The sequence below is a fragment of the Moschus berezovskii genome, chromosome X, assembly GCF_049115385.1.
Source record: "Moschus berezovskii isolate FMDL1 chromosome X, NW_MosBer_1.0, whole genome shotgun sequence".
NCBI classification, from domain to species: domain Eukaryota; kingdom Metazoa; phylum Chordata; class Mammalia; order Artiodactyla; family Moschidae; genus Moschus; species Moschus berezovskii.
Window position 1 is genome coordinate 114,365,067 of NC_142488.1, and position 57,934 is coordinate 114,423,000.

Here is a 57,934-nt window from a genome sequence, read left to right on the forward strand (position 1 = left end):
TCACCACTACTATTCAACATAGTTCTGGAAGTTTTGGCCACAGCAATCAGAGCAGAAAAAGACATAAAAGGAATACAAACTGGAAAAGAAGAAGTAAAACTTTCACTATTCGCTGATGACATGATCCTCTACACAGAAAACCCTAAAGACTCTACCAGAAAACTACTAGAGCTAATCAATGAATACAGTAAAGTTGCAGGAAATAAAATCAACACACAGAAATCCCTTGCATTCCTATACACTAATAATGAGAAAATAGAAAGAGAAATTAAGGAAACTATTCCATTCACTGTTGCAATGAAAAGAATTAAATACTTAGGAATATATCTACCTAAGGAAACAAAAGACTTGTACATAGAAAACTATAAAACTCTAGTGAAAGTAATCAAAGAGGACACTAATAGATGGAGAAATATACCGTGTTCATGGATTGGAAGAATAAATATTGTAAAAATGAGTATACTACCCAAAATAATTTATACATTCAATGTAATCCCTATCAAGCTACCAACGATATTTTTCACAGAACTAGAACAAATAATCTCACAATTTGTATGGAAATACAAAAAACCTCGAATAGCCAAAGCAATCTTGAGGAAGAAAAATGGAACTGGAGGAATTAACCTGCCGGACTTCAGGCTCTACTACAAAGCCACAGTCATCATAACAGTATGGTACTGGCATAAAGACAGAAATATAGATCAATGGAACAAAATAGAAAGCCCAGAGATAAATCCACGCACCTATGGACACCTTATCTTCGACAAAGGAGGCAAGAATATAAAGTGGAGAAAAGACAGTCTCTTTAACAACCGGTGCTGGGAAAACTGGCCAGCCACTTGTAAAAGAATGAAACTAAAACACTTCCTAATACCATACACCAAAATAAACTCAAAATGGATTAGAGAGCTAAATGTAAGACCAGAAACTATAAAACTCCTAGAGGAGAACATAGGCAAAACACTCTGTGACATATAGGCAAAATACTCTCTGACATAAATCACAGCAGGATCCTCCATGACCCACCTCCCAGAATATTGGAAATAAAAGCAAAAATAAACAAATGGGACCTAATTAAAATCAAAAGCTTCTGCACAGCAAAGGAAACTATAAGCAAGGTGAAAAGACAGCCTTCAGAATGGGAGAAAATAATAGCAAATGAAGCAACAGATAAAGGATTAATCTCCAAAGTATACAAGCAGCTCCTGCAGCTCAATTCCAGAAAAATAAATGACCCAATCAAAAAATGGGCCAAAGAACTAAACAGACATTTCTCCAAAGAAGACATAAAGATGGCTAACAAACACATGAAAAAATGCTCAATATCCCTCATAATCAGAGAAATACAAACAATGAGATACCATTTCACACCAGTCAGAATGGCTGCTATTAAAACGTCAACATGCAATAAATGCTGGAGAGGGTGTGGAGAGAAGGGAACCCTCTTATACTGTTGGTGGGAATGCAAACTAGTACAGCCACTATGGAGAACAGTGTGGAGATTCCTCAAAAAACTGGAAATAGGACTGCCATATGATCCAGCAATCGCACTCCTGGGCATACACACCGAGGAAACCAGAATTGAAAGAGACACATGTACTCCAATGTTCATTGCAGCACTGTTTATAATAGCCAGGACATGGAAGCAACCTAGATGTCCATCTGCAGACGAATGGATAAGAAAGCCTTGGTATATATACACAATGGAGTATTACTCAGCCATTAAAAAGAACGCATTTGAACCAGTTCTAATGAGGTGGATGAAACTAGAGACTATTATACAGAATGAAGTAAGCCAGAAAGAAAAACACCAATACAATATACTAACGCATATATATGGAATTTAGAAAGATGCAAACGATAACCCTGTGTAGGACACAGCAAAAGAGACACAGATGTATAGAACAGTCTTTGGGACTCTGTGGGAGAGGGTGAGGGTGGGATGGTTTGGGAGAATGGCATTGAAACATGTATATTATCATATGTGAAACGAATCACCAGTTCAGGGTCGATGCATGTTACAGGATGCTCGGGGCTGGTATGCGGGGATGACCCAGAGGGAGGATAAGGGGAGGAGGGAGGTGGGAGGGGGGTTCGGAAGGGGGAACTCATGTACATCCGGGGCGGATTCATGTCAATGTATGGCAAAACCAACCAATATAATACTGTAAAAGAATTAGCCTCCAATAAAAATAAAAAAATAAACTAAAAAAAAATATGCCAGCAAATTTGGAAAACACAGCAGTGGCCACAGGACTGGAAAAGGTCACTTTTTCTTTCCAATCCTGAAGAAAGATGATGCCAAAGAGTGTTAAAACTACCACACAATTGCACTCATCTCACGCTAGCAAAGTAACGCTCAAAATTCTCCAAGCCAGGCTTCAACAGTACACGAACTGAGAACTTCAAATGTTCAAGATGGATTTAGGTAAGGCAGACGAACCAGAGATCAAATTGCCCAAATCCGTTGGATCATAGAAAAGCAAGAGAATTTCAGTAGATGTTTATCTACTTCTGCTTCATTGACTACGCCAAGTCTTTGACTGTGTGGATCACAACAAACTGGAAAATTCTGAAAGAGATGGGAATACCATACCACCTGACCTGCCTCTTGAGAAATCTGTATGCAGGTCAAGAAGCAACAGAACCAGACATGAAACAACAGACTGGTTTCAAACTGGGAAAGGAGTAGGTCAAGGCTGTATATTGTCACCTTGCTTATTTAACTTATATGAAGAGTACATCATGTGAAATCCCGGACTGGATGAGGCACAAGCTGGAAACAAAATTGCTGGGAGAAATATCAGTAACCTCAGACATGCAGATGAAACCACCTTTGTGGCAGAAAGCGAAGAGGAACTAAACAGCCTCTTGATGAAGGTGAAAGAGGAGATGAAAAAGCTGACTTAAAACTCAACATTCAAAAAACAAGGATCATGGCATCTGGTCCCATCACTTCATGACAAATAGATGGGGAAACAATGGAAACAGTAGCAGACTTTATTTTCTTGGGCTCCAAAATAACTGCAGATGGTGACTGCAGCCATGAAATTAAAAGACGCTTGCTCCTTGAAAGAAAAGCTATGACAAACCTAGACAGCATATCAAAAAGTAGAGACATTACTTTGCCAACAAAGGTCCGTCTAGTCAAACCTATGGTTTTTCCAGTAGTCATGTGTGGATGTGAGAGTGGGACCATAAAGAAAACTGAGCACTGAAGAATTGATGCTTTTGAACTGTGTGTTGAAGACTCCTGAGAGTCCCTTGGACTGCAAGGAGATCAAACCAGTCAATCCTAAAGGAAATCAGTCCTGAATATTCATTGGAAGGACTGATGCTGAAGCTGAAACTGAAGCTCCAATACTTTGTTCACCTGATGTGAAGAACTGACCATTGGAAAAGACCCTGATATGGGGGAAAACTGAAGGCAGGAAGAGAAGGGGATGATAGAGGATGAGATGGTTGGATGGCATCCTTGATTCAACGGACATGAGTTTGAGCAAGCTCCCGGAGTTGGTGATGGACAGGGAAGCCTGACGTCCTGCAGTCCATGGGGTTGCAAAGAGTTGGACATGACTGAGCAACTGAACTGAACAATATATTTGCAATAAATCTAGGCTATGATCAGGAATTTATGTACATGGATTTCGTTTTTATTCCTTTGGTTTTCCTTCTTCCCTGTTCATTTTCCCTTCATCTCCCAATCCCTTTCCCACTCCCGTTGAAACCATTTACCTCAGACCGGGACTTGGACCCACATTCTGGTATTTGAACCCAGCCAAACCCCAAGGTACCTGGTTTCAGGACCTAATGAAACTCAGGTTCTTGATGTCTCATCACAGAAAAAATTGCGAGCGAGACACAAATGATAGGTAAGAAGCGGATTTATTCAGATTCAGAGAAAAGCACATGCCACAGACAGAGTTTGGGCCAATGCAGAAGGGGAGTGCGGCCACAAAATGTGTCTTAGTTTTTATGGGCTGGGTATGTTAATGAGTGGGAAGATTATTCCAGCTATTTTTGGGAAGGGGAAGAGATTTCTAGGAATTGGGTCACGGCCCATTTCTTGGTCTCATGGAACTGTCATGGCACCTCTGGGTGTGTCATTTAGCTTGCTGATTGAAGATCAGTCTAGTTGAACTCAACAGTCCTGACATCTTAGACCCATTTGATTCTAATCAGTTTATGTTGTCTAATCAGCCTCTTTCAAAGGCTGTGCCCTGCCCCTTTCCCTCCTATTACGCTATTGAGTGTCTTTTTCCTTTCACCTTCAGTTCTTGAACACAGGTCATATTCTACTCCCAGTTCCCTTGTTTATTAATTGTGTGCTATTGGGGCACTTAGCATCTTAGCATCTCTGGGCCTCAATTTCCTCTCTTAAAATTGGTTTACCATGAGAGTGCCTACCTTAGAGGATGGTCAAAACTGCAACAAAGAAGTAGTCACACGCCAAGCACATTAAGTGGTCTCCAGCAAGAACCGGACATGTTCGGTCTCTTTATCTTTTCAGTCTTTTCCCTCTATTACTCCTTCACTCCAGGGCTCAGCAGGTAAAAACCGTGGGAAAAATACCTCGAGGCCAAAAGAGGAAACACTGGAGCTGGGGGCGGGGACTACGAGGTGTCCACTGCGCGTGCGCGCCCTCTCTGTCAGGTTCTGGCTTCCCGGCGGGCGGGGGGAGGGGCAGGTGGGGTAAATAGGGCTTCGTTTGTGACGGTTGCCCCCGGCAGTCCGGGGGAGCGGCGGGGCCTCGGCGGAGCCCCGGGCTGCTGGCTCAGAGCAAATCGAACGCTGGCGGGGTAAGTTGGAAAATGGCGGAGGGGGAAGAAGGAGGGGCTTCACTGGGCGGGAGGCTGGCCTCGCGGCGGGGGCGGAGGCCCGAAGACTTGGAGGGGCTCGGCGGCGCGGCCGGGCGGGGAGACGGACCGGCCTTGCCTCTGTGAGGCCTTGGCGTGGGGGCACTCTGGACCCCCCGACTCGTGGTTCCTCCGGGCGGTGGGCGGGCGAGTGAGGGAAACGAAGGGACTTCCGTTTCCTTCTAGGCTGGGGCCTGGCAGCCGAGAAGAGCTGGCACTTCCAGATTGGGGCTGCGGCTGCCCCTCCTCCGGGACCCTCCCCTCGGCCCCGCGCGGGGCGCCTCGGGCGATCTAGGCCGGCTCTCCTGGCGCGGTGGGTACTGCCCGGACGGGCTTCCGCCTCCCTCCCCTTTCGTTCTCTCCCCTCCCCTCTCCTTCTCTCTTCCCTTCTCTTCTCCCCTCCTTCTCCCTGGGCCCCGAGCTGCGAGGGAGGGCAGGAGGGTAGCCCCTGCCGCGCGCGAGTGGCCCGCCCGGGGTTCGTGCCTAGGTTCCCGGAACTGGCGAAGAAAGGCGTGGGTGGCTTCAGGCCGCCTGCGTGCCTCCTGAAACCCCGAGACCCCTAAGGTAAATCGAGTCAAAGAACTTTTTTAAAAAAATGATCAAAGGGGACCCCCCCCGCCCCGCGCCATCTGATGCCTGTGCCAGGTATGGAGCTGGGTGGAGTGTGTCTGGTAAGGGCATGTGAACAGAAAGAATAGAAGCCAAAGACCTTCCGGAAGAGGAAATTAGTTAGTAATTCTTTCCAACCTTTGTCACCTCCCCAGCATATTCTGTAAGTAAAACAAAATTCAGTCTAACTTTCAGTTTCATTATTTTAACTCCATAATACACTTAATTGTTGTCTCATCGGGAGGAGGGAGAGTGGTTATTGCTGACACTAAGCAACAGCCCTCTCCACCTCCAAAAAAAGAAAAACGTCAATCAAAGCTTTGTAAAAAAAAAAACCTATCAGATTTTAATAATCTACTACTTTGTTTTCAGGTATAACTGCATCACTACTTATGTCACAAATGTGCTACCATGATAGTTAATGACAGAGAAATTTACTCTTGTAAGGTCGGAAGTCTCTATAGTGTTTCTTTCTTTTCTCTCTTTTTTTAACTTAACATTGTTATATCCAGTTCAAGAGGATACTCTGACAGCCATCTTAGAATTATCACACTTTAGAACTGGAAGGGGTCTTAGTCCACCCATGATATTTACAAAAGCAGAAACTAAGGCACAGGAAGATTTCATGGCTTGCCTAATGCTAGTCCATTCCTTGCTGTTGCTGTTCCTGTGCAGCTGCTCCACTTAGCCTCCGATCAAGAAATGAAGATATGTTCAGTGCATGTTTCTGAAACATACCACTTTGTGCCATACAACTGTGCTACCTACTTAAAGTGTATTTAACATGCTTATGAAGCCAGTGCTTGTGGTATTTTTCTTCATCATTCAAGAAGTGATAATAGGTTAAAAAGATTTATACCTACACACACATCTAGATGTATGTGCTTAGAAAAGTTCTTGAAGGATGTACAAGGAAAATGTTAACGGTGGTTACTTCTGGAGGTTGGAGGGAGGCTTTTTATTTTGCACCTCGCTTGTGACCTAATGTACTGTTTGAAATTCTCACCGTGAACAAGTATTGATTTTAAAGCTAAAAACAAGTTTTAAAGTTTGCACACATATATGTATATCAGTATAAACAAGTATCCATGGTATGTGTATATATATTTATATACCTATATGTATTTATATATCAGTGATTTGTCAAATCCTGAGAGGTTCATGTCAGCCCAACTGGCAAAGCAGGCCTGATTATCTGATGCTCATATTTCATCTTTGGTTTTCTCCTATTGCTCCTAATGTATGAAAGTAACAATATTGTATCTTATTAGTCTCTATATAGTTTTGGGAAATGTGCTAAGCTTTTAATTATTGAATAATTAACAAATTATAACATTCAGGATATCAAATTTAACACAGAAAAAAATTCTGGATGTAGAAATCTTTGTAAAAATCATATAAAAAATTAAGACAGTAAAGGTCCCTGGTGATTAGTAGTTCAGCTCTTTTGTTTTTATTACCAGGTTAAGACACACAAAAAAGTGATTTGCCCAAGGTCATATATCTAATTATTAACAGAGCTTGGACTAGAGTCTAGGTCCTAGTCCAGTGCACCTTGTACTACACCTGTAATTTTATTGCTTTCTAGTGCGTTCGATGACTCCAAGGAGGGGGAGAAGGGAATACTGACTAAAAGTCGGGTCCATTTCACTAGATAAGAATTACTGTAATTAATGACTCAGTTAACTTGTATAGAGCTTGAAATATTTTACTAACATAAATGTTCCCTTGTATTTGGTTATAAACGTTAACTCATTTAGTAAATCGTTTGTGTATATTATAAATGTTTAGAGACTCCAAGTGTGAAATGATTATATTTTCCTGTTTTTGTTTGGTCTCATATTTAAATCTGGTAGCTGATACTAACAGATTAAAAAAAAGTGCTGATTTATTAAAAAAAAACAAACAACTTACTGAGCACCCACAATATATGCCAGGTATTGTACTATGTGGTAGAATCCCAAAGATGAATATGGCAAAATAGATGTCCTTGTTCTCTTGAGGATGGGAGATTATCATGAGCTGTCATGTCTCAAACTTTGTGGTCTAATCTGGTAATAGTATTACAGAATGTAATCTGTAACTGTTTAAGATCATTGTGTGAGTAGATTTGAGGAGATAAAAATAGTAGTGGTAAAATAAATTGATACTGAGTTGAACAAATATCATTTTCATATCTTAGAGGTCATGTGGTACAGTGGAAAGAGCCTTAGATAGAAAGCCTGAGTTCCTGTGTTGACTTTGTTTCTGATTAACTGAGGGATTGTGAACGAATCATTCAACCTCATTGCCTCCATGTTTCTTTTTCATAAATTTTAAAGTATATTTGTTCACTTAATTCAGAGCATGAAAAGAGCATTTGGAATATTATATATTATAAGAGAAATGTATCTGCTGTAAGAACTTGAGGCCAAACTTAAGTTATATATTTATCTACTCTGCATATACTTAGTAGGTTGTCCTTTGTGTGATAAAAGCATATTTATGTCCATTTTGTAGGACTTGGCATGGACTTTTATTTTTAATTATGATATAGTTGTAGCTGTGCTATTTGATACATTTGGGGATTTGATTTAGTATAATTGGTACCCAGTCTTTGTTATGGATACATGTGATTCACTGTCATTCTGATCTGCTTCTGTAATACATGAATATTTTCAAGAATATGGGTTGTGGTAAAAAGCAAGGTTTATCTGCATTGACTGGGAATAGCTTGAACTCAGATGGTCAGACAGATGTTGAACTGAGTGAGTTAAAGCTAATGTCCTAAACTGGGCAAAGCTGGTGCCACTGTGTATTCTCTGGAATATCTGTAAATAATTATATATGGTTTGAACTTTTATGCTTATTCCTGTAATGATTTTGTTGACCTCATAACACAGACTTCTCAGCGTATATTGCTATATGATGTGCCTTTTGTGGCTCCACCTAATTTTTCAAGCCTTGAAAGGGCACAGAGCCTAACATTTTTTACCTTACTGGACTACCCTTTCTACAAATAATCCTGATAGTAATTTCCTTATACCTTTTGTTATTGTTTAGTTGCTCAGTCATGTCTGACTCTTTGCAACCTGATGGTCTGTAGCCCGACAGGCTTCTCTGTCCATAAAAGTCTCCAGACAAGAATACTGGAGTGGGTAGCCATCCATTCCCTTCTTCACGGGATCTTCCTGACCCAGTGATCAAACCCACGTCTCCTGCATTGGCAGCTGGATTCTTTACCATTGAGCCACCAGGGAAGCCTCCTTATACCTAGATTGGTCATAATCACTGGGTTTGCATTTTTTCCCTGGTGGCTCAAATGGTAAAGCATCTGCATACAATGCAGGAGACCTGGGTTCAATCCCTGGGTCGGGAAGATCTCCTGGAGAAGGAAATGGCAACCCACTCCAGAATTCTTGCCTGGAAAATCCCATGGACGGAGGAGCCTGGTAGGCTACAGTCTATGGGGTCGCAAAGAGTTGGACACAACTGAGTGACTTCACTTTGACTTTCAATGGCCACATGATCTTTGATGAGTCAGAAAATCACTGTTTGACCAGTCAGAAAATCACTGTTTCCCAATATTTCAAATGGGTATAGGATGTGTAGGTTAGCTTAGCTACCATGCATGAAAAAATTGTAGATTGTAAAGCACATTACATATTTTAGTTATTATCAGAGGTAACATGTGGAATCACACAAGTTCCTGGTTAAATTCTGACCTTTGAAACAAACAGGGTTAGAAACTTAGTTTCAATTCAGCATGCTTTAGTAGATTAGAGAAAATGCATGTAGTTAAAATGATGGGGTAGAGGGAAATGAAGATTGGTCTATAGTGTTTAAAACACATGGAGCATTCACTAAATATGTTGTACTGTTCTAATGTTGCTTGTAGTCACTGTAGCAACGTTTCCTTCATTTTGTGTCGTTGTTTAACTCAATCCCAATGGAAGACAAACCTACTAAATGTTTGCTTAGAGACAACAGAGTGGCTTTTAGAAAGAGTACAATATTTTTGCTGGGGAAAAATTAAAGATGATGCCCTTTATCAAAAACTTATTTCGGCACTTGCTTGTGATCCCAACATGATCATGGAAGAGAATACTTAATCTGAGAAAGACTTAGGGTAGTTACTACCCATTCACCAAGTCATTTATCAAAAGAACCTCAAAACAGCATTTGTGGAACCATGTGATTTTTTCCAATACTGCATCCTGATCACTCTGTCAGCATAAGTTATCTGAGCGAGTATCAAATAGAATAAGTTCCAGTTTCTGTGGCCTTCGTCAAATCATTTAATTTCATTATGCTTTAATTTCTTTATCTGAAAATGAAAAAGTGATTTCTATTATCCTGCTTAGCACAAATGTAAGTAAATTATGTTGAATAAGTTTTGCCTTTGGATGTCAACAAATATAATGATTTTACTTTTCCATGTTCGTGATTCTGAGCTGCCCTTTTGTAAAAATTGTTTCAGGGAAATTTTTGGCTGAAGATCAGGGGAGACTGCTTTCTTACCAGTGCCCAAAATTATTTTCTTAAGGTATTAAGTGAACAAGTTTAGAACTCCAGCAGTAGATATCACTCAGACATTTTTCAGTGAAATCATTTATTTTCAACTCAAGTTAATAATAAGCAGTCAGGTATTATTATTACCAGTGTTTCTCAACCTTCTCTGCTAATGATTTACTGCTACCCAGGCAGTGGACCAAAAGACGTGTTCATGGCCAACCACTTGTACATAACCTGGTTACTGCTTTTATCTCTGGGAGTTGACCTGTATCCTCTTTTTTTTTTTTGGCCTTGCCACAGCATGCAGGATCTTAGTTCCCCAACCAGGGATCACACTTTGCCATCTGCCTTGGGAGCCTGGACCCTTAACCACTGGACCACCAGGGAAGGACCTTTTTTTTTTTAAACTTGATAATTGACAATAATATTACAAAGTAGCAAGTTGACAAATTCTCAGAATAGGCAAAAAGATAAGGACCTAAGAATACATTCTTTCCTCTCCTTGTTATAAGTTATAAAAATTATTTTCTGTGAAAAAAGAGCCAAAACCTTGCAATAGCAGGCCCCACTAATGATAGCTTACCAGGCCATTTTATTCACAGATGAAGGAAACATTGTCATATGGCAGATAGCCAAATAACACCCCCAGCCTGCTGGGCACAATTGTATAAAGGACCTTGACTAATCAAGAGTCCAACTTCTTTTTTCTTTTAATTAGAATCTATTTGCTGGATAAAATTTAGAAAATTAAGAAAACCATAAAGAAGAAAATTAAAGTCAGCAACCCCGGTACCCAGAGATAATAACCACTGCTGCTGCTGCTAAGTCACTTCAGTCGTGTCCGACTCTGTGTGATCCCATAGACGGCAACCCACCAGGCTCCCCCGTCCCTGGGATTCTCCAGGCAAGAACACTGGAGTGGGTTGCCATTTCCTTCTCCAGATAATAACCACAGTAGAGTTTTAATGTGTAATTTAGCCTAAATCTTTATATATCGCTCAGTTGTGTCCGACTCTTTGCGACCCCATGGACTGTATCCTGCCAGGCTCCTCTGTCCATGGAATTCTCCAGACCAGAATACTGGTGTGGATAGCCATTCCCTTCTCCAGGGTATCTTCCCAACCCAGGGATTGAACCCAGGTCTCCTGCATTGCAGGTGAATTCTTTACTAACTGAGCCACCAGGGAAGCCCCTTATATATTGGTATTTTTTATAATTGGGATTATACTAGACAATATTGTTTTATAACCAGCTTTTTTCACTTAATACAACATCATGAACACATATTTGTGTCCTTTAGTAGTATTCTATAACCTAAGTTTTTAAAGGTTGCCTAGTATCTACATTAACAAAGTATTATCCTCTTGTTGGAAATGAGATTTTTTTTAAAATAAATATTGCTGTATTGAACAGCCTCATATACATATTTTTTAAAAACATCCTTGATCATTTCCTTAGTGTTAATGCTTTAGTACTAGAATGGCTGGTTCAGAAAGTAACCATATATTTAAAACTTTTAGAATGTATTGTCAGATTGCTCTCTAGAAAAGGTGTACCAGTTTTTAGTTCCTCCAACAAGAATGACTGTTGTACTTTATCTTCTCATCCGCTGGATTTTTATTGTCAGTGATGGCAATCTCTGCCAGAACGTACAAAAATAGTATCTTTTGAAAGGTTTATTTCTTTGATCACTCATGATATTTAACATTTTTGCATGTTTGTTGGCCATTAGTATTTGCTACTTGTAAATTTGTTTTCTATTGAGGTGTTCTTTTTCTTTCATAGATTAATAAGCGCTTTCAAGCTTTGAGACTATTCCTAGTCAAAAACAAGATAGATAAAAAATAAGTGGTGATAGGACACACTGCTGTGTGAGATCACTTTAATATTGATTCAAAAACAAACAGGAACTTCCCTGGTGGCCCAGTGGTTAAGACTCCACAATCCCAATGCAGGGGGCATGGGTTCACTCCCAGGTCAGGAACCTAAGATCTGCATGTCACACAGTATTGCCAACATTTTTAAAAATGCAAATGAACAAGAGAACATTAAGTCCAACATATTTTATAATAGTAAAAAATTGTTAGCTTTAGAAAAGTCTGGCAGTGAAGGTGCATAACTGTCTGTGTGCGTGTGTGTTAACATTTGTGTTTTTTAAAATGCTGTAACACATCTCTGGAGGAATGTAGGAGAAACTGGTAAGAGTGATTGCTTCTAGGAAGGGAACTGGAGGTTTAAGGTACAGGGGTGGAATGGATGCGACTTTTGTACCTCTCACATTTGATCACGTGTGTATTTTCTCTTTTTAAAAATATACATCTAAAATTCATGTTCAGCAATATGAAATTGTGAGGTTATGATACATTCATATAGTCAGATACTAGTCATCCAGTTAAAATAATGTTCTAATCTATATAAAAATTGATGTGGAGAGATCCTTATGATAAATTTTTAAGTAGAAAAAAAGCAAATTATAAAAATACCATATAAGTCCTCTTTAGAAATATTTATAATGTGCATGTATAAATGTACACAGAAAAGGGTCTTAAAGGATAAACATATTAAAGTACTCACAGTCTGAATAATAGGCTTCTTTTTTCTCCCCTTTTAAAAAGGAAAACCCTTGTTTGTATTAAATATTGGGTTGGTATCCATCATGAAATTTTGTCTTTCTGCCTATTCTGATTTTAGCATAGATTTTTTTAATGTATTAATAGACTCTGAATAAGCATAAACAGTATTAATCTATGCTGTGGATCTACACTTTGGGCTATAGTTGGTTTGTTTTTGAATCAAAGACTTGATTAACAAGCACTGTAAATTGTCTTAAGTACTGAACAGTTTTCAGCAAAATGGAAGAGGGGATACTAGTGATTTTGAACCTTCTTATGATCTTAAGTGAATTTTTGAGCCCCAAATCTGTGTATACTTCATTCAAAAAAAATTATTTGAGGGAGCACAGTCCCATGATTTATTGAAGAAAAAATGACAGAATACGTTACTGTGGGTCCATTCTGAGAGAACTATACCTGCGGAGTTAATTATTATAAACAATTTGTCTAAGATTGGAGATCTGGGCTCAAATTTAAGTATTACTATGACTTGCTATTTGTAAGGCCTCCTCAGACAGCCATTTTGCTTTTTTGCATTTCTTTTCTTTTCCATGGGGATAGTCTTGGTCCCTGTCTCCTGTACAATGTCTCGAAACTCCGTCCAAAGTTCATCAGGCACTCTATCGGATCTAGTCCCTTAAATCTATTTCTCACTTCCACTGTATAATCATAAGGGTTTTGATTTAGGTCATATCTGAATGGTCTAGTGGTTTTCCCTACTTTCTTCAATTTAAGTCTGAATTTGGCAATAAGGAGTTCATGATCTGAGCCACAGTCAGCTCCTGGTCTTGTTTTTGCTAACTGTATAGAGCTTCTCCATCTTTGGCTGCAAAGAATATAATCAATCTGATTTCGGTGTTGACCATCTGGTGATGTCCATGTGTAGAGTCTTCTCTTGTGTTGTTGGAAGAGGGTGTTTGCTATGATCAGTGCGTTCTCTTGGCAAAACTCTCTTAGCCTTTGCCCTGCTTCATTCCATATTCCAAGGCCACATTTGCCTGTTACTCCAGGTGTTTCTTGACTTCCTACTTTTGCATTCCAGTCCCCTATAATGAAGAGGACATCATTTTGGGGTGTTAATTCTAAAAGATCTTGTAGTTCTTCAAAGAACCATTCAACTTCGGCTTCTTCAGCATTATTGGTTGGGGCATAGACTTGGATTACTGTAGTATTGAATGGTTTGCCTTGGAAACGAACAGAGATCATTCTGTTGTTTTTGAGATTGCATCCAAGTACTGCATTTCGGATTCTTTTGTTGACCATGATGGCTACTCCTTTTCTTCTAAGCGATGCCTGCCCACAGTAGTAGATATAATGGTCATCTGAGTTAAATTCACCCATTCCAGTCCATTTTAGTTCACTGATTCCTAGAATGTCAGTGTTCACTCTTGTCATCTCCTGTTTGACCACTTCCAATTTGCCTTGATTCATGGACCTAACAGTCCAGTTTCCTATGCAATATTGCTCTTTACAGCATCGGACCTTGCTTCTATCACCGGTCACATCCACAACTAGGTATTGGTTTTGCTTTGGCTCCATCCCTTCATTCTTTCTGAAGTTATTTCTCCACTGATCTCCAGTAGCATACTGGACACCTACTGACCTGGGGAATTCCTCATTCAGTATCCTATCATTTTGCCTTTTGATACTGTTCATGGGGTTCGCAAGGCAAGTATACTGAAGTGGTTTGCCATTCCCTTCTCCAGTGGACCACATTCTGTGGACCAACATTCAGAAAACGAAGATCATGGCATCTGGTCCCATCACTTCATGGGAAATAGATGGGGAAACAGTGGAAACAGTGTCAGACTTTATTTTTTTGGGCTCCAAAATCACTGCAGATGCTGATTGCAGCCAGGAAATTAAAAGACGCTTACTCCTTGGAAGGAAAGTTATGACCAACCTAGATAGCATATTAAAAAGCAGAGACATTACTTTGCCAACCAAGGTCCGTCTAGTCAAGGCTATGCTTTTTCCCGTGGTCATGTATGGATGTGAGAGTTGGACTGTGAAGAAAGCTGATCGCCGAAGAATTGATGCTTTTGAACTATGGTGCTGGAGAAGACTCTTGAGAGTCCCTTGGACTGCAAGGAGATCCAACCAGTCCATTCTAAAGGAGATCAATCCTGGGTGTTCATTGGAAGGACTTATGCTAAAGCTGAAACTCCAATACTTTGGCCACCTCATGCGACGAGTTGACTCACTGGAAAAGAGTCTGATGCTGGGAGGGATTGGGGGCAGGAGGTGAAGGGGACGACAGAGAATGATATGGCTGGATGGCATCACTGACTCGATGGACATGAGTTTCAGTGAACACTGATAATTGGTGATGGACAGGGAGGCCTGGCGTGCTGTGATTCATGGGGTCGCAAAGAGTCGGACACGACTGAGCAACTGAACTGATGACTTTCTAAATTAAGTTAGAACATGTAATTGATACTCCCTTTGTTGATTCTCAGCATGGCCTTTCAAGTATTTACAGAAGTAGGCTTCATGATTAAGCATATATTGTAGTCAGCAGTATTAATAAGTTGATGTTATTGACCGAGCTTACGGGCTAAGTGCTCCATAATGCCATTCAGTTATTTGAGTGGCTCTAGTGCTTAATTTTAGGGAGAGAACTTTTGGTTTGATTGAATGTAATTAACCTTAAAAATGTTCTATTGACCATTTAACTTAAATGAAAATATGCTTCATGGTTTGAAGAACCTAGCAGTATAAATTAACAATTTGACTAAAAGTTGAATTTTTGTGTAAATGTATCATAATATAAAAACGGAATTTTAAAAATCTGTTTTTTAAAAATATACCCCTTTTGTTGAGGACAAGTAGACTTTTAAAATTCAGCTTTTTAATACTATGTTATATTTATGTAGATACCTTTTTTTAGATACTACAATTTTGTAAATCAAAATGCTGTTTCTAAACAGGGAACTAACTAATACTTTAAGATCATTATAAGAGTGATTGACCTCCACTGGGTCAGGGAGAATGTTGCTAGTTTGATGAGATCTCTATGCTGGATCTTCTGTAGTGGCAAGAAACAACTGATGAAAAAAATCTTACAATATTTCTACACATAATAAGCAAAGAGAGAATCTTAAGATAAATTTAAATTATGGTGGTGTTTTGGGTTAGCACACATAAGGTTTTTATTATATTACTATGAAAAACTTTATGAATCTTATATTTTTGAAATGTGATTTGAGTTGTACTGTTTACATAATATGCATATATTTCCTATTTTGGTCACATTTCCTGGTCACCGTGGCATATTAACAATTTTTATTACTCACAGTGATTTCAAGAGTCCATTGGAGGTCGTGGATAGAATGTGGAATAGTGCAAGCTGTGACCAAATAGAGGTGATTCAACATTCATTCTTTTGCCCAACATTGATTAAGCACTACTGTGTCACTCATTACTTTAGGAATTGGGAATACAAATGTGATAGGACAGAGCCCTTGCCATAAAGGACCTTCATTCTAGCAATATTCAGTTCAGTTCAGTCGGAAACACACATGCAGTCATTATTCAGTCTTGTTCTAGTACAACTTGGGTCTTCAGCAAATTATTTAGAGGATATACTGAGGGCACAAAGAGTAGCCACTGTATACTAGGGTTTTGAGTGGATGAATCAGCGAAGATGTCATAGATGAAATTCTAAAGACATATGTCTTCTGAGTTTTAAACAGGTGTGTGTATGTGTGTGTGTGCTCAGTTGCGTCTGTGCAACCCTATGGACTATAGCCTACCAGGCTCCTCTGTCCATGGAGTTCTCCAGCCAAGAATACTAGAATGGGTTGCCATGCCCTCCTCCAGGAGATCTCCCCAATGCAGGGACTAAACCCACATTTTTACATGTCTCCTGCATTGGCAGGCGGGTTCTTTACCACTGTGCCACCTGGGAAACCCCTAAACAGATGCCCTTATTTAATTACATAGTGTGTTTCAGTTGGCATGGTAGTACTGCAATGGGAGCTAATAGGGTTATATTGCTTGCTTACATTTTGTCATATTTATAACATCATTGTTTTAGTTTCTTTGGGCTGCCATAATAAAGTATCGCAAACTGAGTGACTTAAAACAGTAGAAATTTAGGGACTTCCCTGGTGGTCCAGTGATTAAGACTCTGAGCTTCCACTGCAGGGAGAGCTAAGTCCTTGGTTGAGGAACTAAGATCCTACATATTGTGTGACCAGAAAGAAAGAAGGAAATTTATTTTTGCATGTTCTGGTAACTAGAAGTCTGAAATCGAGGTGTTGGCAGGGCCATGCTATCTGAAGCTCTGGGGAGAACCTGTTGCGTGCCTTTCTCTTAGCTTCTGGTATTGCTATTGATCTTCGATGTTTTCCTTGGCTTGTCAGTACATTAAGACTCCAGTCTCTGCCTCTATCTTCACATGGCCATCTTTCTTGTGTTTCTTCTCCGTTTTCGACAAGAATATCAGTCATATTGGATGACAGCACCCTAATGACCTCATCTTAACTTGATTGTATCTGCATGGACCCTATATCCAAATAAGGTCACATTCCTAACCAGTGGCTTAGGGCTTCAAAATATCTTAGAGGGGGTACAGTTCAACCCATAATAATCACTTAATTCCTTTTTACTGTGCCACATCAATATAGTTACTTAAGAAATGCTTTTTTATGATGAGGTTAACAAGGCCCTTGGTTGCAGGGATAATGGTAAGTATTTTTAGTTCATTAAATGAGCCTGTAGTGACTGAATGAATTTCTCCCAGAGACCAGAAGGGTGAAACACAGGCAGGTTGTAGAGATCTCTGAGCTCAATAAAAGAAGATGAAAGGTTTTGCTGCTTATTTGTTAAGAACAGCAAACAAACGGTGATTTGTTATTCAGGAGCTCCTTTGACTTTAAAAGATTTAATAGGTATTTGTAATAGTTAATTTTCAGTCATCAGAGATAGTTGCCTAGTATATCATCTTAAATAATTAAATTTATGTAAATCTTCAAAACTACTTTCTTCATTGTCTTGTACACATATGAAACTGCTTGTTAATTTTTTAAAAAGATGCTGTGGTAACTGAAACTCATGATATTATGGAATAGATTTTTTAAATTACTTTTGTCATGATAATTTCCTACCAAATAGAATTCAGTTTAAGAAATTACTGTTAATCTTCATTTCAAGTAAGACAGATTTTTGTTAGAAAGCTTAATACTTAAATACATTTTGGAGTAGTGTTCTGGTATTTAATATCACAAAAGTATTTCCCTGCATGGGATTTTTTTTCAATTAATCAAAAATTTATTTCGTTTATTTTTTACCATTTAGAGAAGCTATCTTTCAAAAGGGAATCATTTGATCCTTCATTGTTTTAATAGCACACAACTGTCATAAACACATCCATACTAGCCTTATTTTAAGATGAATTATTAAATAGCTTTGGGGGGAATTATTCATAGACCACAGGGAACTTTGTAATATTCTTAATTTCTATGTGCTTGCATTATTACAGTGCTTACATACACTGTACAATGATAAATACCAAAGAAATCAGGCAAAGAATGAAAATTGGCAGCCTCACCCATACTTGTCATAAGTGGATGTGTGGGAAATAGCCCAATGAAAATAATATAGGTAAACTTTTCTTGTCAATGGTAAATACCACAGCTTTCTCTTAAAGTGTAGGCAATGTTCCTAAAATAATCCCACTGAAGAAAATCCAAAATCTTCACATAAAAAAGTGCACAACTTTGTCCTATGTGTAAGTATTTAAGTGCATTTTATATCCAAAACAATTTGCGCTACTTGAATACAGATCTTCCTCAACTTATAATGAAGTTGCATTCCAATAAAACCATCCTAAGTTGAAAGTATCATAAACCAAAGATGCATTTTATACACCTAACTTACCAAATATCATAGCTTAGCCTGTCCTACCTTAAATGTGCTCAGAACACTTACATTAGCCTACAGTTGGGGAAAATCATCTAACACAAAGCCTGTTTTATAATGAAGTGTGGAATATCTCATGTAATTTATTGAATACTGTGCTGAAAGTGAAAAATGGAATGTTCGTATGGGTAGAGTTATGAGTCTTATCAGTTGACCTTCGTGATTGCCTGAACTGACTGGGAGCTGCAACTTGCCCTGCTGCCCAGTATCACTAGAGAGTATCAGACTGCGCTAGCGCAGGAAAAGATCTGAATGTGTATCACTTTCACTCCATTATGAAGTGGAAGAATCATGTCAAACCATTGTAAGTGGGGGCCATCTGTACCTTAAAGAACTTCAGAAGCCTACCAACATATATATAGTAGCACACACCCAAAACAAAAGGAATGCTTTCCAGTGAGATTGGGAATGAGGATAAGAATTAAAGGAGAGCGTCTCCTGTATTCCCGGAGTCAATAAAATTGGCTGATTATATAATCTATAAGATAGACAAGCATCAATGTGAAAAACTCACAGAATTTCATAATTCAGGAACATAGCTTCAATGCTTCATAATGTAGAAAGAAGTGCCTAAGAATAGCCAGTTGGTTTGATTTCTTAGAAGTTAGAAAAAATGCATTTCAGAAAATGATTTGTAACAATTAACAGCAAACTAACACAATATTGTAAAGCAATTATTCCCCAATTAAAATTAGCACAAGAACAACATTAAGAAATAAAAATATTGGGGGAATTCCACAGTGGTCCAGTGGTTAGGACTTTGTGCTCTCACTGCCCAGGGCCCAAATTCAATCCCTGGTCAGGGAACTATGATTCCCCAAGCCTGTGGAATGGCCACGCCTCCTCCCCTGCAAATACTGGGTACACAAGAACTGAGGTCCTCAGAGTACCAAAAATATCTAAAGAGAATCAGACTTCACGTTAGAATTTAAAGAATGTAGTTAAAGGAAAAACTTAACTGGAATCTTTGTAATAGGTTAAATATTTAATTCTTTCAAACAGAAATAATCCTCTTACATAGTTCTAAAAATGTACTGTAGCATCTAGTTTTCCATATCAAAAGCACATAATTTCATTAGCAGAGCTCCCTTTGTTTTAGAGTTAAAATTACCTCTGATCCACCAAAGTTTGTACTAACAGTTACCAAACTAATTAACATTTAAACAGCTTTATTGAGATACAATTTGCATACTATAATATTAATTTTGAAGTATACAGTTCAGTGATTTTAATGATCAGAGTTGTCCAACCACCATTACAGTCTCAGTTCAGTCAGTCAGTTCAGTCGCTCAGTGCAACCCCATGGACTGCAGCACACCAGGCCTCCCTGTCCATCAACAACTCCCGGAGCTTACTTAAACTCATGTCCATCCAGTCGGTGATGCCATCCAACCATCTCATCCTCTGTTGTCCCCTTCTTCTCCTGCCCTCAATCTTTCCCAGCATCAGGGTCGTTTCTAATGAGTCAGTTCTTCGCATCGGGTGGCCAGAGTATTGGAGCTTCAGCATCAGTCCTTCCAATGACTATTGAAGACTGATTTCCTTAGTATGAACTGGTTGGATCTCCTTGCAGTCCAAGATACTCTCAAGAGTCTTCTCTAACACCACAGTTCAAAAGCATCAATTCTCTGGCGCTCAGCTTTCTTTATAGTCCAACTCTCACATCCATACATGACTCCTGGAAAAACCATAGCTTTGACTAGACGAACCTTTGTTAGCAAAGTAATGTCCCTGCCTTTTATTATGCTGTCTAGATTGGTCATAACTTTTCTTCCAAGGAGCAAGCGTCTTAATTTCATGACTGCAGTCACCAACTGCAGTGATTTTGGAGCCCCCACAAAAAAATTAATTTAGAATATTTTAATTACTCCACAAAGAAACCCAGTAAACATTTGCATATTTCTGATTCTCTTCCTCACCCTGCTGTAAGCAACCACTAATCTATTTTCTCGTTCTATTTATTTTATTTTAAACCTATAATGTTGTTCTCATGCCTTTTCCAGGTCATTGGCTCAGAGGTCTAAACGTTCTTAAATTAGCCAAATTTACAAGTCCTCAGACATCCTCACTCAGAAAACATTCAGCATTCAAGTGATGGTTTCATGATGTTCCATCTTTTAAGAGTTTTTAATCTGGAACATGTGTTTCAAATTCTGTTTGCACCACTTTCTAGGAGTGCTAAACTCATTTAATTAGAAGGAATAAAACCATTCTGTCCAAATGCAAAACTCAGTTTGTTCTATTTGGGTTAACCATTTCCAGGCTTTCAATAATAAGAACAGCTTTAGGAATCTAGCGTGGTACACCACTATCTTCAATAATAATGTCTTCATCCTTTGGCTCAGGGTTTTGGTTCAATCTGCTGTGAATAGCCAAGAAAGCTATTACCAGTAGATTGGCCAGAGCTGCCAGAAGTCCTACTGTTCCTAACGTTGTTCTCCTGTTTACTTGTCTTGCTAATATGATGAAGTTGTGACTGTTTGCATTTATCCTGTTATTTGATCAAAACTCTTCCCTGGGGAATTCCCTTGCAATCCAGTGGTTAGGACTCCATGCTGCCACTGCAGGGGGCACTGGTTCGATCCCTGGTCAGGGAACTAAGGTCCCATATACCGCACAGCCAAAAAGAAAAACAAAACTGAATCATTGTTCTGTACATCTGAAACTAACACAACATTGTAGACCAACTATACTTCAATAAAATGTAAAAAAATAAAGCTGTTCCCTGAAACTTCTATACCACTAACCTAAAACGTCATTAGCAGCTGATAGTCCTGTGCTGTGAGCCAGACCTCCAGGAACAAGCCAGGGTGTAACAATCCATGGGACCCACTCTGAGGCCATAGAGTGTCTCAGGCTCAAACCATCCCAGCTATAGAGCCCCAGGGAACGGTCAGTGTTGTGTTTATAAAGATGAACTAGTCCTATGATGTGTTTCTGGGGGAATATCCACATCTGTAATAGAAGATACATCTTAAGTCTTGCTGCATACCAATGACTAGATCTGGCTTTTTTCTCCGGTTGATGGAACATCCGTTAAAACATTTTCCTTCATTAGCATGTCAGTACCAAAGGCACTATTTGCTTTCTGTTTTTCTATATAAAAATCCTAAGCAGCAGGTTGGTTGTTGAAATTGCTTTGTGATAATTATTATCTTTATATATAGATGGTAAGTCTCCCTCGTATAGGCTAATAAAATGTCATCATTAGGTATCTTAAGAACATGTTGCAGTAATCCATGAAACTCTGCAAAATGTCCAAGTTTTGCTCTTTGTGTTGAAAACTGACAAGATTCGGTGCCAACCTGCTCTTCTCCAGGCTGCCTGGGTGGCTGCAGTCAGGCTGAGTGCAGGAGCTGCAGCCCAGGAGTCTGTCATCCACCAGAGGCACCTGCAGAGGAGGCTTGGGTCTCAATGCTGGGCTCCACAGGGCCGCTAGGGCCGCCTGTCTCTGTGGTGGCTGGAGGCACAACTCCATCCTCCCTCCCTCTGCTTTAGTGGGTGCAGAGCCCTGGTGGAGGGGAATGAGGGGGCAACCAACCCATCTACCTCTTTGCTCTCAGCCGCATCCCCCACAACCAGGCCTGTGGTGCCAACCAGAGAGAAGTTAGGCAGAAATATTATCAGACACATTTTGGAGAAAAAAATCACCTTAAAATATTTTACTCATATATTAAAAATTACCTCCAGGTCTTCCCTGGTGGCTCAGAGGTTAAAGTGTCTGCCTGTAAAGTGGGAGACCTGGGTTCAATCCCTCAGTTGGGAAGATCCCCTGGTGAAGGAAATGGCACCCTACTCCAGTATTCTTGCCTGGAGAATCCCATGGATGGAGGAGCCTGGTGGGCTACAGTCCACAGGGTCACAAAGAGTTGGACACGACTGAGCAACTTCACTTCCACTTCCAGGTCTTGTTCATGAGTATATATTTTTGCACAGCTGCAGTCTGATATACATCCTACTTTATATCCTTTACCCGTGTAGAATAACCTTTGTTCTGTATATTTGACAACTTTAATAATAATAAAAACCTGAAACTCTTGTATTGTGTGCAGATACCACGTAGGTAGGTTTTCTGTTTTTCTCTCCCCTCCAACTCCTCATGCTGCTGCTGCTGCTAAGTCACTTCAGTCGTGTCCGACTCTGTGTGACCCCATAGACGGAAGCCCACCAGGCTCCCCCGTCCCTGGGAATCTCCAGGCAAGAACACTGGAGTGTGTTGCCATTTCCTTCTCCAATGTGTGAAAGTGAAAAGTGAAAGTGAAGTCGCTCAGTCGTGTCCGGCCCATAGCGACCCCACAGACTGCAGCCTACCAGGCTCCTCCACCCATGGGATTTTTTAGGCAAGAGTACTGGAGTGGCTTGCCATTGCCTTCTCCGCCAACTCCCCATAGTCCCACATTATTGCTAGAGTAGCAGTCAGTCTCCTCTCTTTGGCGCATTCCTATGGCTATCTTTACCCAGTTGACTAGGCTAAATATATGTATATATATGTGTGTATAAATGTATACATATAATATCCATGTTTATGTTTGTATACATATGTATGCACACATGTATATGTACGGTTATATGTATATTTTATGTATGTACAAGTATATGTGTGTTTTGTGTATGTATATGTATAGGTGTATGTCTATTTTAAACACATCTCACCATGTTGAAATCTTCCATACCCTTTGTATAAACATATTCCATTGCTTGCTGATTCTGCCAGTGTTGGCTTTCAGAGTGCCATTTTTCTTAACCACTGTTTCTTCAAGGTTCCTGACTGCCTAGCCCCTTTATGTCAAAGCTTTCTTGGACATCTTTCTGTCTGTGTAAGAGAAAGTAAGAGTGCCTTCTTACTTTCTGCTTACCCAGTTCAAAGTCAAATTTTGCTTTCAAAAAGAAGCCTTAAGTTATCTCGGCATACTTTATTGCACTCAGCCCTTTTCACATCCAAAACCTGCTCATTCATACCTCACTTCCTCTCTATTCACAATTCCTCTGCTCCACATATAGTTATTTTCTAAATATCATCTTTCCTACCTTCATTTCACTTAAATCCAGTTTTTTAAAATCATCTCCCTTCACTTTCTTTTGGCACTTTTTTCCAATCTCAAGGTGTCTGTCTTTTGTCAATCAGTTTTTCTCCCTTTTAACTCTTAACCTTTCTGGTAGTGGTTTTCTCACTCTTCTACAAAAGCCCCCACTCTGATAATGTATATGCAGTGTTCAGTTGAGTGGCTCTGAATAAATAGCTGCTTTTCAAACAAGAGAAATCTAAACTATTAGCATGGAAATAACCCCTGGGAAGATAAGGTCTCCACTTGAAAGCTTCAAATAGACATTCTCCTGCTGGTGTTGAATGATGGAGCTTTATCTAATAGTATCTGAAATAGGATGACTACTTGAACCACACAAAATATTCATCATTATTAAATGAAAATAGATCATTGGTTTTACATTTCTGTCTGTTTTGACTGACCTGAGAAACAAAACTTACCACCTCAGAGAAGGTAACTCTCATATGTCTGAGATGATATTCAGCATTAATTCTTCAGGATAATTAGAAATGCTTAATCCTGTCTCCTGGTCCATGCCAAATCCCTTCCAGTGATGAGAGGAACTCAAAATCTACAAGGCAACCCAATCCATTTTATACTGATACTGATTTTTGTAACTATTCATCCATCCCTGTACTGGGTTAAAATGTACTGACTGTAATACATATTAGTTAACTCTAATTCTGCCCTCAAGGTAAATAGAATTTGGATCCCTTTTCTACATGACAGCCTTTTAGATCTCTCAAGGTAGTTATTCTGTCCTCTCCACTGCTCTCCCTACGATTTTCTTTTCCCTTTGAGATAAATACTTGACTCTTCCAACTATTCCTCATAGGATACCACTTTTATCATATTGATTGCTCTCTATGGACATTGTACTTTGTTAATGTCCCTTCTAAAATGTTCAGAACTAAAAATAATACTCAGTATGTAGCTGAATTGAATCTGAATGTTGCACATCTGGACATGAATGCAGACTGAAGTTGTTTCAAGACTTTTAGCTGCCATGTAATTTTGGCCCATGATAAATCTGTAATTAACTAAAATCCCAAGATTTTAATCTGGAGATTTGCCTTCACATGACTTCTTTCCAAACCAGGGTTCCATCTTCCTTTAGGTGTACACAGATTTTTAAACTCAGAATGTAAAGCTTTACACATATCCCAATTTTATCTCATTAGCCTGTCAGCTTCCATTCATTTCCTTGAATTTTGATTTTTATCATAAAGCTTATGCTGATTTAAGAGTCTTAAAGCTATCTGGGAAACAATCAAAAGTTGTGGAGATTATCTTCCAAAAATTGTTGTATGCACATACACCTCAGCTCTTGAGGTGTATATGAATTAATATAGTATCTTACAGACCCAGGGATCAAACTCAAGTCTCCTGCATTGCAGATTCTTTACCGTCTGAGCTACCAGGGAAGCCCTATATGAATTAGTGCCAGTATAAATTACGTCCAGGAGGACTGAAGTCCACTGCCAGCCTGCAAGACAGAGAAGTCTTGTGTTGAACATTAACTCCAAGAGAGATGAAGTTCAAAACATACTGTGCCAACTTAATGCCAAAAGAGCTGTTAGTTCTTCCCAAGAAATCAGTTACTATATATGTATGAAGTAGAGGCAGTCATTGTGACCATTCCTTTATTTTGCCTTTGACAGGCATATAAAGAGCACTGTATCATGAACAAAGTGATATTCTGAAGAATCAGGTTTGCCTGGGGCAACTCTGATGTGTACCTCTTGTCCCAATGTAATTACTAGTAACATCATCTTTAACTTTTTGAAGAGTTCAGGTTTAGAGGATAAATTATCTTGGCCACTCTTCTCATAACCCAGCCAGTTCCTTTTAGTATTTATCTTGGTTAAATATTACAGAGCTGTAATTTGGCAGCTCTAATGAGGCTGCAATCATATTTCTTTTCCATTTGAACAGATTGTTCCTTGTCTGGGGGCAATTGATAGCAAAAGTAACTGCAATTAAGGTCTACATGTGCTTAGTAATTTTTGTGAACCACCCTCTAGAGGTCACTGTTACATACATTTGAAATGATCCAATTCCAACAAAAGTGGACTCTTGTTTTACCTGAAAATCATAAACACTTGCTGCTCTTAAAGAACACATTGGAACCAACGTTGTGAGTAAAACTTATCTTTTGCAAAGCAGTAGAGAAATATTAAAAATTAATTCATTAACATTGTGAGCATTTTTTTAATTGTAAAAACTGAATTTTGATGCCTTGACTATACAGTGATCCATTATAACAGTTATGCATTGACTTAAGAATCTGCACGTTTTATGCTTCTTTGATGTTTTTCCTAATTAATGATTTTACATGGTTAATAATTTCAACATCTTCTGCATCACATAGTTTCATGTTTATATAAAATAAGCACAAAGTGAATAGTTCTTATCTACTTGTTTAAATATTCAGTTCAGTTCAGTCGCTCAGTCGTGTCCAACTCTCCGCGACCCCATGAATCACAGCACGCCAGGCCTCCCTGTCCATCACCAACTCCCGGAGTTCACTCAAACTCATGTCTACAGAGTCGGTGATGCCATCCAGCCATCTCATTCTCTGTCGTCCTCTTCTCCTCCCGCCCCCAACCTTTCCCAGCATCAGAGTCTTTTCCAGTGAGTCAACTCGTCGCATGAGGTGGCCAAAGTATTGCAGTTTCAGCTTTAGCATCAGTCCCTCCAATGAACACCCAGGATTGATCTCCTTTAGAATGGACTGGTTGGATCTCCTTGCAGTCCAAGGGACTCTCAAGAGTCTTCTCCAGCACCACAGTTCAAAAGCATCAATTCTTCGGCGATCAGCTTTCTTCACAGTCCAACTCTTACATCCATACATGACCACGGGAAAAACCATTACTTTCCTTTAAAAGAGGAAACAGAAATGCTGGTTTTTACTTTATGACCTGAATCATGTGATAATGTATTCATAGAATTCTAGTATTTAGAATGTTTCTTAGAGATTGTGTGATTACTTTTAAGTCATTAGTGGATAATTTGTTAGCTCCTAATATCAAAAGTATATTGCCTGTGTTTCACATTTTAGATTTCCTAATGTAATGTTCTCTTTTTAGAAAAGGTGGACAAGTCCTGTTTTCAAGAGAAGATGACTTTTAACAGTTTTGAAGGATCTAAAACTTGTGTACCTGCAGACATCAATAAGGATGAAGAATTTGTAGAAGAATTTAATAGATTAAAAACTTTTGCTAATTTTCCAAGTAGTAGTCCTGTTTCAGCATCAACGCTAGCACGAGCTGGTTTTCTGTATACTGGGGAAGGAGACACCGTGCGGTGCTTTAGTTGTCATGCAGCAATAGATAGATGGCAATATGGAGACTCAGCAATTGGAAGACACAGGAAAGTATCCCCAAATTGCAGATTTATCAATGGCTTTTATTTTGAAAACAATGCTGCACAGCCTACATATTCTGGTATCCAAAATGGTCAGTACAAAGCTGAAAACTATCTGGGAAACAGAAATCATTTTGTTTTAGAAAGGCCATCTGAGACTCATGCACACTATCTTTTGAGAACTGGACAGGTTGTAGATTTATCAGACACCGTATACCCAAGGAACCCTGCCATGTGTAGTGAAGAAGCTAGATTAAAGACATTTCAGAACTGGCCAAACTATGCCCACTTAACCCCAAGAGAGTTAGCTCATGCTGGACTCTACTACACAGGTATTGACGATCAAGTACAGTGCTTTTGTTGTGGTGGGAAGTTGAAAAATTGGGAACCTTGTGATCGTGCATGGTCAGAACACAGGCGACACTTTCCTAATTGCTTCTTTGTTTTGGGCCGGAATATTAATATGCAAAGTGAATCCGATATCGTGAGTTCTGATAGGAATTTCCCAAATTCAACAAATGCTCCAAGAAATCCAGCCATGGCAGATTATGAAGCGCGGATCATTACATTTGGGACGTGGATGTACTCAGTTAACAAGGAACAGCTTGCAGGAGCTGGATTTTATGCTTTAGGTAAACTTTATTATAAAATTAGTCTAATAAATAACTTTCCAACTGTCTCAGGGCTCCTAAAAAGTAAATAGATGCCATTTGTCCCCCAAACTGGTAATATTTAGGTGTAAGCTGGCATGGTTAATTTATGTTAGTAGTATTCTGTGAACCCTTATGTTGAATCTGTAATATACCACAGGAGTTTATGTGGGAAAGCCTAGCATATTATGAGTAATATGTATCTGTGTAACTGTCTTTTGGAGAAGAATGACATGCAAAAGATGATAGATATCCCTGCTAGAAGAACAGGTCTGATAGTAATGCTGACTATAATTTATTGCACACCTGAATGTGCTCAGTAGATGTATTACATTCATTTTTTCTGTGCCTCACAACAACCCTGTAAGAAGAGTTAACATTAGAGAGTTTACCTTGGCTGATGTTAAAATTGATACCTGCCTTTTGTACATAGACTGTATACTTGAAAGCAGCCCTATATATTTGAAAGATGTCTTATTGCTTAAAATGAGCACTTTTCAAATGGACTACTGTAGACATGTCAGTTGGAGAAGGAAATGGCAACCCACCCCAGTATTCTTGCCTGGAAAATCCCAGGACGGAAGAGCCTGGTGGGCTACAGTTCATGCGGTCACAAAGAGTCAGACGTGACTGAGTGACTGAGCACAGACATGTAAGTAGGGAAGGAAAGGCCATCAGTGTGATGGCTATTCAGAAAAATTATACCATTATATATCTAACCCATTTACTTTAAAATTGGATAATGCCCCAAACCAAAATATCGATTATTTCTATATTTTATTTACTTAGTATCATATGACAGTCTTGAAAGTTTATTGTCATATAGCTATAACCTTAGAGAAATTTATCCTGTAATTTCATTATACTCAACTTTATTGTTAAAGTTCTATAGTTTGAAAAAGTAAGTGTAGTACTGATGACCCCGAATGACATGTTGTTAATAAAGTAATTACAAAGTTTTCACATAAAAATTGGGAAATTTTATTTTTGTCCCCTGTAAGTAAGTGTTAATCGCTCAGTCGTGCCCCACGCTTTGCGACCCCATAGACTGCAGCCCACCAGGCTCCTCTGTCCATGAGATTTTCCAGGCAAGGATACTGGAGTGGGTTGCCATTTCCTTCTCCAGGGGCTCTTCCCAACCCAGGGATCGAACCCGGGTCTCCCATATTGCAGGGAGATACTTTACCGACTGAGCTACAAGGGAAGCGTCCTGTAAAATACCTCAAACTGAATCAGTAAATTTAGTGTGTATTTCCTCCTCAAATGATCTTATCTATAACTTAGATGTGAATTCAGATATCTTTTAAGGTGTGAGCTTTTCATGTAATTTAGAAATGCTTAATTTTATAGTATTTAAAAGGCTATTTTTGTGTAAGGTTGTAATTGCACAAATACATGTGTTTTTACTTGTGTGTTTCTTAGGTGAAGGTGATAAAGTAAAGTGTTTTCACTGTGGAGGAGGGCTAACTGATTGGAAACCCAGTGAAGACCCTTGGGAACAACATGCTAAGTGGTTTCCAGGGTAAGATATTTAAATGTTCATTCAGTGATAGGCAGGTTGGCCAGTACATATATAGCGGGAAGACTTGAATAACTTTTCACCTCAACTATTTTTACCTTCACCAATGGCTTGAAATTCACACCATGTTGATAAAAACAGGGTCACCTACTTTATATACATTAAAAAAAACCCAAAACACCTAAGCCTTTTCCGGTGACCAAAACATTCATCATTTATATATCATACTTGTGACATTCAGATGATGCTATTTCGAAACACCAAATTAGGAATGTATGCTTTTGTTGTTGTTGGAAGTAGGCTCTTTAATGATGGGCATGAGAGCCCATGTTATCAAGGAGATTCCTTAAGAACCCATCACACCCCCTAGCAAATATTACTGAATCTCACTGATTCTAAGACATACAGTTGTTCACATTTGCAGCTCTGAAATCAGGACACATCTGGTGGTGGGTCATGATTTAATTGGCAACGGTGATACATAGTATAGTAGTAGACATGCATACATACTGTACATAGTATAATCATGCTTCTTACAATTAGTGGCATCTTAGAATGATGACATATTCTAAGTGTCTCTCTACCATCTTGCCTCTTTAAGGCACACAGATGTGTAATGTACAGTGATGTGAATTTTTGGCCTACAAAATAGTACAACTTAAAACTTCAGAATGATTTGGAAGTAAGTCTTAACCTTAAACACTCTTAAAAGGAAAGGCTGAAAGCCTAAAAGATTCCTTTAAAATGTACAATTGGTTAATCTCTAAATGAAACTCATTAAGATTAACTATTTAAGACTTGTTTTTAAATGTCAAGGTGCTCGTTTAATAACTTGTTTAAAAGCTGAATGTTCTCAAGTTGATATTTTTGCTCTACTAATATTAGCATATTAGGATAACAAAGGGAACACTTTTTAACATTAAAATGACAGTTGGATAGTGAATTGAGTAACATTTTATTTTGTGGCTCTTTAGAAATATCAACAAGTTAATAGAATTAAGATGGTGAAGATTCTATCTTTACTTATACTTTACTAGTTGATGAGCTACTAAAGTTTAACCTTCTTTTATTTGTTTAGCTGTAAATATCTGTTAGAAGAGAAGGGACAAGAATATGTTAACAGTATTCATTTAACCCATTCAATTGAGGAGTCTCTGGTAAGTCACATATTGTAGAATACACATTTTCAAATATTATGTAATTTGTTTTGCACATTTCTTGGAGTAAAATTAATAATGAGCCTAAATGGGAGATCTTGAAGAGTGCTTGTTTTTCTTAAGCTGAAGCAAATCTGTGAAAAGGAGATCAAGATGAACCGATTTAAGTATCACTGTAGGTGAAAATGGACTTGAAGAACTAAAACACTTAAACCCCTCAGCCTTCTGATATTAGACTTGTATAATGTGTTTTGTACTGATAGTTTTTAACTTTTCACAGACAGTATTTAAAAATCTCAAAAACATACCTAAATTGATAGTGTGGCCTAGAGTGGCTAAGGCATCAGTACTTTGTGGAAAGAGCCCCCGACTAGAATGGGACACAAGAGTTGCCATTATGGCCCTGCCATGAACTGTTTAATCTCCCTAAGCCTCAGCTTCTTGTCTGTAAAGTGAGTGGATTGGAATCTTTTAACTTCCAGTTTCATCAAGCTATGCCTCTTGTGAATGTTCATATATTGAATTGGAATAAAGCTAATTTATAAATTCACGATAAACATAATTTTTCAAATTGAGGTAATTGCCTTCTACCAAAAAGAATTCTAACTTACAATCCTTATTTGTATTTTAGGCAAGAACTGCTGAAAAAGCACCATTGTTAACTAAAAGAATTGGTAAATATACTTTTTAAAATATTTTAATTTCATTGCCAATTTATTACAGTTGTTATTTATAAGGTAGAAAGGTAAGCTGATTCTTTCAAGGTAATTTTCTTTGAGATAAGATTGCTATAAACTTAAGAATTAATGAAGTGCCTATACATTTAAGTTGGATATTTATGTATTGGGAATGTTCGTTCAGAGGTTGAACAGATTTTCCAAGTTCGAGAGGAACAGCTGTAGGCTGTACATTTTCAGTTCAGTTCAGTTCAGTTCAGTCGCTCAGTCGTGTCCGACTCTCCGCGACCCCATGAATCACAGCACGCCAGGCCTCCCTGTCCATCACCAACTCCCGGAGTACACTCAAACTCATGTCCACAGAGTCGGTGATGCCATTCAGCCATCTCATTCTCCATCGTCCCCTTCTCCTCCCGCCCCCAACCTTTCCCAGCATCAGAGTCTTTTCCAGTGAGTCAACTCGTCGCATGAGGTGGCCAAAGTATTGCAGTTTCAGCTTTAGCATCAGTCCCTCCAATGAACACCCAGGATTGATCTCCTTTAGAATGGACTGGTTGGATCTCCTTGCAGTATAAGGGACTCTCAAGAGTCTTCTCCAACACCACAGTTCAAAAGCATCGATTCTTCGGCGATCAGCTTTCTTCACAGTCCAACTCTCACATCCATACATGACCACGGGAAAAACCATTGCCTTGACTAGACGGACCTTGGTTGGCAAAGTAATGTCTCTGCTTTTTAATATACTATCAAGGTTGGTCATAACTTTCCTTCCAAGGAGCAAGCGTCTTTTAATTTCATGGCTGCAATCAGCATCTGCAGTGATTTTGGAGCCCAAAAAAATAAAGTCTGACACTGTTTCCACTGTTTTTCCATCTATTTCCCATGAAGTGATGGGACCAGATGCCATGATCTTTGTTTTCTGAATGTTGAGCTTCAAGCCAACCTTTTCACTCTCCTCTTTCACTTTCATCAAGAGTACATTTTCATATCTATTAAAATCCCCCAAAAAAGAGTTAAGTGAATTTTTGTCAACCGAGTTTCTTTAGTTAGGCAAGATCATGAATCCAATGTCCTATTGATGTCTATTACCATGATCAGCCCTAACCTACCTGTTTCCTTATTAGATGCCTCTTTTTGCCTTCCCCAGCTACTTCATAAAGGGATATGGTTTGGTTTGTTTAAGGTAGAGATTTATTTTTAATCACAAAGATTATTTACTCATCAGAGACATCTTTGCACACTAAAAGTGTGCAAAAATGTAAAACAAGAATGATACTATTATCCAACTTTTCAGAGAGGTTAAGTAACCAGCCCACAGTTACATTACAAAGCATTAGTGGTCTTCAGAATTCTACATCACACTACAGATCTCATTCTCAACCTAGTCATCATGTTTTAAATATAATAAAGTTTACTTTAAAATATGTCTGGTGATTCCTCATTCCCTATACTCATGTTGTTGTTGTTGTTAATCACTAAGTTGTGTCTGACTGTTTTGCGACCCCATGGACTGTAGCCCACCAGGCTTCTCTGTCCATGGGATTTCCCAGGCAAGAGTAGTGGAGTGGGTTGTCATTTCCTTCAGGGGATCTTCCTGACCCAGGGATCAAACCCACATCTCCTGCATTGGCAGGCATGTTGTTTACCACTGAGCCACCAGGGAAGCCCTCCCTGTACTTAAAGCATCATCTATTTAGTATCTTAAAGACTAGAAGACAAGAGAATACTATATATATACATGTATATGCTTTTGACTGAGACTCTTGCTCTGGTTTAAGATTAGTGTTTTTAGTTGATTTGCATTTCCCTAATATCTAATGATGTTGGGCATTTTTTTCATATGCTTTTGGGCCATTTGTATGTCTTTGGAAAAATGTTTGTTCATCTCCTTTGCCTTTTTTTAAGTTGGATTACTTGATTTTTTATTATGGATTTGGAATAGTTCTTTATATATATATATAAGTCCCATGTCAAGTATATGATTTGCAAATATTTTCTCCCATTCCGTGGGCTGTCTTTTCACTTTCTAGTTAGTGTCCTTAAGAATTTTATGCTTTTAACTCTTACATTCAGGTCTGTGATCCATTTTGAGTTAATTTTTGTATATGGTATAAGGGAGAGGTTCATCTAACCATATGTACTCTGGTTCATCATTATGTTGATGTTTGCTTATCATGTCTGTGTGATTGATCCATGTTGTCTGTGGCAGTAGTTCATTCTTCTTCCTTGTTGTTTAGTATTTGAATATACCACAATTTACTTATCTATTTACCTGATAATGGACACTTGAGTTGTTTCCAGTTTGGGGCTGTTATAAGTAACACTGCTGTGAATATTCTTGTGTATGTCTTTGGTGGGTATATGTGCTCATTTTTAATACTGAAGAGTGGGGAATTCCTGGAGGCCTGGTGGTTAGGACTTGGCACTTTCACTGCTGGGGGATGGAGGAGGGAGGGGGGCATGTTCAATCCCTGGTCAGGAAATTAAGATCCCTCAAGCTGCACAGCTTGGAAAAGACAAAAGGGGGAAAAAATACCCAAGAGTGGAAGTGATGAGTCAGAGGATAGAAGTCTCTTTTAGCACATCACTACACAATCTGGTAAGATTAGTATTCGTCAGGCAGACAAAAGAATAAGAGCTTTGCCCGGGGAGGAGAGGGAATAAAGGCATGAAGTCAAAGCAGAGAGACTATCTCCTCCTGAACTAGAAGTAGTTCCTTTGATTTACATCTAGGAATTGGAAGGCCGAGAGCTCTAGTAAGCTCTTCCCAGGTGGCTCAATTGGTAAAGAATCCACCTGCCAATGCAGGAGATGCAGGTTGGATCCCTGGTTCAGGAAGGTCCCTGGAGAAGGGCATGGCAACCCACTCCAGTATTCTTGCTTGGGAAATCCCATAGACAGAGGAGCCTGGCAGGCTGCAGTCCATGGGGTCGCAAAGAGTGGACGCGACTTAGCGACTAAACACTACCACCACCGCCACAATCTGTAGTCCTACCTTGAGTGTCATTAAAGTGAGTTTCTATTAGGTTTCTTGCCTTATCTAGTCTATCCCACTCAACTGCAGGAACTAAGTCTGAGAGATAGGAAACTGATACATTGAAGGTCACAGACTGGAACTTCTATTTCCCATGATTTTTTCCAAAATAATTGTGGTGACTTGGTAAAGACATCCATCGTTTCAGAATTTTTGAAGCACTTAACCCTTTTTGTACCTGTTTTACCTTATCTTGTACTGTTTATCATACTCTTTAAAGCACCTAATCTCAATTCCTAATACCACAAATACATACTCATTGTACTTTCAACTATTTTAAGATTCTGAAAGTTATTCTTCAGTGCCTGAATATTTTTAAATCCTTTTCCCAAAGCAGCTTTGGTTTGCTGGTTTGGTTTTGATTTTTCATTTGTTGCTTAAATTTTTCTTTTTAATGATACTCTGCTATTGAGTTGTGTTAATGAAAATAATTAAAGTCTGTGATTTTTTTTCCTCACCAATTTTCATTTCAGATGATACAATATTCCACAATCCTATGGTGCAAGAAGCTATACGAATGGGATTCAGTTTCAAGGACATTAAGAAAACAATGGAGGGGAAAATTCAGACATCTGGGAGCAACTATAAATCGCTTGAGGTTCTGATTGCAGATCTAGTGAATGCTCAGAAAGACAATACACAAGATGAATCAAGTCAGACTTCATTACAGAAAGGTATGCATGCCTGTGTTTTAAAAGCAAGACATACCTAGTATTTCATTATGGATAGTATCCTATATGACTATGGGGCCCATGCATTTTCCTCCTCTCGTATTTCCCTTAGGATAAATGTTTTTTTAAACTTTTTATTATGAAAGATGTCAAACATATTCAAAAGTGGAGAGAACAGTATAATGAACCCTCAGATACCCATCAGCCAGCTTCAGTAATTGTCAACACTTTTTCAGTCTCACTTCCTTTCTTCCAACTTTGTTTTTTGCCGTAGTTTTTCAGAGTAAATCCCAGACATCCTATATACCACTTGCCTATAAATACTTCAGTAACTATCTAGGGACTGTTGGGTTTTTTTTGACATGACCTTAATACTGTGTGTTAATATACTCAGACTGTTATAACAGTACTGTAGACTGGGTGGCTTAGACAGCAGACATTTGTTTCTCATACTTCTGGAGGCTGGGAAGTCCAAGGTACAGGCAGATTTGGTTCCTGGTGAAGACTGTCTTCCAGGCTGGCAGATGGCTGCCTTCTCTATATCTTCGCTTGGCCAATAGAGATAGCATTCTGCTTTCTATTCCTTTTCTTATAAAAACATTGATCCCATCATGAGGTCCCATAATCATGACCCCATGTAAACCAAATCACCTTTTGAAGGCCCCACCTCTAAGCACCATCACACAGGGTGTGAGGGCTTCAATGTGAGTTTTGGAGAGAAAGACATTTAGCCCATAGTATACTATTGTCACACTTAACAGAATTAACAGTAATTCCATAATATCATCTGAAATTCAGTTGATTTTAATTTTCCTCATCATCTTAAAATGTTTGTACAGTTGATTTGTTCTGATCAGGATCCAAGTAAGATCTACTGATCTGTTAATTTTAAAAGTGTAAGTTTATGCTCTATTTTAGGTAAAGAACAACAAAGGCTAACTTTTATCATTGCGTGTAGACTCTTAAGTTTTGTAGTTGAAACTGCTTGGATTTAGAGTATTTTGCAACTTTCCACATGATATAAATATGTAAAAGGGTCATATTGCTAAATAGAGCTTGAATTAAATGCATTTTAATACTGTGATTCATATACAAAGTGTATTGAATAATGTAGAAGAGAAGTATATAATCACTCTCTAAGCTTTTGACCACCTCTACCAAAAGATGAGAATTCTCCAAGTGCTAATGAACTTAAAAGTTCACTTATTTTGTTTTTTACATTCAAGACCCTTTTGATCTTTAAGTTATTTCAGATGCTTTTGAAACATTATTCAGATAATGAAATAAGTCATAAAGCAGTATAACATTGATGAGTTTTAAATTACTCCAGTTGTTGTAGAAGATTCTGCAGAAAGCAGACTACTCTTTTCCTTAAAGATACATTTATTTAAAACCTATAACAGCTCCTCTTGTCTTGGTGATGGTGAAACAAATCATTTACTTTGTGATACAAGTGACTATGTCGTTTTCTCCTTCATCTTCACCACAACTCAAACTTAATTAAGTTTGACAGTAAGGTGTTAGTTTTTATACCTGAAGTTGTTTACAGCAGAAAGATTTAGTGGGTTTCAGTAGGAAGAGAACAAAGGACAGAGTGCTTTGGGGGATGTCTCTATTCAACAGGAGTTTGTGGGAGGTTCTCATCATTACCGAGATTACAAGCCGGGGTTGTGTGGGAAAGAGGGCCTAAATTAATGCCAGTTCTCAAGGGCACACGTTACAATTCATCAGTTGACGTCTCCTTAGTCTCACAAAATTGAGAGGCAGGTAATTGATACAGGCAAGCTTTTCATGAGGGGGCTACTGTCTATTTCTCCTCCCAAAAGCTGATGACGAAACACTGGCACTAAGAGTCTTTTAATTCTGTAAAAAATAGAGGGTGGGCCTAATTGAAGTAAAAGCATATAAAATTTATTAGAAAAAAAAATATAATGTTATTGTTATTCACTAAGAAATCCTAGATTCAATACTAGCTTTTATACCTTTGTCTCTGTAACAGGGAATACCCCAGTCTTCTAAAGATAGTACCAAATTAGTATCTTTTTCCCTTTCTTTTTAAAAATGACATTGTATGATATAAAGCCCTTTACTTCATGTGTGTGGTAAGATACTTATTTTAATCCTTATATATATATGATAGAAGTAATGTAAAAATCAAATAACCCGTGCACATTTTTTATCAGTCTGTCTTTCCACATAGATCTTCTCTGATTGGAACATGAATAACATCAGTTTGTTCTAGAAGTGGTTTATAATAATGTAGTAAATATATTAGCAGATACCATGAAAAATTATCTAGCTATTGCCCTTATTGCTATGTGCCAGGTACCTCCCAACCTAGAAGAGGCCTTTGTGGCAAGTAGAAGGGGAAAGATGGCTCAGGAAAGGATGTAGAACCCAGTAGTTACTCTTCAAGCTAGAGTGAAGTAAAAAACTCTTAGTCTGGAAAAAAATGCCCAGAGCATCACCATCTCAAGTAAGTGTCTGTATGTACTGTAATATGGAACTGTAAACAATCAGAACCAAAGGAACCTTAAAGATCATATAATAATTTTCATTACTTCAGAGAAAACTGAGGTGCTGATGAACTGTTACTCAAGATCATGCAGATAGTTGGGAGTAAAATTCCGGTTTCCTGACTTCTGGTTCAGTGTTTTTTTTTAGTTGTGAGGAATTCCCTGGTGGTCCTATGGTTTGGACTTCACACTTTTAGTACCAAGGACCCGGGTTCAATCCCTGGTCCGGGAGGTAAGATCCCACAAGTCACGTGGTGTGGCAAAAAAAAAAAAGGTAAATACACATAAAATTTACCTTCTGAGCCATTTTCAAGTGTACAGTTCAGTAGTTTTAAGTACATTCACATTGTTGTGCAATCTCTAGAGCTCTTTTCATCTACAAAACTGAAACTCTTTATCTATTAAACAGCTTCCATTTTCCCATTCCCCTGGCAAGCCACCATTCTGCTTTCTGTCTCTGTAAATTTGACTACTGTAGGTATCTGATCCAGTGTCCTTTTTTATTCATTGTAGCATCACATGCAAAAGTAATGTGTAAATTAATTGTTTTCCTCTTCATGAGTTTTTTCGGAATTACAAAGGTACTTTTAAAAAACACTTGGAAGGGATAGTCCCCTCACCCCCAGGACTGGCCTGGGAAAGAGAAACTACCTGAGAGGAGGGAACCCCAAAAGAGACCTGCTGTGCACTCCGGGCAAAAGGAGTGCCTGGGTACTGGGAGCTGTGAGCATGACAGGAGGAAGTGTAGTGGGACAGGCTCCAGGCACACAGGCGAAGCGCAAGAAGATTGGACAAAAAGCCACAAAGTTACTTGGGTTCCTTCTTTTCATTTGCCTTTTTCAGCTTCTGCTGCATGATCTCTGAGTCCTTCTGCTTGTGGACCACAGCAGAAAGCTTGTCATCTCAGTGTTTTCTCTTAACCAAGTCACTCTGCTTTTCCATATTCCTCTGGCAGGCTGGCTTTCGCTGGTTGCCACAGTCTTGGTGATGGCAGGAATATACATTATTCTGACTTTTTTTGGTCAGATGCATCCATATAATATAAATCAGTTTATAATGCCGTCCCTTTACTTTTGTTGTTCGCTATGCCCCGAATGCCTTTTTCCTGTTTGTATGCCTCATTTTATTCCCCACTGCACCCCCGATTCCCTGAACCCATTTCTTGAACTTGTCCTTCGAGGCTAAGCTCAAAGGTCACTCTTTGAAGTTTCCCCAAAGACCCATAGCACACTTTGCAGCTTCCTCGTCTCTACTCTCTCTGTTAAAGCATTTGTAACGTTGTTTTGGAACTTTTTCTGTCCCCTCCTATCTGTTAGGCTTCTTGAGGACAGACAGTTTATCTTTCTTATCTCTATGTTCCATATTTGAGTTTTGAATTATGCCCAGGAGATTGCCTTTTAAGAAAAAAAGGGATCAAATAATCCTTTTCTCCATGGCTAGCCAAGAAAACCTTACTGAAGCAATGTGGTATCTTTTTCCAGGTTAAAACCTTTCACTGGCTCTGGGGCCCTCGGTGTCAAGTCCAAACTCCTTTACATGAGTTACCAAATCCTTCATGATCAGGCTCCTGCTAACCTGCTATAGTCTCATGCTATTTCCCCTTCACATTCTCTTCCCAAACCTTACCTGTGCACTTGCAGGCCTCATTCTGTTTCTCTCCTTGGAGCCTGCCTATATCATTTCTAATGCCCAGAGCCCTCTTCCCCTACTGCTCTTGTCCCCCAAGGTCTAAGGCCTTCTCCCTCTTCTAGTTTACTCCTACTTATCCTTTAGGACCCAATTTAGGTATAAGATTTTCTGGAAGGCCTTCCCTCTGTGTTTGTGTACATGGTTACACAGCCTTCCTATGTTCTTCATAACACATTGCAATTACTTTAATCATTACATTGTATTCTAATTTCCTGCCTGTTTGTGTTCCTAACTTGTCTATGAATGATTAGGAGCCCAGGATCTATATATTTGTTAATCTGTCTCTAATGCCTAGAACCTAGCTAAGTGTTCCATAAGCATTTGTTGAATAAAATTAAACCACTGTTTCCCAAACTTGTTTTCAAAATAGTGTTCCCCAGAATGTTGAGAGATGTCGTGAAAAAGGAGCTCTGTAGTTAAATAGGGAATGCATTTTGAATTTCTAAGAGGGCATATATGCTTTATTTTACTGCCCTCAACTTGATAGTCATGGTTCAGAAATGCTAGTGTGCTCAACCCCAGAAATATTAGATTGAGTGAATGGGGCCCAGGAATCTTTTTTTTTTTTAATGCCCCTAGTGATTCTCATGTGAAGCTAAATTTGGAAACCACTGGTATACAGTGATCACAAAGATTATTAAAATATGTAATACATTTGGAATCGTGCCTAGCACATAGAAGTGCTGTATTACTTTTAACTGCTGCTATTGCTGATGTTGTTGTCATAGTTATATATGATTGTGAAACATTTTTGTGCCACATTTGTTAACATTTCTCAAAACTAAGTTTGACAAAGGCTGAATTAAATAAGAACTTCAGTGTCCCCTGTATATTGATGACGCCCAGGTTTCTATCTTCAGCCCTGATTTCTTCTGACCTAAAGACTTAACTCTCCGATCGCCTGCTGAACATTTTTATATGGATACCCTGCAAACACCTCAGAAATATCTTAAAAATCCCAAACCTGTACCTCCATTTTTATTTCCTATTCGCACTTTCATCCCCTTGTCAGCCATGCTAGAAATCTTGAAATCAACTTTATTTCCTCTTTCTTCCTCATCCTTCACATCCAGTCACTGAATCCTACTTGTCCCATTTCATAAGTGGCCCTCCACTTCCATCTCTCCATTTCTGGAATAAGCCGTGCCCTTTCAATATGCTGCTACTTTTACCTAACCCTTGCTTCTCTGCTTAGCAAATTGCTGTTTTTAAATGTCACTCTTCCACCTTCCCCCTTCCCCACCCAACAGCCACCAACCCGTGAAACCTTCCCCACCTAACCTGAACAGAAGAACTTGTTCTTTTGCCTTGTCCCAGAGCACTTTGTCTGTAACTTTATTACAGAACTTATCACTTTGTACTTTGTGCTTACTTCTGTAGCCTCAGCTCACATCCTTCTCTCCCACTAGCCTTTGAACTGCTTAAGAGTAGATGCCATGTGTGAGTTATCCCATCTCCTGACACTTGATCAGCGTCCAGCACATAGTAGGGGTTCACAGTGTTTCAGTGAATTTAAGCAACTCAGAGAGTCTAAAATTAACACGTTTTTTTCTCTTTGTACAGACATTAGTACTGAAGAGCAGCTACGGCTCCTGCAAGAGGAGAAGCTTTGCAAAATCTGTATGGATAGAAATATTGCTGTCGTCTTTATTCCTTGTGGACATCTGGTCACTTGTAAACAGTGTGCTGAAGCAGTTGACAAGTGTCCCATGTGCTACACAGTCATTACTTTCAAGCAAAAAATTTTCATGTCGTAATCTAACTACAGTAGGCATCCTGTGTTCTTCTTATTACCCTGATTAAATATGTGATGTGAACCAACTTGAAGAAATCAGCATTGAATTCCATTAGCATTTGCTGCCAAGTAGGAAGAAAATGTAAACTGCGATGTTATAGTTGGCAGTCTAAAATTTGAATTTCTGGATTTTTCAGGATGTTAACTGTATTAGTTGTTCTATTTTTCTCCCACTGTTATTTAATTGAAACCCTAGACTAAGAAGCATCATATTGTAACTGATCATAATGTGTGTTTTATAGTACACTGACTTAGTTTTCTAAATGTAAGTGAATTAATTGAATTTTTCATTCATTTTGGATAGGCTTAACAAATAGAGCATTCTGTATGAATGTGGAGATTAGAGTTAATCTCCCCAATCACATAATTTGTTCTGTGTGAAAAAGGAATGAACTATTCCACACTGGTGGAAAGATGGAGATGATTTTTAGATGTTTGTGTTTTAGGATTTTGTCCATTTTTAAAAAATTATACACATGTACTTGGGTGGATGATTTTTTTAATGATTTTGCGATTGTTAAAAGGGTATTTAATGATTGAATACCATTTAGCCTACATGTACTGACATAAAAAGACATCAGAGGTATATTAAGTGTAAAATCAAGTGGCAAAACACTATGTGTAGAATGAGCCAAGTGAAGGTGTGTGTATTTTATATACGTATAGAACAGAAGATTGGAAAGATAGGCACCAAACTATTAAATGTGGTTTCTCTTGAAAGGGGGTGGGGGGATGGGTCCCAGAGGGGCTTTATAAGGGGCTTTCACTTTCTACTTTTTTCATTTTGTTCTGTTTGAATTTTTTATAAGTATTACTACTTTGGTAATCAAATTTTTTAGAAAGTATTTTGCTGATTTAAAGGCTTAGGCATGTTCAAACGCCTGCAAAACTACTTATTGCTCAGCTTTAGTTTTCCTAATCCAAGAAGGCAGGGCAGTTAACCTTTTTGGTGCCAATGTGAAATTTAAATGTTTATATGTTTTTCCTGCTTTGTGAATGAAAAATATTTCTGAGTGGTAGTTTTCTGACAGGTAGACCATGTCTTCTCTTGTTTCAAAATAAATATTCCTGATTTTGTAAAATGAAATATAAAATATGTCTCAGATCTTCCAATTAATTAGTAAGGATTCATCTTTAATCCTTGCTAGTTTAAGCCTGCCTAAGTCACTTTACTAAAAGATCTTTGTTAACCCAGTATTTTAAACATCTGTCAGCTTATGTAGGTAAAAGTAGAAGCATGTTTGTACACTGCTCGTAGTTATAGTAACAGCTTTCCATGTTGAGATTCTCATATCTTGTATCTTAAAGTTTCATGTGAATTTTTACCGTTAGGATGCTTAAGATGTATATAGGATAAAATGTCAAGTCTTCACCTAAGTTTTTTGTTTTCTTGTCTAGTAATAGTAGCAGATACTTGTGGAATGTTCTCCCAAGATCCTTAAAAGCTTCTTGGAAATTATAAAATACTGACAAGAAAAGAACAATAGTTTTTTGAATATTAAAGAGAAAATAAAGCTTGAGTAAGAATCATTATAGGTTAAAAAGATAAAAGTTTAAAAATGCTTCACAGAACACCCAGGCAAAGATCCTCACAACAACCTGTTATAAAGGTGAGTGAGGCATTTTACTGTAGAGAAAAGTTTGAGAGTAAAACTGTCAGAAGTTACATTTTTGTTGTATTTTCTAAGAGAAAGAGTATTGTTATGTTCTCTTAACCTATGTTAATTACTACTTTGATATTCATTTAAAGCATTGCAAATTTAAATGAGAATTTTTAAAGTCAAATAATGACCGCCCTGTTTTTATTTTACTATGTAAATCCTCAGTTCTTTACTTTTGCACTTTCTTCCACTTAGATTTAGTTATATATTCATTAAAAGTTAAATTTTATATGTATAATCTAAGCTTTAAATTTAAACTTAAATTACAAGGGGAGAAAAGTGTTAAAGGTTTAAAAATGTGTTTTCCAGGACACATCAGCTCCAAGTCAGGTAGTTGGTTTAATCTATTTGTTGTCCAAGGACTGAATTGTTTTAACATAAGGTTTTCCAGTTTTGAGAGCCTCAGTTCTTTAAAACTCTTTAAAAACTTGTATGTTTAGACTTAACCAAGACCTTTTTTCTCCCCATGAGTTGTGAAATTTAATGCATGAAGCTGATGTGGCTAACAAGTTTATTTTAAGAATTGTTTAGAAATGCTGTTGCTTCAGGTTCTTAAATCACTCAGCGCTCCAACTTCTAATCAAATTTTTAAAGACTTACCAATGTTTGCCTGTGTTTGCACTATAAAAAGCACTGGATCCTTCCCATCTATTTGTGCAAAGAGATCACTTGCAAGGTCAAAAATATAGCCAGATCCAAATCTCTGCCTCCCCCTTCCCAAAATAGTTCTCAGTATCTCCACGTAGACTTTCTTTTCTGTATAAAGTTCACTCTAAGATTTCAAAGGCACTGCCTATTTTACTACATTTTAGTCATGTGAAGAGTCAAGTTGTTGTAATAAATAATTGTCGTTATTCACAATAATTTGGTATGCTGATCAAAAGCCTTGTCTTAATTTTTGAGAAATGAGTTTAGTGTTTATAAAGTAAATTCCAGTTTATTAAGTAATGGCTTTGTATTACCTTTCCTGCTAGATTTTTGTTTATTTTCCCTTGGGTTAGGGGCTACGATGGAGTAGGGTGGGTGTAGTGAATGTATGTGATGTGATTTGGCCCTGTGTTGTTGTTTTATCACTTAAATGTTGGTAGTTTTCCTCCTGGTTTTCATTTTAGTGGATAAAATTGGTATTTTGAACTCTGAATGGAGACTACCACCAGAGCATTAGTTCCACGTATTGTACCCTTTAGACTGAAATCATTGTTTTATTTCCTGATTACCCAGTTGGTTGAATATGGGGAAAAGGGGTGGAGGGGTTGGAGAAATAGGATAGGTTGTCTATCGTTTCCATTAGAGAAAGAGGAAAATGGGATGGAATATTTGACAGATACGGTTTTTAGCCACATCTGGTTTAGAAAAGAAGAAAAGAGGTAACCATTTCTTCATCTGTGAAATGCAAATAGTACCTGTCTTACAAAATTATAAGAGTTGAAGGAGACCATATGTGTAAAATACTTGTTATAAATGTTAATTCCCTTCCTAACACTTTTTTACCTTCCATGGATTTGCCTTGACTCTGGAAATTAGGGCTAAAACTTAGATAATAACTCTTTCACTGACTCTTAATTCATATTTCTCGTTGTTTGTCATAGTTAAGATGCAAATTACAGTACACAGGTAGGTCAAATCCTTAAAAATATTTAAATTCCTTTTTTAAAAACTTGAAAAAATATTATTACCAAATTTAGTTGAGCTTTTCTAATAGAAACAATTGGCTTAGTCCCACTTTTATAATCAGTTTCAGTTTGACTTATAAACTTAGCACAATGTGAATTTCACTTACAGCACAACAGAATCATAAGGTGTCAAAGCTAGAAGTGACCTTAGAGAGTATCTAATTCATCTCCCTTGTTTTAAGATGAACCATCTGAGGCTCAAAGGTGAAATGATTTGTTCAAAGCTATATAGCTAATTAGTGATAGCCCAGACTGAGACATAGTTTGACGGTGAAAAACTTCAAGCTACCTCTCCAGGGAGGTCTCAAATGTTTATTTTTTCAACTATTCTTTGTTCTATATCATAACATTCACTACATATTAAATGACACTTTATAACTAATAAAGGAGGACAATCTTAAATACATATGGCTTCAAATTGTACAATACTGCATTAATGTTTCGGTGGTAAGATTCTGTTTTTGAAGTCTAAAGTTTGCAGAAATGTGTATAGATTTTTTTGTATTTACTACATTCTTATTGTGTATCATTGTGTAAGATTGATGCACAATCTTCATAGTGTATCATTTAAAATTACTATGTAAGTATATTTTGTCATGCTGTCTATACTTTACAATTTGCATTTTTTGTTTGATGTAACAAAGGCTTTAAATAATTTTTGTTAGAAGATTTTGCATTACCTTTATGCTTTATATCTAACCTGACAGAATGACTGATTCTTAATGTCGTAATAGTGTTGTGAATAATCACGTGAAATGTGTGAGATAGAGTACTATATTTGTGAATATAATTTTATGGCTGTTTTCATTTAGTAGAAACCTTTCCATCAGTATGGAAAACTAAGAAAATTGCTTTCTGCTGTATAATCTGGCAGTCATCATAGATTAAAGCTTATTTTTCTGTGAATAAAAACTTATCCAATAAAGCACTATTCTTTAAAATGATATCTTACTACTTTGTATTTATTTCACTTCCTCAGAAAAAATTAAAATAGCCCTCTTAAAAATATTAATACTAAAACGTAACCTCCCAAATATATCCTATGCCATTATGGGGCCAGACATTAAGGTACACATCAAGTCATGTGATATTAAAAAAAGACATCTTCTTTCACATTAGTTTATAGAATTCTGTAAATACATGAAAAGTTTAGTTTTGTGTAAAAATATGAAACTCTCTCTCCACAAAGATTGGCCTGGTTGACTCAAGGGGTACTATAGTCACCTTAACAAGGCTTGAATAAGCAAGAGACCTAAAAAGCCACTGCCCCTTTGAGGCAGGCAGCAGAGAAGGATTTTTTTGAGTCTACAGAAGCAGCTGCCCAGAGTTTCAGAAACTGCAAGCAAATCTGGTGGGATAAAAAGTAAGGGGATTGCAATTATTCTTCAATAAAAAATTAATTAGAAAAAAAGTGAAATGCTTCTCAAAGGGAGAGGGAAATTTAGAAAAGGGTATTTCAAGTGCTATTTCCCCTACCCCTTCCTGCCCACAATGGAGGTTCCTAAATTGAGAGTTGTATTTCAGGCCTCATCTGTATTGTTTAGTTGCTAAGCTGTGTTTGACTCTTACAGACCCTATGGACTGTAGCCCACCAGGCTTCTGTCCATGGGATTTCCCAGGAGAGAATACTGCAGTGGGTTGCCATTTCCTTCTCCATGGGATCTTCCTAACCTAGGGATCAAACCCAAGTCTCCTGCATTGGCAGGTGGTTCTTTACCACTGAGCCACCAGGGAAGCCCCGTCTGTATAGTGACTGATTATCAACTTCTTGACTGTTACCACTATTATCTGAGATATACCAAGACTTGTAAATGCAGTCCACATTTCTTACATGTCAACTATACTTTCAATGAATATTGATGAAGATATGAATTTTCAAAGTTTTCTCTTAAAAACACTTTCAAACTTACATAAAAGTAGAAACAAAAATATATTGAACCTCGTGATCATCATTCAGCTTCAACAAATAACGTTTTGCCGGTCTTGTTTCATCTAGGACTCTCCATCCCTTTATTTTTAAATTTTATTTATTGTTGATATATTTTAAAGTAAATCCTAGACATTATGTTATTTCGCCTATAATTACCTTGTTATATACCTATACAGGATTAGAACATTTTTTAAATTGTGAATTTTTAACTTGCCACTATTACTGCTAAATTTTAAAGGACATCTAAACAAGAATTAAGATCAACTTTATTCCCCTGCTTCCCCTATTTGAAGATTAAGGTAAATAAACATGCTCAAAACTGATATTATAATTTAAAAAATACTTTTAGGGAGTTCCATGGTGGTCCAATGGTTAGGACTCTGCGCTTTCATTGCCATGGCCAAGGTGCAGTCCCTGGTTGGGGAGCTAAGATCCCGGAAGCCACGTAGCATGACCAAACAAAAAAAAATTTTAAATGATGTTCTCACTATTTCATTTGTAGTTTTCTTATAGATTATAGAATAAATGTGGTACTTATTAGAAGTTGGTAGGCTAATTTGCAACAATGTAGATGGATATTGAGTATTATACTTAGTGACGTAAGTTGAGAAAGAAAAACACTGGATGATATCACATGTAGAATCTAAAAAATAAAATGAATGTATATAACAACAGAAACAGACTCAGAGAGATAGAGAACAAACTAGGGGAGAGGGAGGGTGTAAGGGGCAAGATAGGGGTATGGGATTAAGAGATACAGACTAGTATGTATAAAATAAGTAAGCAGCAAGAAATATACAGCATAGGGAAATATAGCCATTGTTTTTTAATAACTAAATGGAGTATAATCTAAAAATATTGAATCATGGTGTTGTACACTTGAAACTAATATTGTAAGTCAACTACTATTTAAACATTTTAAAATTATAATTACAATAAAGGTAGGCTAACTGTGTGGTGTATGGATACCTAGTGGTCCTCAAAGTGTGGTCTGGGACCAGCAGCATCTGCATCACCTAGGAACTTGTTAGAAATACAAATTATTGGGACTTCCCTGGCAGTTAAGACTCTGCACTTCCAATGTAGGAGGTGCGGGTTCAATCCTCGATTGGGTGAATAAGATCCCACATGCTGCGTGGTGTGGCCAAAAAAAGGAAAAAAAAAAGCGAATTAATTGGCTCCAGCCTGAACCTAGTGAATCTGAAACTCTGGGGTGTAACCCAGCAATCAGTGTTTCAAAAAACCCTCTAGGTGGTTCTGATAAGGCTACAGTTTGACTGGTATGTGGTATGGGGTCCAAATCCAGAAATAATTAAATGGCTGAAACCTGTAAATCAAACTGCTCTGTGCAGATGACTGTAATCATCACCTTTTTTCTCCTTATAACTCTTTGTGGATCCAGTCCTGTATTTTCTCCTGCTACCAAAATGGGAAAACATAAGATGTAACATCATGAAAGTCCCTTCTGATTTGACTTTTCAACAAAATTTCATTGCATATAGTACTTTTTTGAATTTGATAATGAAAATCATTCTTCAGCCCTTACACTGCCAAGTTCAGAATAGAATAGGGACACATTGATCACATTAAGCTATCCTCCAATCAAGCAGTGAAAGGGTTAAGAATTTCAAGTCTCACTTATTAGCACTAGTGTGACTGCAATCAGTTGAAATTGTACAGAACAGACCTGCACTTCTAGAAAGAGCCAAATCTTCAGTGAAATGTAAGCTGTTAATCTACAACTGATAGAGTTGGAAGTGGTCAGCCTCTCTAATTCATAATAACTAGCAGTTCTGAATTCTTTTTTAGGTCTGAAGATTTTAAAGTAACTGTGGCACAAAAGAACCGAAGAAAATTCTTGTGATGGCCTTAGGTCTCTAAAGGTTTTCAGAGTTGCATAAATCCACACTAAGGTCAATATTGGCCTCTGACCATAACCAAAATAAAAATCTTAAGGTAGGTAAGGCTAGATGAAAGTCAGACTTAGTTTTCTTTTCCTACAAACTACTAATTTGCTTATAACAAATACTTCCATAACCTAGCCATTTAGCTTTCTAAATAGATTTCGTCTATTTAGATTTTCCCCCCAATCTTATTCTGTTTAATTTTATATTTCAAAGACCCTATATGCACCATAACTAATGACTACAGCATAAGAAACCTTTTGCATGGGCCTCTGCTTGTTAACTGGAGAAGGCAATGGCACCCCACTCCAGTACTCTTACCTGGAAAATCCCATGGACAGAGGAGGCTGGTAGGCTGCAGTCCATGGGGTCGCGAAGAGTCAGACACGACTGAGCGACTTCACTTTAACTTTTCACTTTCCACTTTCATGCATTGGAGAAGGAAATGGCAACCCACTCCAGTGTTCTTGCCTGGAGAATCCCAGGAACGGGGGAGCCTGTTGGGCTTCCTTCTATGGGGTCGCACAGAGTCAGACACGACTAAAGCGACCTAGCAGCAGCAGCTGCTTATTAACAATAATGCTTATTAACTTTAGGTTTATGAATAAATATTAGAAGAATACTGGTTCAAAACAAATAAGGAATAAGAACCCAAGATAAACCAAACTTTATTTCTCCCTTTTATCTTCCCAGAAGAATTTAAATTTTCAAAAAACAACTAGGGTATAACTAATTGAAGTAATAATATTTAAGGGCTTCCCTGGTGGTTCAGCGGTAAAGAATCCAGCTGCCAATGCAAGAGACGTTGGTTTAATCCCTGGGTTGAAAAGATCCCCCAGAGAAGGAAATGGCAATCCACTCCAGTATTCTTGCCAGGGAAATCCATGGACACAAGAGCCTGGTGGGTTACAGTCCATGGGATCACAAAGAATCGGACAAGACTTAGTGACCAAACAACAACAAATAGTATTTAAACAATGATCTTGCTTCAAAATCTGATTCTTGTTTCCAATTTATATTCCAAAAATATTTTTTACATACAAAATTATAAATGTCATTTGTTACAAAAACTTTTATATTGAGAGTTCTTTTTTTAAGTCTGTGCATTATGTTTCTTTAACTTTATTCCATTACTAGGTACTAGAGAATTCTTTTTAATTCCATTAGCTTAAATAAGGGGCTTTGCATTTTTGGCTAAAGCATCAAGAATGTATTTTCTCATTAAATATTGGAATTTTGTTTGGCAGTGGTTAGGCTCTCCTTCTGCCAGATTACTGACTATTGGATTGAGGGGAAAAAAAACACATGAGTAGGTTCATGATGTTTAAGAGAAACTTAAAACAAAGACCCCAAATCTCTCCCATAAATTAATCTGAAGTAGAGAAAAACTTGCTGAAAATATTTTAATTTTCATTAAATTAACATTTTGTAGGGATTTCCTAGCAGAAATTTAACAAAGGCCTGTATTAATCATTAAGAGAATGACCTAACTTACCTGAAAAAACTTGTTTTTCTTTCAACTAGATTTTTATTTGACTACTAAAAAGAATGTACTCTACTGAACTTATGGCTTTCTTGGTCTTCTACTGTAAATATATCAGATACATTATATTCTTATGTGAGCTATAAGAGTTAAGTAAAAAGACCTATACTTAGTATGAGTTATAAATCAATATTTAGTCATTTGTACAGACTGAAATGTAACAAAAATATTAACACATGGGGATAAGAATCCCTACTCTGCCTACCTCAGAGGATTGTTGCAAGGATTATATGAGTAAATGTACATGAAAGAGCTTCAAAAAGTATAAACTATATAAGCTCAAGTAATCATTCCTCTAATTAGAGTTTATTGGACTAATTATGGGTTGTTGTTCAGTCACTCAGCCGTGTCTGCCTCTTTTGTGACCCCATGGACTGTAACCCACCAGGCTCTGTCCATGGGATTTGCCAGGCAAGAGTACTGGAGTGGGTTATCATTTCCTTCTCCAGGGGATCCTCCCAACCCAGGGATCAAACCCAAGTCTTCTGCATTGGTAGGTCAGTTCTTTACCACTGAGCCACCTGGAAATCCCAATTATGGATTAGTTTCACACAAAATGAAACAGTTGTGAAATAGTATCTGATTAATCAAGGATGTATACTGATGAAATTCATTTATACAGTTTCTTGGCCATTTCCATGGCCCTTAAAATTTTTTACATAGATGATCTGTTTACTTTCCATTCTCTACATGGTTACTCCTGTGTTTAAATCAGAAGTGTATAGGTAATGGTGCAGAGATAATTGGATAAATTGTTGCTATGTACAGTTGTGGAAATTGTGTTCATAAACCCTGCCATTCAAGTGGCCCTTAAGTAGATTTACCTGGGCAATCAGGTCAGCTCTGTTTTCTAGTATATGAAAATAAAACTATATAAAACTATATAAATTCAGGGAGGATGAAATAATTGGTCTGGTACTGTTGCACCCATGAAATTAAAAGATGGTTACTCCTTGGAAGGAAAGTTATGACCAACCTTGATAGTATATTAAAAAGCAGAGACATTACTTTGCCAACCAAGGTCCGTCTAGTCAAGGCTATGGCTTTTCCCGTGGTCATGTATGGATGTGAGAGTTGGACTGTGAAGAAAGCTGATCGCCGAAGAACTGATGCTTTTGAACTGTGGTGCTGAAGAAGACTCTTGAGAGTCCCTTGGACTGCAAGGAGATCCAACCAGTCCATTCTAAAGGAGATCAATCCTGGGTGTTCACTGGAAGGACTGATGCTAAAGCTGAAACTGCAATACTTTGGCCACCTCATGCGAAGAGTTGACTCACTGTAAAAGACTCTGATGCTGGGAAAGGTTGGGGGCGGGAGGAGAAGGGGACGAAAGAGAATGAGATGGCTGGATGGCATCACCGACTCTGTGGACATGAGTTTGAGTGAACTCCAGGAGTTGGTGATGGACAGGGAGGCCTGGCGTGCTGTGATTCATGGGGTCATGGAGAGTCAGACACGACTGAGCGATGGAACTAAACTGAACTGAACTGTTGCACTATGGCATTGTGTCTCTCATTCATTATATTCAGAACATCTCTATAATTTACATCTGAAGAACCCCAGACATAGAGGTTACATGACTCACCTAAATCATATGGTGAATCACCAGTCGAGCTGTACTTATAGGCATTGAAAATGTTTCTGGTTAATTTTTGACATGAACTAGCTAAATTGGCTGCCTCACTGTCTGAACGTTGAGTGTGTATATCCAAATCTAGGCTCTTTTTTTTTTTGTACAGCAAGACCTGGCTGGCCATATGATACCAAACCACAAAGCCCAATAGAAGTAATAAATAGGTACATGTGGCCCTTAGCATGTCTGCTGCTGCTGCTGTGTCACTTCAGTCGTGTCCGACTCTGTGTGACCCCATAGACGGCACAACTATAATTTAAAAATTAAAGTAATTCTAAAACACAAAATTAATAACTATGTTTCTGCTGTTAAGAATTTGGAAAGGAGGAAGAGAACTTTTCACTATGTTACCAAGGCCAAACTTGGAGGTCAGGAACCATGTCTCCCTAATCACTATGTTCCCAATGACTAACATGCTACCTGGCGCATTAATAAGCAGAGTTAATTTCTTCAATACATTGATGTATGAGTGAAGGAATGAATGAACAAATTTACAAATGAACAGTGTGGGAAAGCCTCCTCATCTGATAGCTGTGCATTGACAAATATAATGCAATTTGGAATCAGTACTGATTTTCTACAGATTTCATTTTTTTTAACACACCAACATTAAACACTTACTATTAAATTTAATGCACTGCATTAAACACAACATTAAGTCACTTACCACCAGGGACTTCCCTGGTGGCACACTGGATAAGAATCTGCCTGCCAACACAGGGGACATGGGTTTGATCCATGGGCAAAGACGATCCCACATGCCATGGAGCAACTAAGCCCATGTGCCGTAACTACTGAGCCCATGCTCTAGAGCCTGTGAGCTGCAAATACTGAGCCTGTGTATCTCAACTACTGAAGTCTGTGCATGAGAGCAGGTGCTTGGCAACAAGAGAAGCCACAACAATGAAAAGTCTGCATACATCAACGAAGAGTAGCCCCCACTCACCACAAATAGAGAAAGCCCATATAAAAGCAATGAAGACCCAGCACAGCCAAAAATAAATACATTTTAAAAACACCTACTATGTGCCAGGCTCTGTGCTAGATGCTAGGGGATCCATTCTATCACTGAAGGGCAATCAGTTCAGTCGCTCAGTTGTGTCCAACTCTTTGCGACCCCATTAACTGAATCAGGCCAGGCTTCCCTGTCCATCACCAACTCCCAGAGCTTGCTCAAAGTCACGTCCATCAAGTCAGTGATACAATCCAACCATCTCATCCTCTCTCGTCCCCTTCTCCTCTTGCCTTCAATCTTTCCCAGCATCAGAATCTTTTCCAATGAGTCAGTTATTTGCATCAGGTGGCCAAAGTATTGGAGTTTCAGCTTTAGCATCAGTCCTTCAGGACTTTCAGATTGACTGGTTTGATCTCCTTGCAGTCCTCTCCTTGCAGAAGACTGTCAAAGAGTCTTCTCCAACACCACAGTTCAAAAAAGGATCCATTCTTCAGCCCTCAGCATTCTTTATGGTCAACTCGCACATCCATACATGACTACTGGAAAAACCATAGCTTTAACTAGATGGACCTTTATCAGCAAACTAAAGTCTCTTCTTTTTAATATTCTGTCTAGGTTTGTCATAGCTTTCCTTCCAAGGAGCAAGCGTCTTTTAATTTCATGGCTGCAGTCACCAGCTGCAGTGATTATGGAGCCCAAGAAAATAAAATCTGTCATTGTTTCCACTGTTTCCCCATCTATCTGTCATGAAGTGATGGGACTGGATACCATGATCTTTGTTTTTGGAATGTTGAGTTTTAAGCCAACTTTTTCACTCTCCTCTTTCACTTTCATCAAGAAGCTTTTGAGTTCCTCTTCACTTTCTGCCATAAGGGTGGTGTCATCTGCATATCTGAGGTTATTGATACTTCTCCTGGCAATCTTGATTCCAGCTTGTACTTCATTTAGCACAAGAAGTATGTCAAGGCTGTATATTGTCACCTTGCTTATTTAACTTATATGCAGAGTACCTTATGTGAAATGCCAGGCTGGATGAAGAAGGGCAATAGGAACTGTATTTTTTGGTATTAATTCAAACTGTTTTGGGAGGATGATGGGGGGCAGTTTTCTGGAAGAGGGGACCCTTTGTCGAGGAGTGGTGAAAGGGATTTCTGCCTTGGAAAGAAGCACATGCAGAATCAAAATCTGACATGTCTGAAGACTAAAAATGGAGGTTTTCAATGAAAGGTCTGAAGGCATTTACTGGGACTCCTTAAGGTCATCTTCTGTGCACTAAGTCTCCTTGGGTACACATTTAGGGTAAATTTGGTTTCTCTTACCCCTTACAAGAATTTCAAACTACCGCCCAATTGTACTCATCTCACATGCTAACAAAGTAATGCTCAAAATTCTCCAAGCCAGGCTTCAACAGTACATTAACTGTGAACTTCCAGATGTTCAAGCTGGATTTAGAAAAGGCAGAGGAACCAGAGATCAAATTGCCAACATCCACTGGATCATTGAAAAAGCAAGAGAGTTCCAGAAAAACATCTACTTCTGCTTTATTGACTATGCCAAAGCCTTTGACTGTGTGGATCACAACAAATGGTGGAAAATTCTGAAAGAGATGGGAATACCAGACCACCTGACCTGCCTCCTGAGAAATCTGTATGCAGGTTAAGAAGCAACAATTAGCACTGGACATGGAACAACAGATTGGTTCCAAATTGGAAAAGGAGTATGTTATGGCTATATATTGTCGCCCTGCTTATTTAACTTATATGCAGAGTACATAATGAGGAAGGCTGGGCTGGAAGAAGCACAAGCTGGAATCAAGATTGCCGGGAGAAATATCAACAACCTCAGATATGCAGATGACACCACCCTTATGGCAGAAAGTGAAGAACTACAGAGACTCCTGATGAAAGTGAAAGAGGAGAGTGAAAAAATTGGCTTAAAACTCAGCATCCAGAAAACTCAGATCGTGACATCCAGTCCCATCATTTCATGGCAAATAGATGGGGAAACAATGGAAACAGTGACAGAATTTATTTTTTGGAGCTCCAAAATCACTGCAGATGGTGACCGCAACCATGAAATTAAAAGACGCTTGCTCCTTGGAAGAAAAGTTATGACCAACATAGATAGCATATTAAAAAGCAGAGACGTTACTTTGCCAACAAAGGTCTGTCTAGTCAAAGCTATGGTTTTTCCAGTAGTCATGTATGGATGTGAGAGTTGGACCATAAAGAAAGCTGAGCACTGAAGAATTGATGCTTCTGAACTGTGGTGTTGGAGAAGACTCTTGAGAGTCCCTTGGACTGCAAGGAGATCCAGCCAGTCCATCCTAAAGGAAATCAGTCGTGAATATTCGTTGGAAGGACTGATGCTGAAGCTGAAGTTCCAATACTTTGGCCACCTGATGTGCAGAACTGACTCATTGGAAAAGACCCTGATGCTGGGAAAGATTGAAGTTGGTATAAGGGGAAAACAGAGGATGAGATGGTTGAATGGCATCACCAACTCGATGGACATGAGTTTGAGTAACCTCCGGCAGTTGGCGATGGACAGGAAGGCCTGGCGTGCTGCAGTCCATGGGGTCGCAAAGAATTGGACACGACTGAGCAACTGAACTGAAGTGAACTTACCTGTTACAAATTAGAGAAATTTAAGAATGTCTGATGGGTTTTGAATTTCTGAAGCAGGAAACCAGTAAGTTATTTTCTAGAGCAGGTTTTGTGAAGTCTGTTGGGGGGTTAGGGAAAGGCTATTCATTCACCAGGGAATCTGTTCTAAGCCTTTGCTGGGACTGGGTGGTACATACAAGGTTCACACAAGTTTCTTTTTATTTGAAATATATATTCAAATTAAGCCACTTTTTAAAATGAAAGGTGTATTAATTGCTTGCAGTGTACACAAATTCTAGGAGAAAGTGACAGAAGAAAATAAGATCCAGTCTGGGTCCTCCTGGAGTTTATAGTCTTGGTAGCAGAAAGAGATTTACATTCGTCATTCACAAGGTATTCCCCCATTCCAAACATAATGCAGGAACCATCGGTAACCACAGTGTTGTTTAACGCAAAACAAATCAAAGGAACAAAAGAGTGTAAATATAGTGTGATACAGAGCTAGATTTCTAGACTAACATTATTGCAGGAACAAAGAAGGACAAATGAGGGTGTGGCCCAATAATTGGAGCAGGTTTCATCAAAGTGGTGCAACCAAAGCTATAGGATCTGCGATGGTTGAAGACTGTTCAGATACTAAAACTTTATGATTGTATGTAATATGTTTATTGCTGTTTTGTTTTTCTATCCAAGGTTGATGGAAGACAACAGAACCCACTTGGGCTGTTATGCTATAGATTTCTGTGTGTGTTCTGGCATGTATCTTGAATATTATTTTAATATATTTCCATACACATTCAAGTAGATAATGATTCTTTGAACAGCATTTTATCTTAAAAGGAATTCGGCCTCCTTTGCTTCCAAACAAAAATTAAAAGCCAAAATTCCCCCAAAGCCCCACTCAAGCATTCCCTCTTCATTTGGAAATACTCAATTAATTCAAATGACAAATCAGGAACTGGAGCAACTCAGCAGGTGACTCATGGTGTGATTGGAAGGGCCTGGTACCCTTTCTATCTCAATTTCTTCATCTGTCTGTAGGAAATAATAGTCTTCCAGAGGTGTTATGAAAAATAATTAAAGTTGGTAGTGTGCTTTGAGATCCATGAATGAACTGTGCTTTCAAAGGGCATAATTACACACTGCAGTGATTCTCTCAGACTGGCTTCCTCTACTCACTATTTCATAGGTATTAATATTAGTAATGACCCATTTAGGTAGGTTTTCCTTGTTCTCAAGTTGCTACTACATTTTTTGGCCACTGGTACCAGTTCCCTTTAAAATGATTGCAACCAGAGTAGTAGTAAGAACCACTAATTCTTTGGCTTTAGTAGTCTTAAAGTCTTTGGGGAGTTTAGTTTTCCAGATCACTCTCTACCTTCATTCTCAATCTTTCCACTTCAGTTGGCTCACTTTTCCAACAGTTGGCTCACAGTTTCCACTTTTATTGCCTCTCTGATGCCAATCCCAAAAGGTTGTAGAAGATCAGTTCAATAGCTTCACTGAAACCAAACAGGAGGTCCCTCTTTGCTTCGCTTAATACTTAATAATTTTTTCTTTGCTGTTCTTATTCCTCTTCCTTCCCACCTCCCCTCTCCCCCATTTTAATTGGCCTGTTGGAAACACCCAGCAGGTGAAATTCTTTAGATGATTCCAGAGCAGGAGAAGAAAAGAGATGCGGAAATCCAAATGTTGACTGTTGAGTAGGGGGTGGAAAGGGGCTGGGATTGGCCAAGCAGAAAACAAGGGGGGAGATGGAGATGGGAGTAAGATGTTGGGACAACATCTGAGTCTAACTAGGTAGTAAGGGGAAACCTAGAACAAAAAAACCAGCTGAGAACACATGAGAAAAGAGCCATTGGCCCCTAACTTGGGCAGCCTTCCCACAAACACCTTTTGGCATTTTGTCATTTGAGAGAAGGAAGCAAGAGAATGTAGTATCTCTCCACATCACAGGAAAAAAAAACTTCAAGCTTATATTTTGTAATGACCTTGGATTCATGGTGACATCATGTTCAAAGGAAAGCACACTTCTTCTGAACATGTGGTTCCAAGATGGAATATGAAATGGAATATCAGACTTTAAGTATAAATCAAACTTTTTTCTTAAGCTCCTTTTGAATTCTGTCATTTATCAATATATGTGACTATTTCAACATATGGGTCTCAGGCAAAAGCTTTCTTTCATTCCCCCAACCCTAAAGTACTGTCTGTACTACCCAGGGTGTGGGGTAGGCAGAAGGATAGGCAGAATTTCCTTTAATACAAACCATGACTTGAAGCAGTGCCCATACTGAAAAGTTTCAGCTACCCTCACTAGATTAGAACTTTACCAGAGTAAAATATCTAGAGAGTGGGTCAACTTTACTCTTTTACTTTTCTGATAGAAAATATTTTCCTTCAAATGGAGTAAAAAACACAAGGAGGGCTTTTGCTGTTCTTGCAATACTATAGCACTGCATATGTTTCTCACTGTAAGTGTAGAAAACCTTTGAAAAGTATCTATTTATACAACATTTTGGAAATGACAAAATGTAAGAAATGGAGGACAGATTAGCGGTTGCCATTAATCTGACCACCTAGCCAGTGTTTTTCCAAAAAAGGAAGTGTAAGAAACAATATGTAAAGGTCATTGAATTAAAAATCAAAAAGAATACATTTTATTAGTAGCTCTGGCATTGTATGTTTTGAAAAGATACTAAATACAGACATTTTTTACATGATGAAGAAAGGAGCTTACAGGGAGGTGGGTAGAGTTATAAAATGGTAACCCCAGGAACCCTTGTGGTATTGAACTTTCTGTATCTTGACTGTGGTGGTAGATACATGAATCTACATGGTGATAAAACTGTACATAAGTTAATACAAACGTGCACGCACACACACCCACACATATATACCAATTAGTACAGTTAAAACTGGAGAAATCAGAATAAGACCAGTGGATTATATCAACATCAGTATTCAGACTGTGATATAACACTACAGTTTTACAAGATGTTACCATTGTGAGGACCTGAGCAAAATGTAAAAGGGATCTCTCTGTATTATTTCAGACAATTGTAGCAAGTATACAATTATCTCAATAACATTTTCAATTTTAAAAAAGCTACTAGGACTTTTCTAGGCCCCACTCAAATAGCATAGGCAAGGAGACAAACTACCCATGGCTGAGACCAAGAGAAGAAAGCTGGACCCTGAAGACTGAGTGACCCCAGAACCAGAGTTTGATAAATCAGAAAAGAAGAAAAAAAAGTTTTTGATGGCAACTTAATTAACATTCCATGTAAAGGATTTAGGCTACAAATTAGAAAAAAAAGATGCTGAATTGTACAATATTTGTTTCTTTTGAAAGTTGGTCTAAGATATGAACTTTAAAAGACAACTGTAGACAAGGATCTACTGTATAGCACA

At 38.3% G+C, this 57,934-nt stretch overlaps 1 protein-coding gene and 1 pseudogene across 3 annotated transcripts; one reads left to right on the forward strand and one right to left on the reverse strand.

Moving 5' to 3' along the window:
* Nucleotides 1–4,652: 4,652 nt before the first annotated feature.
* XIAP (X-linked inhibitor of apoptosis) lies at nucleotides 4,653–43,933 on the forward strand. Of its 3 annotated transcripts, none has more exons than XM_055438148.2 (8): nucleotides 4,653–4,799; nucleotides 5,043–5,169; nucleotides 26,631–27,539; nucleotides 28,980–29,079; nucleotides 30,155–30,233; nucleotides 30,865–30,907; nucleotides 34,418–34,618; nucleotides 40,384–43,933. In XM_055438148.2, exons 3-8 carry the CDS (start codon nucleotides 26,663–26,665, stop codon nucleotides 40,575–40,577), a joined length of 1,494 nt encoding a protein of 497 aa, XP_055294123.1. In that variant the 5' UTR covers nucleotides 4,653–4,799; nucleotides 5,043–5,169; nucleotides 26,631–26,662; the 3' UTR covers nucleotides 40,578–43,933. The 3 variants fall into 3 exon arrangements, with proteins under 3 accessions (XP_055294123.1, XP_088690268.1, XP_055294124.1); XM_088834142.1 differs by having other exon boundaries at nucleotides 26,636–27,539; XM_055438149.2 differs by lacking the exons at nucleotides 4,653–4,799; nucleotides 5,043–5,169 and adding an exon at nucleotides 5,180–5,420.
* On the reverse strand, nucleotides 37,939–38,100 carry LOC148773437 (small EDRK-rich factor 2 pseudogene; annotated as a pseudogene).
* Nucleotides 43,934–57,934: the final 14,001 nt, after the last annotated feature.

Excerpts from the sequence above, each read along its gene's own strand:
- XIAP (XM_055438148.2), top strand. The coding sequence starts at position 26,663 with ATGACTTTTAACAGTTTTGAAGGATCTAAAACTTGTGTACCTGCAGAC. Across the intron at positions 30,908-34,417 it reads ATTGTTAACTAAAAGAATTG|ATGATACAATATTCCACAAT; the intron begins GTAAATATACTT and ends TTTTCATTTCAG. Across the intron at positions 34,619-40,383 it reads TCAGACTTCATTACAGAAAG|ACATTAGTACTGAAGAGCAG; the intron begins GTATGCATGCCT and ends CTCTTTGTACAG.